Source organism: Glycine max, chromosome 1, assembly GCF_000004515.6.
Source record: "Glycine max cultivar Williams 82 chromosome 1, Glycine_max_v4.0, whole genome shotgun sequence".
Lineage (NCBI taxonomy): Eukaryota > Viridiplantae > Streptophyta > Magnoliopsida > Fabales > Fabaceae > Glycine > Glycine max.
In genome coordinates this window covers 32,573,081-32,645,169 of record NC_016088.4, presented here as the reverse complement: position 1 = coordinate 32,645,169, position 72,089 = coordinate 32,573,081, and the positions used below count along the sequence as shown (strand labels likewise).

Genomic DNA, 72,089 nt, shown 5'->3' with positions numbered 1-72,089 from the left:
CCATCGCCCGACCGCCACCTAGTACCACATGTGATGATACCCCATAATCCTACAAGCTTGAGATGAGGAAAGTGTTGAAGGATGAAACTTCCTGCTTTATTCGTTGACCACAGAGTGGTACCGGAGATATGTCGCGGGGGTCAGGAGACCTTGGGGACGTCAGGTGGGGTGCTATTGCCCAAAACCAAGCTTGACCAATCCTGACCCAACCCGGGCATAGTCAGTCAGTGAGAACCTGTGATGTACCTAAACAGGCGAGCTCTTGGCAGTCAATAGATAAAAGAAACAAAGACCACTAAGCAAGGAGGCTTGTGGTGGCTGGCCAGCTGTGAATCTTGTGTGATATATGGGTTATGGCCTCTGGTAATCGATTACCAAGGGTGGGTAATCGATTACAAGGCTTAAAAATGAAGACCGGAGGCTAAGATGGTCTCTGGTAATCGATTACCAAGGGGTGTAGTCGATTACCAGGCTTGAAAACGAGGTCAGGAAACTAGGAGAGCTTCTGGTAATCGATTACCAAGGGGGTGTAATCGATTACCAGGCTTAAAAAGGGAACTGGAAGACTATGGAGGCCTCTGGTAATCGATTACCAGACTGTGTAACCGATTACACAGAGGAATGGGTCACTGGTAATCGATTACCAGGTATGTGTAATCAATTACACAGTGCCTTATTCAGGTTTTCATATCCTGAAGCTGTGTGATTCGAGTTTGGCCTCTGGTAATCGATTACCAAGGATGTGTAATTGATTACCAGAGATGACAAGCCCAAAGATACCCCTTTTATTTGCATGTAGTGGTTATGAGACGCATTATGCGGCGGCATAGTTAGATTCTTATGAAAAAGTCTACCCCTTTCTTTTCTTTCTTGTAGATCGTGATGGCGGCGCAGCTAATCCATGATCGAGTGGAGATGGAGTGCCTAGAGGGAGCTTGGGAGACCCTCGACGGCAACACGAGGTGCCGATTTCGGGGCTCGATTCGATTTACGGCTACTTCTTTGGTGCATCCAGATGAACCCGCCCGTACGCTTCAGCGCACTGTAGAGTGGATACTACCCACGCCTACACCATATCGTCTAGTGGAGCCAGTCCAAGTGATCGAGGTGACGTCATCCGAGGAAGACCCCGAGGAGCTACCTCCTGAGCCAGCTGTGGATGCTCTTGACTTTCTAGAGGGTGATGAGGACCCACTTCCTGAGGTGGATTCTCCCGAGGAAGTCATGTCGGCATCTGAGGCAGACTCTACGGAGGATAGTGGCCCTAGAGAGATGGCAATCAGCGGAGACTCTTCATCATAGTGCACAGCTCTTCGGACTAGTTTTATATACTTTTGAGGGTGGGTGTACCTAGGACTGACTGTTAGGTTTACTCTTTTGTTTTGTATGGGTAGACCTGATGTATAGGAATTTGATGATTGTATACATGTGGCTGAAGCCACCACTATGGACACCTTTGCTCTGGATGACACTATGTATTTTGTAAAACTCCCATATTTTGGACAGCTTTAAATGATGAATGCATTTATGATCAATCTTGTTATTTGAAAAGAAAGCATTAGCAACTTTATTTGTAAAGGAGTTTATTGACCGTATTTTATTCTTTTATTTTCACGTGACGACCTAAAGTAATGACTGGTACATTCTTCCTTTTGAAAACAGCAAAATAGTTTAGAGATGATGAGCGGTAAGAAAGAAATGACTCCGAATAGAGTTGTGAACTGGCCATTCAGGACTCTATAGTGAGGATTTTCCTTCTAAACCTAGTTATGGTGAAAAGAGAAAGAAATGAAAAAGAAAAAGAAAAAAAAAAATTTACCATGGTTTTTGTTAATTAAATCATTACTATTAAACCAGTCATTATTTTGGGGACGCCACAACAGGCCACTTGTAATCGATTACCAGTTATGTGTAATCGATTACACATGTGCTTTTTGCAGGTTTTCATGCTCTGAGGCTATGTAATTCGAGTTTGGCCTCTGGTAATCGATTACCAATGAGGTGTAATCGATTACCAGAGATGAAAAGCCTTGAGATACCCCTTTTAATTGCATGTAGTGGTTATGAGACGCATTGTGTTGCTACCGTAGTTAGATCTCTCGTGAAAGAGTCTACCCCCTTTCTTTTATTTCTTGTAGATCGTGATGGCGGTGCAAGTAATCCATGATCGAGTGGAGATGGAGTGCCTAGAGGGAGCTTGGGAGACCCTCGAAGGCAATGCGAGGTGCCGATTTCGGGGCACGATTCGATTCACAGCTACTTCGTTGGTGCATCCAAAGGAACCCGCGCGCACGCTTCAGCGCACTGTGGAGTGGATACTACCCACACCCACACCATATCGTCTAGTGGAGCCAGTCCAAGTGATCGAGGTGACGTCATCTGAGGAAGACCTAGAGGAGCTACCTCCTGAGCCTGCTGTGGATGCTCTTGACTTCCTAGAGGGTGATGAGGACCCACTCCCTGAGGTGGATTCTCCCGAGGACGTCATGTCAGTATCTGAGGCAGACTCTACGGAGGAGAGAGGCCCTGGAGAGATGGCGACTAGTGGAGGCTATTCATCATAGTAGACAGCTCATTAGACTAGGTTTATATACTTTTTGAGGGTGGGTGTATCTAGTGTTGACTGTTAGGTTTACTCTTTTGTTTTGTATGGGTAGACCTATTGTATAGGAATTTGATGAATGTATACATGTGGCTAAAGCCACCACCTTGGACAGCTTTGCTCTGGATGACACTATGTATTTTGCAAAACTCTCATATTCTGGACAGCTTTAAATGATGAATGTACTTATGTTTAATCTTGTTATTTGAAAAGAAAGCATTAGCAAACTTTATTTGCAAAAGAGTTTATCGACCATATTTTATTTTATTATTTTCACGTGACGACCTAAAGTAATGGTTGGCATACCTTTCCTTTTGAAAAATCAAAATATTTAGAGGTTATGAGTGATCAGAGAGAAATGACTCCGAATAGAGTTGTGAACTGGCCATTCAGGACTCTATAATGATGATTTTCCTTCTGAACTTAATTATTGTGAAAAAGAGAAAGAAATGAAAAAGAAAAAAAGAAAAAAAAATTCCACGGTCTTTGTTGTTTAATTTATTACTATTAAACCAGTCATTATTTTGGGGACGCCACAATTTTCGCTTAGTAAATTGAAATAGGGTTGGATTAAGTGGTTACTGTTAGGGACGAATTCTCCATAACCCAGGATAAGAGAATGGCTTATGAATCAGAGGAAACAACCCATTTTTAATATTATTAGTTTCGTATTCCAGTTTACTTGTTCTGCTCCTTAAATCACAAAACAAACAACCCCCCCTCCAATCGTTACTGTTACTGCAAGTATATTATGAACATTTGGTTTATCATTGCTCGTTGGGAAACGACCTAGGATCACTTCCTAGTTACTGCATTATCATGTTTATTTGATTCGGGTATGGCCTCGATCAAATTTGGCATCGTTGCCGGGGAGCAGTGTCCAAAGGTTCATAATAGCTAGCTAGTGTTATGTGTTTAATTCTTTCGTGTTTTATGTTTAATTGTTAGTATTGTGTTAGTATGTGTGTTAGTGTTGTTTAGTGTCCTGGTATTTTGTTTAGTGTGTGTTCTGTTTCAGTTTTCCTATTAAGCGTTTCCCCTGTTTCAGTTTTGGGTGTTTTGCTGTGAATAGTGTTTTGCGACGGACTTAGCGACCACTTTTGCTTGCGGCAAAACAAAGTAGTAGTAGAAATCAAGTAGAGACGGCTTTTAGCGACCACCCGTGCAGAATTATTTGAGATTTTTTGTTTTAGTAGCTAGAGTTGTTAATTTTGGCTGAATTTTTTTGTGGTAACTTCTTTTAATCTACATTTTGTGGGAAAAATAGCTAGAGCCTTTAGTTTGGTCAGATTTGAAAGTTCCAAAAAAGTAGCAAATTTTGTGTTTGTCGAAACTTCAAACGGCCATAACTTTTGTTCCGGTTATCAGAATCACAATTATTATATATGTATTTGGGGTAGAAAAAAATTTCCTACGCCATGGAAGCCTGCCATAGGCTGGCTGAGGTCTCCATCATCCAAAAATAGTGATTCTGTCAAAAGTTTTTTATTTTTCAAGTTTTATTCACTTATTTTTCTTAACCTACCATTTTTAGCTTCCATAGTTAGACTTTGAATTTTTGCCTGAATTTGTTTGTGCTATCTTGTCATCATTTTATAAGGTTGCTCACAAAATTTCAAGTCATTTGGATATCATTTGAGGGTATTTGTAGTTCAAACCTACACCTTTATTTACATGACAAAGCAACTAGTTGTACATGCTGAATGTAGTGTATGACTAGAGGCAATCCATCTGACTTACAACCCTTTGATCCTGAGATAGATAGGACATTTCATAGATTAGTTAGGCATCATTTTATACCTTTTGATCATCCTGAGCATTCCATTACTGGTGAATCTGTGCATTCTGTTATTGGTGATTTTGAACATCCTGATTTTGAGCATTAGAATTTTGAGAATTCTGATTCTGAGCATTCTGATTTTGAACATTCTGAGAACATGGCACAACCTCCACCCCGTGAGAGGACTCTAAGGGAAATGGCTGCACCTGATTTCACCTACGAAAGCTTGTGCATCCAATGCCCTGATGAGGATGTCCCATATGTTCTTAAAACTGGACTGATTCATTTGCTTCCAAAGTTTCATGGCCTTGCAGGTGAAGACCCGCACAAACATTTGAAGGAATTTCATATTGTCTACTCCACCATGAAACCCCTAGATGTCCAAGAGGATCATATATTTTTGAAGGCTTTTCCTCATTCTTTAGAGGGAGTGGCAAAGGACTGGCTGTATTACCTTGCTCCAAGGTCCATCACGAGCTGGGAAGACCTGAAGAGAGTATTCTTTGAAAAAATTTTCCCTGCTTCCAGGACAACAACCATCAGGAAGGATATCTCAGGTATTAGACAACTCAGTGGAGAGAGCCTGTATGAATACTGGGAGAGATTTAAAAAACTATGTGCCAGTTGCCCTCACCATCAGATTTCAGAGCAGCTGCTTCTCCAATATTTTTATGAAGGACTCAGTAATATGGAGAGAAGTATGATAGATGCTGCCAGTGGTGGAGCCCTTGGAGACATGACTCCTGCTGAAGCCAGAAATTTAATTGAGAAGATGGCTTCCAACTCCCAGCAGTTTAGCGCCAGAAATGATGCTATAGTCATTAGAGGAGTGCATGAGGTAGCTACAAACTCAGCTGCATCATCTGAAACTAAGAAGCTTGAAGGCAAACTGGATGCATTGGTTAACTTGGTAACCCAACTGGCCTTGAACAAGAAATCTGTACCTGTTGCAAGGGTCTGTGGTTTGTGCTCCTCTGCTGACCACCATACAGACCTTTGCCCTTCCATGCAGCAACCTGGAGCAATTGAGCAGCCCAAAGCTTATGCTGCTAATATTTACAATAGACCTCCTCAACCTCAGCAGCAAAATCAACCACAGCAAAACAATTATGACCTCTCCAGCAACATATACAACCCTGGATGGAGGAATCACCCTAATCTCAGATGGTCTAGCCCTCAGCAACAACAACAGCAGCCTGCTCCTTCCTTCCAAAATGCTGCTGGCCCAAGTAGACCATACATTCCTCCACCAATCCAACAACAGCAACAGCCCCAGAAACAGCCAACAGTTGAGGCTCCTCCACAACCTTCCCTCAAAGAACTTGTGAGGCAAATGACTATGCAAAACATGCAGTTTCAACAAGAGACCAGAGCCTCCATTCAGAGCTTAGCTAATCAGATGGGACAATTGGCTACACAATTGAATCAACAACAATCCCAGAATTCTGACAAGCTTCCTTCCCAAGCTGTCCAAAATCCCAAAAATGTCAGTGCCATTTCATTGAGGTCGGGAAAGCAGTGTCAAGGACCTCAACCCGAAACACCTTCCTCATCTGCAAATGAACCTGCCAAACTTCACTCTACTCCAGAAAAAGGTAACGACAAAAATTTACCTAACAATTTCTGTGCAGGTGAATCTTCCACTAGTAATTCTGATTTGCAGAAGCAACACATTCCTCCTCTTCCATTCCCTCCAAGAGTAGTTTCCAACAACAAAATGGAAGAGGCAGAGAAAGAGATCTTGGAAACATTCAGAAAAGTAGAGGTAAACATACCTCTGCTGGATGCAATAAAGCAAATTCCAAGATATGTCAAATTCTTGAAGGAGTTGTGCACTAATAAGAGGAAGCTTAAAGGAAGTAAACGAATTAGCATGGGCAGAAATGTCTCCGCACTGATTGGTAAATCTGTTCCCCAAATTCCTGAAAAATGTAAAGATCCAGGTACATTCAGCATAACTTGTATTATAGGGAATAGTAAGTTTGACAATGCCATGCTAGATTTAGGAGCTTCTGTTAGTGTTATGCCTCTGTCTATTTTTAATTCTCTATCTCTAGGTCCCTTGCAGTCAACTGATGTGGTAATTCATTTAGCTAATAGAAGTGTTGCCTACCCTGTTGGTTTCATAGAAGATGTCTTAGTTAGAGTTGGTGAACTGATTTTCCCTATTGATTTTTATATTTTGAATATGGAAGATGGATTTTCTCAAGGATCAGTTCCCATCATTCTAGGCAGACCCTTTATGAAAACTGCTAGAACTAAGATAGATGTTTATGCAGGCACACTATCCATGGAGTTTGGTGATATAACAGTTCATTTTAATATTCTGGATGCTATGAAATACCCATCTGAAGAGCTTTCTGTATTCCGTGCTGAAATAATTAACCATGTTGTTGATGAATACATGTTGATCTTTACTCTAATCTGCATACCTCTCACTCTTCATGCATTGAGTCTGAAATTGTACTTGATCATATGTCTGAATTTGATGCTGAAAGTGAATCTGAAAGTGATATTGATTGCATGTCTGGTGGTGGTGTTTTACCTCTTGAGATTGATTTTATAGAGTCAGATAGGACTAACCATGTTTCAGGAAGTACACATACCTCTGACTTTCTTTATGAGGTACAGGCTGAGAAACCATCTCCTTCTACCACTACCCAGCCAACCACACCAGAATTGAAGCCTCTGCCATCAAATTTAAAATATGCTTACTTGGATGATAGCAAAAGTTTTCCAGTGATTATATCTGCCTCCCTTACTGATGAGGAAGAGGAGAAGTTGTTGTCTGTTCTCAAGAAGCATAAAAAGGCTATAGGTTGGACCCTGGCAGACATTCCTGGTATTAGCCCATCCACATGTATGCATCGAATAAATATAGAGGATGGAGCTAAACCAGTAAGACAGCCACAGAGAAGACTCAACCCGGTGATTCTTGATGTAGTGAAGAAGGAGATAACCAAGCTTTTGCAAGCTAGAATCATTTATCCTATCTCCGACAGCCAATGGTTGAGTCCCGTCCAGGTAGTCCCGAAGAAGATCGGCCTCACAGTGATCAAAAATGAGAAGGAGGAGCTGATTCCTACTCGGGTGCAGAACAGTTGGAGAGTCTGCATTGACTATAGGAGGCTGAACCAAATCACCAAAAAGGACCATTTTCCCCTGCCTTCATTGACCAGATGCTTGAGCGCCTGGCAGGTAAATCTCACTACTGTTTCCTTGATGGTTTTTCTGGTTATATGCAAATTACTATTGCTCCTGAGGATCAGGAAAAGACCACATTCACCTACCCCTTCGGCACTTTTGCCTATAGGAGGATGCCTTTCGGCCTGTGCAATGTCCCTGGTACCTTCCAGCGGTGCATGATTAGTATTTTCAGTGACTTCTTAGAAAATTGCATAGAGGTGTTCATGGATGATTTCACTGTGTATGGATCCTCTTTTGATGGTTGTCTGGATAGTTTGGAAAAAGTTTTGAATAGATGCATTGAAACTAACCTTGTTCTAAATTTTGAAAAATGTCATTTTATGGTTGAGAAAGGTATAGTTTTAGGCCACATTATTTCCAATAAGGGTATTGAAGTAGATCCTACAAAAATTTCTGTTATTTCACAATTGCCTTACCCCTCTTGTGTGCGAGAGGTGCGATCTTTTCTTGGTCATGCAGGATTCTACAGGCGCTTTATAAGGGATTTTAGCAAAGTAGCCCTTCCATTGTCCAACTTGTTGCAAAAGGAGGTGGAGTTTGACTTTAATGACATATGCAAAGAGGCTTTTGATTGCCTTAAAAGAGCGCTGACTACCACCCCCATCATCCAGGCACCCGATTGGATAGCCCCTTTTGAGCTTATGTGTGATGCATCAAATTATGCATTGGGGGCTGTCCTTGCTCAGAAAATTGTTAAATTGCCCAGGGTGATATATTATGCTTCTAGGACTTTAGATGTTGCCCAAGCGAATTATACTACTACTGAGAAGGAGCTTCTAGCCATAGTTTTTGCTCTTGAAAAATTTCGATCTTATTTGCTTGGTACCTGCATCATTGTTTATACTGACCATGCAGCTCTAAAGTACTTGTTGAAGAAGGCTGATTCTAAGCCTAGGTTGATCCGATGGATGCTCTGGCTTCAAGAGTTTGACTTGGAGATCCGTGATAGGAGCGGAGCACAAAATTTAGTTGTTGATCATTTAAGTCGGATCGAACGTGTATCGGATGCGAATTCACCCATTCGGGATGATTTCCCGAATGATCATTTGTATATACTGTATAGTATTTCTGACTCTCTTTCTACTCTCTGGTTTGCTAACATTGTCAATTATTTGGTTGCTTCTGTTTTTCCTCCCTTAGCATCTAAGGCCCAAAAAGATAAAATTAAAAGTGATGCTAAGCATTTTATTTGAGATGACCCCTACTTGTGGAAATTGTGCAGTGATCAGGTCATTAGACGATGCATTCCAAATCATGAGACTGACTCAGTCCTGCAGTTCTGTCATTCTTCCGCACCGGGAGGTCATCTGGGTGTTCAAAGGACAGCTCGCAAAGTGCTTGATTGTGGTTTTTATTGGCCCACCATCTTTTAAGATGTGTGGAAGATCTGCAGCACTTGTGAGCAGTGTCAGAGAGCAGGAAATACACTTACATGGCGATAACAAATGCCTCAGCAACCTATGCTATTCTGTGAGGTGTTTGATGTCTGGGGTATAGATTTCATGGGCCCTTTTCTTGTCTCTTTTGGTTATGTTTACATTCTCCTTGCAGTTGACTATGTTTCAAAATGGGTGGAAGCCAAGCCCACTAGAACTAATGATGCTAAGGTTGTTGCAGATTTTGTCAGGTCTAATCTGTTTTGCAGGTATGGAGTACCTAAAGCAATTGTTAGTGATCAAGGAACCCATTTTTGCAACAGAACAATGCATGCCCTGCTTAAAAAGTACGGGGTGGTACACAGGGTATCCACACCATACCACCCCCAAACCAATGGACAGGCAGAAATTTCTAACAGGGAGATCAAGAGAATTTTAGAGAAGATTGTGCAGCCAAGCAGGAAAGATTGGAGTACCAGGCTTGATGATGCTCTCTGGGCACATCAGACTGCCTACAAAGCACCCATAGGAATGTCTCCTTATCGGGTTGTCTTTGGAAAGGCATGTCATCTTCCAGTGGAAATTGAGCACAAAGCATACTGGTCAGTGAAGACTTGCAACTTCTCTATGGATCAAGCTGGTGAGGAAAGAAAGTTGCAACTGAGTGAGTTAGACGAAATCCGCCTAGAAGCCTACGAGAATGCCAAGTTCTACAAAGAAAAGACCAAGAAGTTCCATGATAGCATGATAGTTAAGAAGGACTTCATGGTTGGGCAAAAAGTGCTATTGTATAATTCTAGGCTTGGACTCATGAGTGGTAAGTTGAGGTCTAAGTGGATTGGTCCTTTTGTTGTTACTAATGTTTTTCCTTATGGTACAGTTGAGATCAAAAGCGACTCCACAAACAAGAGCTTCAAGGTCAACGGACATCGACTTAAGCCATTCCTCACGAACCCTTCTTTAGTGGACGTAGTGGTGGAAGAGACTTCGTTACTCCACCCTACTCTTCCTCCACCATGACTTAGGGAGTTCTTCTTTTCCTATCTCCTTCTTTGCTTTTATTACACTTGTCCAATTCTATTTGATGGTTTAATTGTTTTAATCTCTTAATTGTGCTACATTGAGGACAATGTGTTGTTTAAGTATGGGGGGGAGTGTTCTTTGGTTTTTGTTAGTTTTGTTGGTTTTGTTATTTTGTTAGTTCTGTTAATTTGTTAATGTTGATTAGTTTCGTCGGATTTTTAGTTTAATATTTTGGGTCAATTCTGTGTGCATGTACGACTTTGCATGTTTTTCTTTGAATCATAGGATATGTTCAAGAAATGGGTAATTTTTTTGAAAATAAAAGTTTTTGACATTTTGTGACTTGAAATCCTTGATTCTCCTCTACATGTCATGATAGTTTTGAAAGCTCAATTTGAAAGTGATGAGTTTACCTTTGTGAGAATTTGAGCCATCCATCATCATAATCATTTGGTGTGTTTTGCCCCATTGATTGCTTGCACAATAGCCTTGGCTTGATTCTTGTTGATGCTTCCTAATTCACATGCATATTTGGATATGATTGAGGCAATTTTGTTCTTATAAGCTTCTAGCCAAATGGACTTACCTTGACCTAATTCCTTTGATAGCCCTTTTGAGCCTTGTTTCCCTTTCCTTGTTTTGAAGCTCACTACAAGCCTTAAGTGAAAAACCATGATATCACCATATCCTTAAGGAATTTCGGAGCTTTGGAATTGTTTTGGGAATAAGTGTGGGGGTTTTTGTTTCATTGGATAACATGTTTTGTTGGCCATGCTTCATGATATATTTTGAGCCATACTTGATATACATTGCATATTGGTTAAATGTTGGACATGCTGAATATGATGATGTTTCTCAAAAGGCTACAAAGCAAAATATATATATATATATATATATATATATATATATATATATATATATAATCGAAAAAGAAAAAGAAAAACAGTAAAGTTGAGTGAATACGAAAAGAATGATGAGACTCTTGGTTCTACTCTTTATGTTTAAATTTTATCTTTACTTCTTTTTATTTTCTTATGTTTTCTTAATATGCACTTATTCCCCATTGCTCCTCTATTCCTTTGGGATTCAGCCACTTATTCCATATTTTTCCATACCTTGTCCTTGGCCCCATTACAACCTTAAAAGACCTTTTGATCCTCATGTGCTTGTGTTTATGTGTTGATTGTCAATTTTAGAATCTTGCCAAATTTATGTGGTGTTTATTTTCATGGGTGCTTTGAGGGTAAATAGTAGCCTAGACACTTGAGAGATACAGTGTATATCTTGTGAGGCTTTATCACTTTTCATTCTTGAGCTGATTAACTATTTTGACATGATTGGGTTGCTTGGATGATTTTCATGAATGTCTTGACTTTTCGGATCTCCTTATGTTAGATGTTACCCATTCCTTTCATTCCTTGATGTTCATTGAGAAATATGTGAATGTTTTCGTTTGCCTCTCTTTGATATCCTTGGATTTTGTTCTTTGTTTCATTTTGCCCAGGAGTGCAAAAGGCTAAGTATGGGGGGTTTTGATGTGCCATCATTTTCTTCTATTTTCTAAACCCTTTTTGCACCATTTTAATTACTGATTGGTCTTAATTGTCAATTAATTAGGCAGTTTTATTATTTGGTCTCATTTAGCTAATTTGATGTTTTTAATCTAATTTCAGGAATTAATGAAACATTTGGCTTAATCCGGATTTTGGTTGTGGACTTGAAGAGGGCAAATAAAGCAGCGCTTACCTTAGTTAATTTTTAATTAGGAAATTTCGCAATTTTATTTTATGTGGTTTAGTGTTTATTTCGTTTTGGGCCAGAGTATTGTAATAGGGCCCAACGACTTTGAGTGACTCTTTTTAAATAGCAGCCTTGGGATTCGTGCAAGGCATTCTATTATGCCATTCATTATTTAGAGCTTTGTTTAGGGTTTTAAGTTCTTTCTGTTCTAATGCTACTGTTTTCGTTCTTAATGCAATTTCCCATTTCCTGCTTCTAATTACAATTTCGTTCTTGTTTCTTCTTCTACTTTCATTTACGTTTCTGTTTTCATTTTCGTTTCTGTCTCATTTACGTTTTTGTTATTTACGTTTCTGCTTCATGTTTCATTTACGTTTTCCGTTTGAATCTATGGAAGGCTAATCATTCTGGTGTTGTTTCCTTCTGAGGAAGAAGCCCAACTCTCTTTGAGGTTTCGTTTATAATGTGGTTCCTTGGCAGTTTTCCCTTCACCAGTTAACCCAAATTCGTGAACATTAATCAGTGCACGCTTCGTGTTCGATTAATTGCCTCTGAGCCTAACTTGCGTTCATGCTTAATGGACGAAGGGCTAACTGGTGTATGTGGTGCCTAATCACGTATTGACAACCCTAGGTTGATTTTCGCTTAGTAAATTGAAATAGGGTTGGATTAAGTGGTTATTGTTAGGGACGAATTCTCCATAACCCAGGATAAGAGAATGACTTCTGAATCAGAGGAAACAACCCATTTTTAATATTATTAGTTTCGTATTTCAGTTTACTTGTTCTGCTCCTTAAATCACAAAACAAACAAACCCCCCCCCCCACCCCTCAATCGTTACTGTTACTGCAAGTATATCATGAACATTTGGTTTATCATTGCTCGTTGGAAAACGACCTAGGATCACTTCCTAGTTACTGCATTATCATGTTTATTTGATTTGGGTACGGCCTCGATCACCTGCATTTGATTAATTCTGAATTTTGAATTATTACATTTAAGACTTTGAAGCTTTGTAGCCATAATACCTTTCAAATAGAACTTGTATGTCATTTCCTGATTGGTCTATGCCATTAGTCTATGCCATTGATTTAATGATTTTACTCATAAAAGCAGTACTCTACAACTTAAACAAGCATTAAGATCACCAATTTATTTTGAATGACTATACTAATAACTATTGATACCAATTATTTTGGCAAAAATACCAAACTGGGTCCTTTTTATAATTTTTTTACCAAAATGGGTCTGTTTTGTAATTATTTACTCTATGGGTCTCTTTTTTTACTACAACGCACCTACCCAAGGAGCGTGTTCCACGAGAAGCTGACACGTGGCATGACGTGACTAGGTGATAGGGGAGGTGGGACAGGAGGAGGAAGTGGTGGCCTGCCAAGCACGACCACTAGTGGTGGCCTGCCAGGCGCGACCACTAGTGGTGGCCAGCCTGACACTTCCTTCTTCCTTATAAAACCCCTCTTCCTTCGTTTTATTTGCGCTACGAAATTGTTAAAATAAATTAACATCAACAAATTACTCAAAATAAATTAAATTACTGTCAGAACAAATTACTACTTCGCACACTCATGATGCAAAATAATCGGCATTTATTTTTAACGTCTATGTAAATTTTGGCTATTAAAAAAATATACCAACAACATCAATAATTATGAGCTTAACTACTAATAATAATAGTGTGGTGGACATAAAAACTACTACAATAAATAATTGTTGTCATCAACAAACAAATATAACATATATAAACACAACATAATTATAACCAAAAATTAAATTATCAAGTTACAAAAAATTACTATTTATCACAAAAAATATAAACAAAGTTACTATTTCATTTTATAGTCCGTGTCAATTTGTTTATGCACCTACAAAATATAATCATTATTATCATCAACAGAATAAATATTAAATAATGCTATAATATATCGAAGATAAAAAATATATACTAGTTTTGAGCAAATTTTTTTACAGTAATTTAATTTATTTTGAGTAATTTGTTGATGTTAATTTATTTTAACGATTTCGTAGCGCAAATGAAACGGAGGACGAAGGGTTTTATAGGGAAGAAGGAAGTGTCAGGCTACCACTAGTGGTCGCGCCTGGCAGGCCACCACTAGTGGTCGTGCCTGACAGACCACCGCTTCCTCCCGGGTAGGCGCGTTGTAGTAAAAAAAGAGACCTGTAGAGTAAATAATTACAAAACAAACCCATTTTGATAAAAAAAAATTATAAAAAAGACCCAATTTGATATTTTTGCCAATTATTTTTTATGAATTGGAGCACACATCAGTTCTCACAAAGGAAATGATGATGATTTGTTAATCATGAGATGTGATGGTGATACGATGTTTAAAATGTGTAGTAGTTATTGCCACCGTACCTATTATGTCTAGAATCTGGTTTTGTCTAGCACAATTACTAAGTTGATGTTAAAAGAAATAGAACGGATACTAGGGGATTAGTAGCTCGTACTAGTGATAAGGTAAGATGCAAGGAGAGAGTATCTTAGGTTTTTGAATGGTAAGTTGTAACCAATCACACTCATGGTAGGTGTGTAGGATTAGGAAGGCAAGGGAGGGAATTCGGTGGAATATAATAGGATATGAAACTGGAATTCACTTGTTGTTTTAGATTGCTACCTATTTCTTATTTCTCACTTAAATTTCACTTTATTTTGGCTTTTGCTCTTTTTTGTTCTTCCAAATTCCAATTGCCATTTCTCATTCAAATTTTAATCATCTTACCATTTCAATTTTTTTTTTATTCTAGGCTTTGTAATCCTTTGAATAATCAAATTATTTGATCATGTGAGTGCCTTGATTAATGTTTTTTTTATAAAAAATAATAAAAAGCTATGTTGTTTCCTCTCTAAATGTTAGCTAGCTCATGTAAAAATCTCTCGAGTTAACAGGTGAGAAAATGGAACAAGCGATATTGACCTTGGACCGTACAATAGGGAAAATGGAATACAAGTATGAGTATGCATATTGGTCTCTCTTTATGATGGGAAATCACTTTGGCTACTAATCTTTGTGTTGTATTTTTGTGCAAGGTCAGATTTAGAGCAGGTTCAAAATGATAAAAACTCTATTATAGGTTTAGAATCCACCTAATTTACATGTGCAACTATGAAGTTATTCCTTAGCAGTTAAAAGATGATAGAGCTCAAAAGCTTGCTCTACAGCCCTAGCTTGAGGTGGTTAGTCAAACATGTTTTTTCTAGTTCTTATTAGTTTTTTAGATTGGTCCACACATCTAATGCACTTAACAGGACTCACTTTTTATTTCTCCAGGACTTTTTTGCAAAAGTCAATTTTAAGGAACGCCTCTTCTGCATTCTATTTTTTTGTATTAACTAACAAAGCACTGACAAATTGCAGATTGCATTAAAAGAACTTGTTTCGGTTTTGAAATTTAGTGTATCAAACTCTCTAATAATTACTTAACAACATTGCTACTTGGTGATTCCCTCCTATATCATTTTGTTTATCAACCAAATTTTCTTCTAGTGTTCATTCATATTTTGTTGCATGTAGATAATGATATGGTTAGATCATTTCACCTGAAAAATTCAAGCTTCATTGATTTGAGAGAACTTGAGCACACAAGAAAGCTAGCGGTGGAACTTGAGCTTACAATCTTTTGCTTTCTAGTGGAGGATCTTTCAGAGGAACTAGTGTGCTAATGTGGGCAAATTTTGAAGCAGCTGAAGAACTTAGTATGAGTTATTATCTTTATTCTTTTGCTTCCTACTTTCATTTAATAATGTTGGAAACAAGCAGATCCGGTGGAAGAATTCTTGGTATATGCCTTGTGCCCTTACCACTCACAGACCAAAATTGGAAGAGAGAGAGAGAGATTATGTGAGGGATGTTATGTTCACTCACTAAAATAAGGTATATTTTTCCAACACCTATTGCATTAAGCATCATGTTTTCTTCATAGTTTAATGAAGTATATTTAATTGCTCTACCAAATACTAGTACTATCATTTAGAGTTATATATGTAATTAGAGTTATGGGTGTGCATTCTATGACAAACAAATTAAATGTTGGCAATGATTAATTTTGCAGCTATCAGGATGCAATTGTGGACATTATCAAAAGAATGGGTGTTGGAATGACAAAATTTATTTGCGAGGTTTGTCACACATGGCTTTTGTTCTGCGCCTTCTTTTTTACTAGTTATACTTAATCCTTTTGAAAGACTGATGTTCGTAATGATGTGTCTTGCTATATTTCATAGAAGAAAAACTTATAGTGATCCCTAGTAGATTTGAACCCTGTGGTCTAGTTTAGTTGCATGCCATGCCATATGGAACGATATAGACTATGCTTTTTTTTCTCTGCTTCCTTCTCATCTACACCTTGGTGTTCCCAGACCTTTTTTTTTTTACTCTTTAAACATTAAAATTTTTCTACAGGTACCCATAATTTTTTCCACTTGTTGACACCGTTCAAGAAGGGTATACTGGATTCCACCTGGGAGCATTCAACGTAGAAGTAAGTGGACTAGAAAAATAGTCTTGTATAATTTTGTTGAAGGAGTGAATCTGATAGAAATAGAATATAATTGGGGTCTTGTTTTTTTATGCGGTGTGAAGTTGTTGATCCAGCTGATGTGGAAAAGTTAGTAACTACGGATCTTACTACCCTCACTCAATTTAATGTTGGTTAGATCCTGTAGTTGTTAACATTTTAGTTTTTATTTCAATGCACGCTCTTGTTAAGATATGTTATGGTTGTATTCTTATGTTTTATTTTTTCAGCTCTTGTGGCCAGTTGGTCAATTAAAATAATTTTCCCTTTTGACTACTTCACCTCTTTATCAATTTTGTTAAATTTTAAATCTTGTAACACCTCCTTTTAAAAAATGTTGTATAAAAAATTAAACAATGTATGCTAAAATTTAAAGATAGGGGAGGGAGCCTTGGCTACATTAGGTATGTTGTTTAATTAAAAGGTTATGAAAGTGAAAAATGTATCCCTAGAAGCTAAAGCAAGCCTAGGAAAGACAAACATGTAGATACGAGGGATTACAATTGATACGTGGAAAAAGAGTTAATGCTGGCTTCGAGGGCTAGTACCTCCGAGAATAAAAGGGAGAACCGGGCAAAGGCAGGAAAAGTGTAATTGTTCTTATTGATTTGTTGGTTATTACATACTCATATATATAGTGCATATGCCTAACAGAATTCCTAATCTTATTCTAGGAATATTCTTTGCTAACGGAATTGGATAGGAATGCTCTCCGGCATTAGACAACGATATCCAACAAATGCACCTGCCAGCTCAGTAATCTTCTTCCTCACACATACTCGTTGAGGTACGAAGGTTTAGTAATTCTTCTTTTGGCTCTTACTGCTTGCACCTTCATTTCTGTTGTTGTGTTCCCTTCCTTTGTTTTTGTGAGTTCTGCACCTACTATGCTATCATCTTCTCGAGGCCCTTAGAGAATCACCTTGTCCTCAAGGTGATGATCCTGCCTGAGTTGATCCCAATTTTCCCAGGACGTCTCGTCTGGTGACAAACCATGCCATTGAACCAATACTTCCCAAGGAGCATCCTTGAATGAAGCTGACTTGCGGTAATCCAGAATAGCTAATAGGGTTATTAAAGGTTGGTCATTCAAGAATTGATCTGGTAAATCAGCTAAATTTGCTGCATTGGGTTTGCCATGAAAAGGTTTTCGCAGAGAACAATGGAAGACTGAGTGAATGCGGGTCCCCTCTGGCAACTTTAAATGATAAGCTACCAGGCCAACCTTGTCAAGTATTTGGAAGGGACCATAGTATCTTTTGGCCAACTTGCCGGAAGTTGCCTGTGCCCCTTTGGCTGATCTCTACCGGTATGGACGGAGTTTTAGAAGGACTCAATCCCCGATTTGAAAAGTTAGCTCCCTGCGTTTGGAATCTGCATGACGTTTCTTGGTCTCTTGTGCCTTAAGCAGCTTCTTTCGAATACTGTGGAACACTTCATCGCGGTTGGTCAACATGTCGTCCACGACGGCAATGTTGGAAGATCCCGCAAGGTAGTCTAGAAAGTTGAAGGGCTTTCGTCCAAACGTCACTTCATATGGAGTGGAGCCTATTCCTAAGTTCCACGAAGTATTGTGGGACCATTCAACCCACGGAAGCAGTTTACCCCAAGTACCTGGCCGGCGGTGAACAAATGAATGTAGGTATTGCTCTATGACTCGGTTCATCACCTCAGTCTGTCCATCACTCTGAGGGTGATACGCCGAACTCATCCTCAGCTTTGTGCCACTCAATTGGAAGAGGTCTTGCCAGAAGTGACTGATAAATAAAAGGTCTCTATCGGAAACTAAACTTTGAGGTATGCCGTGCAATTTGACGATGATGTCGACGAACAGCGATGCTACCATATGAGCTGTGTGTGCTGAGGGCAACAGACCCAAATGAATGCCTTCCGAAAACCTGTCGACCACAACAAGGATGATTGTCTTCCCCTGGTATGGCGGCAGCCCCGTGATGAAATCTAATGAGAGGTCCTCCCATGGTCGCACCAGAACCGGTAAAGGACATAACAACTCGGCAACGCGTTTGGTCTCATATTGGGTATGTTGGCACTCAATGCAATTGGCTACAAATTTCGTGACATCCTCCCTAAGTCCTGGCCAGTGGAAGTTCTCCGATATACGAGCAACGGTTTTCGTGACTCCCATGTGTCCCCCAGTCGGTGTTGCATGATACTCCTTAAGAAGGGAGGGGATAAGCGGAAGGTCGCGTGGCAACCAAATGCGACCCTTCTTCAATAACAGGTCGTTTGCAATGGTGAAGTCAGGGTGGGATTCTGGTGACTGTGCGACATTCTGAAGTTGCTTGTTATACTAGGAGTGTTGATGCAATTGCTTGTGCAATTCTTCTAAAATGGTCAGGCATGGCACTGAAAGAAGCAATGACATCAAAGGAGTGTGCTCAGTGTGCTCCGGCAATCGGGATAAAGCATCAGCAGCTTGATTATGGGACCCAGAACGATACTGGATCGTGTAGTTGTATCCCATCAAACGAGCCAAGTATGTGTGCTGCTCTGGAGTTTGAATGACCTATGTAAGTAGCTCTTTAAGGCTCCGGTGATTAGTGGCAATCATAAATGGATGCCCCAACAGGTATTGCCTCCACTTCTTCACGGCCGCCGTGATTGCAAACAATTCGCGCACATATGTTGAAGATCGAAGAAGTTTTGCGGTGAAAGGTTTGTTAAATAGGCAATTAGGTGCCCTTGTTGTGACAGCACAACCCCCATTCTGATACCGGAGGCGTCCATTTCGATAGTGAATGGTCGTTGGAAGTTGGGCAAGGCGAGGACAGGAGTTGTGGACAGAGCGTGTTTGAGATGGTTAAAAGCTGCCTATGCCTGAGGAGACCATTGGAAGGGGTCAAGCATTGTTGCCTTGACCAGAGGATCTGCAATCATGGCATAACCCTTTATAAAGCGTCTGTAGAACCCAACCAAGCCCAAGAAGCTTCGCAAAGCTCTAGTGGACAGAGGCACCGGCCACTAGGATACGGTGGCAACCTTGGAAGCAACAGGTTCAACCCCACGGGATGAAACTAAGTGGCCCAAATATTCCACCTGTGATTGGGCAAAGAAGCACTTAGAAAGCTTCAGAATAAAATTGTTGTCAAGTAATACCTGGAATGTGAGGTCCAGATTTCATAGATGTGCAGAGAAAAATGGACTGTAAATTAGAATATCGTCGAAGAAGACTATAATAAAGCGACGGAGGTAAGGCCGGAATATGAGGTTCATGGTGGCCTGAAAGGATGATGGGGCATTACACAGCCCAAACGACATGACCTTGAACTCATAGTGACCGTGATGAGTTTGGAAGGTCATTTTGGGGATGTCGTCGGAGTGCATGCGTATTTGGTGGTAGCCTTGTAACAAGTCAAGTTTAGAGAAACATTGAGCATCGCCTAATTCATCAAGAAGCTCATCAATCATAGGTATCAGAAACCTATCCTTGATTGTGATTGTGTTTATGGCTCTATAATCGACGCAGAAGCGCTAGGACCAATCGTGCTTCTTCACGAGCAAAATCGGCGAGGAGAACGGACTGGTACTAGGCTGAATCAAGCCCTTTTGAAGCATACAGGTGACCTGTGCTTCAATTTCTTTCTTCTGGAAATACGGGTACCGATAGGGTCTCACGTTGACTGGTGTGGCCTGAGGCAGCAAATGTATATGGTGGTTGGTGTCCTTGGCCAGAGGCATTGCATGGAGGGGACAAAACAACGCACCGAACTTGATGAGTAATGTGCAAATATCTGCCGGCAAGTCTGCAATGGAATCAAGGGTGGTATCTTCCGGAATGACCATAATGTGGAAATAGAGGCTAGGGCCCTGCTTTCGAAAAAGATGCCGGAATTGTGGGGAAGATAATATACTGAGGTTAGCATCCTTGTCTCCCTATAATGTCACCAATCGACCATCATAAAAGAACTGCATACTCAGATTGGCATAGTCCGTGAGGACAGGCCCCAAGGTTATGAGCCACTGAACCCCCAAAACTACATTCGTGCCCAAAATAGGCAAAACATATAAATTAATGGTGAAGGTGAGGTCCTGCATCTCGATAGGGATGTCTGCACAAACACAATTGCATGTTAGATATTGGCCATTTCCGACTAGCACCTGCAAAGGGTTCATTTTGCGGTATGATAAACTCAATTCAGTAACAAGCTGATGCTGAATGAAGTTGTGGGTGCTACCCCCATCAACCAAAATGATCATTGGATGGCCGGTGAGATGACCGAAAAGGCAGAGGGTCTCCGAGGCGATATGGCCTGCCAAGGAATTTAGGGAAATTTGGGTCGGGTACAAGTCTGAGCTATCGGGCAGGTCGGGTGGTGGGTTTTTTGGCGGGTCAGGTATTGGTATATGAGAGGGGGTCGGGTCAAGCTCATCAGAGATGAGAACAAAAAACCTAGAAGAGCACTTGTGTCCTCTGTGATATTTTTCTTCACAGTTGAAACAAAGCCCCTTCTCGCGGCGGAGGGCAATTTCTTCTGGGGAAAGGCGTTTGAGGGTTGGGGTAGGGGTTGGGGTTGTACGAGGTGGTGGGTTAAGCAAGGGGGGAAGGGGGAAAGCTGCAATCTGAGGGTTAGTGCGAGAGTGTGAAGGAAAGGGATTTGGGGTTGGCGGCCGAGGGTGTTGTGGTGGTCGTTGGTTGAGGACCTTCTCCTCTTGTAATCGCCCAAACCCGGCGGCCTGCACCATGGATAGCGGCTGATGGGGTTGGACCTCCCGACGAGTCTCGGGGGAAAGGCCCGATATGAAACAACTCAACAAAAGAGGAGGGGAAATGCCAACAACATGGGTAGCAAGATCTTCAAACTCGGCCAGATACTGGGCAACAGTGCCCTTCTGTGTAAGTTTAAATAAGGCTCCGGTGGGATCTTTGTACGACATCGGAGCAAAGCGGGCACGCAAGACTTGAAGAAAGGATGACCAAGAGGTGAAATGGCCATTCGCGTTCATCCACTGATACCAAGCAAGCGTGCGTCCTTCCATGTAAAACGAAGCCACAATGAGTTTGTCTTGTTTTGGAGTACCATGGTACTCAAAAAATTGGTTGATCTTAAAGATCCAACCCTGAGGCTCGGTGTCGTCGAATCGAGGCATATCTAACTTCATGCGGTGTGGTGATGCAGGGTTAGAAGGCGGAAGGGACAATGGAATCGGTGTGGGGGTGGAGTGTGGAGAAGGATTTGTGCGTTGAAGGAGTTCTTTGATTTGGAGGGTTAGGGCATGCACAGATTCACCGAGGTACATATCCTGGTTTGTGAGGCGAAGCAGGGCATCCTCTAGGCGATCCCGAATCCTTCTCAGGGTCAGGCATGAGGGCAACGAGAGCATCAAAGTTGATACGTGGAAAAAGAGTCAATGCTGGCTTCGAGGGCCAGTACCTCCGAGAATAAAAGGGAGAACAAGGCAAACGCAAGAAAAATGTAATTGTTCTTATTGATTTGCTGGTTATTACATACTCATATATATAGTGCATATGCCTAACAGAATTCCTAATCCTATTCTAGAAATATTCTTTGCTAATGGAATTGGATAGGAATGCTCCCCAGCATCAAACAACAATATCCAGCAAATCCACCTGCCAGTTCAGCAATCTTCTTCCTCACACATACTCATTGAGATACAAAGGTTTGGTAATTCTTCTTTTGGCTCTTACTGCTTGCACCCCTGTTTCTACTATTGTGTTCCCTTCCTTTGTTTTTGTGAGTTTTGCACCTGCTATGCTATCAACAATCTTATCAAATCTGAAACAAAATTATTCATTTTCAAATTGCTGGTACGTACATATTCCAGCACACAAGGAAACAAATTATACAGTAATTGTCAAGCAAAAAGGACACAATAGTGCACCTTATCTCTAAGTAGTCTAATTTGGAAATTAAATATTGAAATCAGATTAGAGTAGTTGTAGCATCTAAGTAGTCTAATTTTTAAGCTTCAAGTTAGGCCAAGTTAGTTGATTCACATACCTATGCAACTATAATTGAGAAGCTATCACATCTATTTGCATAAGATATTCATTTGTATATGTTAATATGTATTCCTTTATGTCATTGTAATGGCTTATAACAATAAAGATAACCAAGTAATGGTTTTCAATTAAAGACATTTTTTCTTGTATATATGCTAGATCATTTTAAAAATTTGTTGCTAACTTAGTTCATGAATGTGCAGATCGGTGATTACTTGAATGTGACTATTATGTTGGTTATTGTGAGTATTGGATATCATCTCAGCTTAGCTAGGTGTTTTGGGACATAAATACTTTAGTTTATTTTTGTGATTATGTGATTTTACTTGGATGTGGTTATTCTGTTGGTTATTGTAGCTGCTAGATATCATCTCATCTTTGTTAGGTTTTTTGGGATACATAAATACTCTTATTTGTTTTTGTGATTATGCGACTTCCCTGGGAAATGGACCTTTGTCCCCTTCATCCCTCAGAGAAAGAGGAATTTAATTAGTCCATGTTTGTCAATTTTCAATGTTTGTTCTGATGTTTCAAAACTACAAGAACTTTTTTTTAAAGTAAGGCAATTACTTTATTGCATAGATTAGTTCCTTGAACTTGTAAAAAGCTTAGATGATTAACTTAGATACAATTGACATCTGTAACACCCTCCACCCCACACATATATGTATTAATAATAAAACGAATCGAAATGCAAAATTAAATAAAAGTTTTAAAATGCATTTAAATAAAAGCATTTCAAAGAGGATAAAAGGTTCACATTCACTTTTCTAACATCATACTAGAACTTATCCAAATAAATAATAAAATCATCTCAACTCAAAACAAGGTTGTCCATTCTGAAATGAAAAGAAGTCAAACTAATAACGGAAAACATAAAACAACTATACTATTCATAGAATATTAACTTGTGAACTAAAATCCCATGCCCCAATGTCCCATTTATCAGAGCATTTCCCTGGCAAAGGCTAAGCCTCTCCATCTCCCGCATGTAACTCATCATGTGTTGGCTCACTTGAAATAAAATGTTATTCAGCCCAAACACAAACACACATCTGGAATGAGTTATCACATTCGTATATAATAAAACACTATGACATGTTAAACATATAATACTTAGAGCTGAATTTACATAAACAACATCATTCCACAAAATCTCACACATTATTCACACTTATTCAAGTTCACACACTCTAGAAAATAACACCAAAACCTCAATTGTTAACTTAATGAAAGTCAAACATACAAGTTAATATTTTTACTTACAGTTACAAGTTGTAGATATAAGTTAACAACTTTTACCTACGCATATTATGAATTGTAGGAATCACATATAGTAACAATCAAATATAATTATGTGAAAGTAAATTCGTAGATAAAACTTCTATTTACAGACTATAATTCGTCAATGTATGTCCCCTTGAAGTTGACAACCAAAATATATATCTGCGGTACAAAGTCTGTAATACATTTACCTATGCATTTTTAACATCTAATGATGATTTTTTTTCTGTTAACATATGTCATTTTTCTTGTAGTGGGTATTTATGTATTAGCATTATTGTATTTATTAATATTTATTCAATAATAAATTAAATATAATATAAACTGTCTGGATTGATTTTGTTTTTAATTTGTAGGTCTGGTTCATTTAATAAATGAACAAAATATTAAAAAATATAAAAACAATATCAATATTCTCCCAAAATTGGTATTGTATAATACTTACAATATTAGTTTGGACTAAGCCGATGTTGCATCATGTTATGCAACATTAATTCTGTCAAGATGATGTTGATGTTTTATTGTACTATACATCAGTAATGGATACTTCTAAATTGTTTATTGTGTCAATTGTAAGACATGCTTTAATTTCAAAAGCTCAACTCTTAAAAAAATATGAAAATGTTTTCTGAAAACAAATATTTGACAAGAAAAACAATCCCTTTAATTTTATAAAAACATTCACTAGTTATATAAAAAAAATATTTTGTGCATTTCACGTACTAAAATATTAGTTGTAAAACATATATACCTTAATTAATTAAAAAAGAAAACTTCAATCTTTTTAAAAGTCGACAACCAAAAACAATCTCTTTAATTCCTGGTATGTGCTTTTAAAATACGTGTACATGAAAAGATAAAACAATAAATAAATGAAAAGATAAAATAATTTACACACGTAATTAAAAATCGCATTCAAGTAATAGAAGTATCGAGGTATATTCACATTCTTTTACTCACCCAGTAAACATAGCCTAGTTTTACTCCTTTTAACTCTAGAATTAAAATAGCACACGAGTAACGGAAGTTGAATCTAGAGTTGATTTATTCTAGCCAACACACAGGTGTTGTGAACGAGATTATAATGTTTCTTATATTTTCTCTACACATTTTTTGCGCGCGTCTTTACTATTTATGCATACGTGGAATGAGCTAGTTATAAGCTTGAACAGGTGAATTTTGTCTGCGTGTAAGTGCAACAATTTTGAAATTAAATTTCACTTTGATTATTTTTTTCCCATAATGACCTTTTTTCTTACGTGGCAGCACATATGTGCAACGTCAGTTATTTAAGGTGGAGATGAGGACCATAGGATTGTTAATTCATGATGATTTTGTATTGTGTATGATTTGGAATTCTTCCATTTTTGGGAGCTTGACCCTCAGGTGTAGTGATATGACCAAACTATGGTTACCTCAACTACACATGGTTAAGGTGGGGACACCATACACTTTAAAAGGCACAGCTTGGAGCAACATATTTCCCAAATCGTTCTTCTCCATTTTGCGCTTTCATTGTTATTGCAACCATTCTTTGTTTCACGTTATTTGCACTTCTGGCCTCTAGCTTTGCGCATCAAGCTCAACATTCCGGTTCTTATATAGTATGTCATTCTTCAATACATATTTTTTTTTGTGTGTATATATATATATATATATATATATATATATATTATAATCATGGTGATCATGGCCTGTTGGCTTGATCATGAACCATGCACGCCCAATGGAGTTCTGGTTTAGCGTTTGATTTCCAATTTGAATATAGTCATGATGGAAAATATCATTTTATTTCAAAATGAATTGATTTGATGGAAAGAAATTAGAACATGATTGAGTTGCCGATCATTATGCGGTGACATGCAGTCTTAGATTGCAAAACACACGCCCTTGATCCTTTTGAAATCCCATTCTAAGGATTGCTAGCTAACGGCAATTCAAACATATACTTAGTTGAGTGCTAAATATAAACTCTAGAACACAAAAAAAAAAAAAATCAATTTTATTATAAAGAATGACTTTTAACATTATCAACATATACATATGTTTATCGTATAATTTTAAAAAAATTACTGGTTAATTGATTAATTATTAGATATAGAAGAAGATGCCGACAAGTGACAACGCTGGAAACGGAAATGGGCTGGCAAAGATTCAACAACTTGGTGACAATGAAGAAGGTCGTCCAACGGTGAAGGCTCAAACCATTGATGAGCTTCACTCTTTGCAGAAGAAGAAATCTGCACCTTCCACTCCCAAGGGCTCTCTGCCTACGTCTGCCAGCGTTTTTACCGAGGAAGAACGCAACAAACAGCAGCTTGAGTCCATCAGGTAATGTTTTATACTACTATTTCATTTCATTACGTTTTGGAGGAAGAGTTTTGTATTTATAATTAATTACCTCACTCGACTCGACTAGCCATGATTACTTCTAATAGCTATATGATATATTTACGTGACCAAAAGTTTTACGTAGTTCTTTTCACTGTTAATTAAAAAATTATGAGTTTCTATTTTTATATGATATCTCTGTATCTCATGTCCACGCCATATTTTCAGGTTATAGCAATTTATTTTTCGCTCATAACAATATCATTAGCATGTGCTGGTAATATAACAAAACACTTTGACTTGACAAAACCTACCAAGTTTTCGGGAGAAAATTATGGGAAGATAACAAAACGTGGAACCAGGGTGGCTCCATTAATAAACCTGAAAGAAAACATTTTATTATATTATATTATTTGCATCTTGCGTCTCTTCAAAAAAAATTGCTAAGCAAAATAATCACTTTTCTTTCCTTTTTCAATTTCTAGCTCTTTATCCTTTTACATTTGGCTTGCCTTCTTTAAAAAAAAAATGGTTAATCTATATCTGCTTGAAAGCGTAGTACCGGATCCAAGGGACGCCTTGACCCCTCCTCGGGATTCTAAGGAAAAAAATAAAATTAAAAAATACTAATAAAAATATATTTTTGAGTTATGTATGTTAATTTTTTTAGTAAAATATCATATATCTAATTTTATACATAAATTAGTGATTTAAATATTTTTATTAAATTTATTATTTATTAAATAATTATTTGTCAAAAGTTAGATGTTTGAATAATCCGTCTTTCTTGCTCAAAAGTATTGAAATTTCTAAAAAAAAATCATTCAGATCATATAGTGGATTTTCTTTTCCTTTCTGGTATTTTTTTTACTATATTAAATGCATGTTTTTTTTATGTGCTATATTATCAACACACTGAAATTCTTTCAATTATAATTTTCCCAGAAAACTCTTAGAGTAGGTTTGGATATAATACATTTAGATAGAGAATTTTAACTGAGTAAAGTAATTTATTAAAAAAATTATTTTTTTTAATCTAAAATTCATTGTTTGAATGTTTTTTTTATGAAGAATTTGAATTTTTGAAATTTTAAAATAGAATTTTAAACAACTAAAAGTGTGGAATTTTAATTTCTTTCTAAAAGATACAAAATTGAAATTATCTTCTAAATCGAAGAACCTTTCAAAATATTTGTGTATTTTCTTTATAACCTTCATCTTGTCTTTCACCTAAAGGTTTCCGAAATCTCGTTCTCGAACTTGCGACTCTTACTTCACACCTGATGACCCTCTTCTTCAAGAAATATCATTTAAGTTCGCGAAGCGTCGATCAAGGTGTAGACATAGGGGGACATGTAGAACTGTACCCACCAATCAGGGGAGCAACTCTCGTTGCCCATCACGCGGCAGAGGTGCTCGTTGGCACGAAGGGTCTGAGTCATGTCTTGCGTCATTGACGAAATGTTGTGGGGTCGGCGTGGTGATGTACGCCGTCGTTTCTTGATTCCCCTACAAATCCTATGCAGCATCAATATTCTTCTTTTTGAAAGCGGAACAATCATATCTTCTCTTCTCTTTGCATTCATTTTCTTTTATCCTCACAATTTTAATTTTTTTTTTATCTAAACACAAAATTTTGAAAATAAAAAAATTTTAATTTGAAATTCTTAATATTTAAAATTTTATAGAATTTTAAATTCCTTCGTTCAAATACAGTCTTAACAAAATTAGTTCTAACTTCTGATATAAAATTTTAAACAGAAATATTGAATGATTAATCACAAACAAGTGATAGTAGTAATTTATAATCAAAATTGAAGGTAAAAAATAAACATAGTTTTAATCAACATATTATATTAATTTGTTGAAATTAACGTGTACATGCAGTGCATCTTTGGCGTCACTAACAAGAGAAAGTGGACCAAAGGTAGTGAAAGGGGATCCAGCAGCTAGGAAATACGAAGCCTCAAGGGTTGAACACGTGCCGCACCAAATTCTCACACCTACCATTGCTGTCAGTGACAGTGCCTTGAAGTTTACACATGTTCTCTATAACCTCTCCCCAGCAGGTTTTATTTTCTTTTTATTCATTTATATATAGTATATTTTCATAAATTAAAATAGAGAATTAGGGTTGAATTAATTCTATATAAGTTGTTTCAAATACTTATATAAATATTTATGTTCGGAGATAAAGTCAAATAAAATTATACATAAATTTCTCTAGACGGAGTCTTAGGGATTTTCCTTTTAGAGAATAAGGTTTTTGTTTTTTATTTTATTTTTAATTATAAAAATGTTATCTTTCTTATTTTACTTTTTAATTTTTAAAAATTTTATAAAAATTATGAAAAAATAAAACAGTATTTTCACTATTTTCTATATAAAATTTTAAAAAATAAGAAACAAAATATAAATAAAGGAACATTTGATAACTAAAAGTGAAATTGAAAATCGAAAATAAAATGACCCTTAAAGCTTCTCATAAGACAAGTTTCCTTCAAACACGTCATTACCACGTGTTAATGTGAATATATAGATAATATAGTCCATAATTTCATTGCGCGTTTTTTAATTCAAAAATTGATGATACAGTCATACTCATATAGATTGGCAGTACCTATTACATCATTTTGTACTTCTGATGTACGAAAATGAGTTCAGCCTCACATTCTCACATATATCTTATATTTGAAAAGAATTAGTCAAGGTCCTCAGGAATGGCAATGGCATGTTAATGATGCTACTATTTAAAAATAATGAGTTGAATAATCTAAATTAATTTTACTCAGTAGAAATTTATGGCCGACAAAATATATAAGAATATAATATGAAACATGAATTCTACTACTTCTGAGTATTGGATATGTGAGAAAATCCCATGTATAATACTATATAATAAGATTAATAGTGTTGATATATATATATATATATATATATATATATATATATATATATATATTATTTTTTTTGTATTTGCTATAGAACTTTATGAACAAGCGATCAAGTATGAGAAAGGATCGTTCATTACTTCCACTGGGGCATTGGCTACGCTTTCTGGGGCCAAGACGGGTCGGTGTCCCAGAGACAAGCGCGTGGTGAAAGATGAAGTTACTGAGAATGAACTTTGGTGGGGAAAGTGAGTATTTTTCATCACATCATATATGGTATTGGGTCTTGATTAACTCTGGTTAAGAGAAATTTGACTTTATTAAATAATTTTTACAAAAATGATGTGTAGACACCTTGTATATATATTATTAGACACCTAACTAGTGGCTATCCTCAACCCGGATTAATGGTTTGCTTATCGTAACACCATATTAATAGTCTCATGTTTGAGACATGAGAGGTTCAATTCCAAAACCAAATCAACAAGACACCTAGAGAGTGAAATAAAAGAAAATAAATATAAGTTATATGATTTGATAGAAAGAGAAAAAAAAAAAAGATAATTTATAGTGTATTATCCAATTACCATTGCTCATATATTTAACGGTTTAAAATATAATTAATCTTTGTATTTCTTTTACCTTTCTCTCTTTTGTTCCCATTTAACGCTCAAAATATTGTTTCAATTAAGGGGTTCTCCTAACATCGAGATGGACGAGCACAGTTTCATGGTGAATAGAGAAAGAGCCGTTGATTATTTGAACTCTTTGGACAAGGTCATTTCTCTTCTCTTTACATGTACAAATTATGCATAAAAAATAAAATCAACTATGAGTGCAAACGATGGCTTTGGTCGTTGGTCGTTGGCTCTGATTTTGTGGGTTTATCTCATCTTTTATAAGGTGGTGACAAGGAATAGAACATGTTGTCATTTGTTAAAATGGGCAAGTTAAATGTTTTTTAATCAATTATGACTTTTAAACATCTCTAATTTTATATTTTTTTTATCATATTTACTTCATACTTTTTTTTTTGTTTTACCTTTTTTTACCTTTTAATCAAATGACCTTGAAAAATCAATTATATTTCTAGTAGGTTGAGTGTATCTCACAACCAATTAATCATGGTTTACATGTCATTTACTTGTTTTCCCCGCCAATTCATAATAGATAATATTTCACAAAATGGAAACTATCTGTGGAATTTCTTGTGTGATGCATTAGAGTTTTTGACCAATTTCTTTGTGTCTTTTGGTATAGTTGATTTATATCCCATTTCCTATGTATTATACATTCAAATTAAAAATATCTTATCTAAGTATGGATGGCAATCGGTAGTATTCTAAAAATATATATGTATTCCTAATTTTTCCAGGTCTTTGTGAATGACCAATTCTTGAACTGGGACCCAGAGAACAAAATCAAAGTTAGGATTGTCTCTGCCAGAGCTTACCATTCCTTGTTTATGCACAACATGTAAGTAAAAGCAAAAGAATAATTTACCATATCACCTACCCTTTTTTTTTATATATATTTTAGTTTTCCAAACCACAAGCCAATATTAAATAAAGATAAAAAAATGTATCGGCTGGAATTATATTTTTCTTGTTTTAATACTAAAAAACCAAGTTATATAAGAAAGGTGTATAAGTACAAGTGAATAATATTTTAAGTATCTTATAATAGTCCTAATTTAATCATCCGAATATCTATTGAACATGTTCATCCCTTCTCAGCGGATGAAATAGGTCTCCAGAAAAAAAAAATATAATGGAATGAATAGGCAAATGTGTATACAAAAACTTGTTGTATATTGATTGAACTGGATATAAATTGTTGTAAATTTCTTGATACTTAATCTCGATTCTTATCCAAAAAAAAAAAGGTGTACAAATGGCTAAATGGATACGTGACATGCAGGTGCATTCGACCAACTACCGAAGAGCTTGAGAATTTTGGCACACCAGACTTCACTATTTATAATGCTGGACAGTTTCCTTGCAATCGTTACACTCACTACATGACATCTTCTACTAGCATTGATCTTAGTCTTGCAAGGAAGGAAATGGTGATCCTTGGGACACAGTATGCAGGGGAAATGAAGAAAGGTCTCTTTAGTGTCATGCACTATCTCATGCCCAAGAGGAAAATCCTCTCCCTACACTCTGGCTGCAACATGGGCAAAGGTGGAGATGTTGCTCTCTTTTTTGGACTCTCAGGTATGATTTTAATGGATTATTAGAGAAATGTTAGTAGCATATTTGAGTTAAATAAAATTCATGTAATTCTTTTTAAATAAAAAATGGGTTTTGATTTTAACAAAACTCCCAAGAAATTTACTCAATAATAATAATGTTTAATTTTAATATAGTGTTAGTAGATTTCTATTAAGTCAAATGGATTGTCATGTAAATTTAAATTTTATTTTTATAATAATTACATTAACTATTAAAATAGTCAACAATATTCATGTATGACAGTTGATTACAGTGAAAATATTTATACAATAAATTCATAATAATAAAGAGTTTAATTTTTATATATTATTAGTATTGTCAACCAATTAAAAAATATTTTAAAATGTTGATTTTAAAAATCAACAATGTTATTATATATAATAATTTATGATTAAACCAATATATATATATATATATATATATATATATATATATATATATATATATATATATTATTAAATGTGATTAGAAGAAGAGTGTTCCGTGTGGCCATACTTAAGTGCATGTGTTATAAAATATTCTTAGGCATGGATTTGATTTATGATTGTATCCTCTTCCATTTTTCTATAAATATTCATATTAGGTACTGGAAAGACCACTCTGTCCACGGATCATAATAGGTATTTAATTGGAGATGATGAACACTGTTGGAGTGAGAGTGGTGTCTCAAACATTGAAGGTGGTTGCTATGCCAAATGCATTGATCTCTCAAGGGAGAATGAACCTGACATCTGGAACGCCATCAAATTTGGGACAGGTATAACCCTATTAACCTTAGCCTACTTTAACATCTCCTTATCTTTGACTTCATGCATTTTGACACATTTTTTATTCACTTGGATGTTAGTCTTGGAGAATGTTGTTTTTGATGAGCATTTTCGAGAAGTTGATTACACAGACAAATCAGTTACAGGTAAGTAATGACTTGGTTTATATATAAGGGCTTAGTTGTGACTAGATCATACCAAATTAATGGTTGACTTTAATGTATGCTTGCAAGATGTATCCATGAGTCATGACACTAATCCATTATGTGAGGTCAACTCCTACAAATAAACGAGGTTGGTTAGGATGGATTTTAACAAGTCAAACCTTTGAATATTATTCAGACTATAAACATTAAGGTGGATTAAATTACAGGAATTTGTGAGGGCATAATAACATCTTATAGACCTTATACTAATTCGAAATTAATTACAATATACCTTGTTGATAGAATATAATAATATTTTTTCCTTGTTGCAGAAAATACTCGTGCAGCTTATCCAATTGACTACATTCCAAATGTGAAGTTACCATGTGTTGGTCCTCACCCTAAGAATGTGATCCTTTTGGCATGTGATGCATTTGGTGTGCTTCCACCTGTGAGTAAGCTAAGCCTGTCGCAGACCATGTACCATTTCATCAGTGGATACACAGCTTTGGTAATGCCTGAGTAATTTATAACACTCAATCTTGGCTAATATTGCTTCCTCTTTATATCTCTCCAATGAGTTCTTTATTTATGATGGTTAAAGGTGGCTGGCACAGAAGAGGGCATAAAGGAGCCACAGGCAACATTTTCAGCTTGTTTTGGTGCAGCCTTTATAATGCTACACCCTACAAAGTATGCAGCCATGCTTGCTGAAAAGATGCAGAATCATGGTGCTACTGGATGGCTTGTTAACACAGGATGGTCTGGTGGAAGGTAACAGTTTAGTAGTAATAATAATTATAATTAGAAAAGGAGTGCTAGCACTCTTTTCAAACACATTTTCACATTGCTTTCAAAAATACCTTTTTCTATTGGCTGAAAATTCAGATAGGATCCACTAATTTAAAAATGGAGAATGAGAACCACATTTTTAGTAGGTCCTAAATGAATTTCAACCAACAGAAGAGAAATTGTTAGATAAAGAATATTGAAAAAAGAGTTATTAATACAATAATTCATACAATAGTTGATACAACAACAATTTTTCTATTTATTTCTATATCACATTGCTCATCACTTCTCATACTTCTTTTTCTTTTCTCTCTCGTAAAATTTGTCATACAATTTCTTGTACAGATACCATTCTCTATAAAAGAGTGTAGCTAAAATATATTTTTTTCTCTTCAAATATCTATAACCAACTTTTTTCTTGCTTGTGTAAAACTACAGCTATGGTTGTGGAAGTCGTATTAAACTATCTTATACAAGAAAAATTATTGATGCTATTCACTCTGGAAGCCTCTTGGATGTTGAGTACAAGAAGACTGAGATTTTTGGACTTGAGATCCCCACTGAAGTGGAGGGAGTCCCCTCGGAAATTCTAGAACCTGAGAACACGGTTAGCGGTCCTACAACTCTCATTTTCAATCATTACAACTATTTTTTTTTTCACTTTCAAAAGTCTTTTAACATAAGTTGGAAATTTTGAATTTTTGTTTGATTGCAGTGGTCAGACAAACAAGCCTACAAGGAGACACTATTGAAGCTGGCTGGATTGTTCAAGAACAATTTTGAAACATTCACCTATGGAGAGAACAACCAAGTGACAAAGGAGATTCTTGCTGCTGGACCAATCATTCATGATGCTTAATTAGGAGATCAGACAACCCCCCGGTTACTTTTTGCTAATTTCTATTGGTTTTGCATTCTTTGGTTATTTGGATTTGAAAGAAAGACGATATTTAAGATTTAAGTACAAGATTGTCACCATGCCTTGAAACAAAGAAGAAAGTCTTGGAAGTCTTTTTATTGCAGCTTGCAAATCAAGTCTTGTCTTGTTCTGTTTGTTTCCTTTTTTGTTTTGAAGAGAAGTTACCTGTGAGATGAAATTACCAAGGCATGCTATAAAACCTGAGGTTGTTTGAAAGATGATTATTATATTTGAAAGCACTACATACATTCGTACAAGTGTGTGTAGCTTTCCAAAATAAAATCACCTACCAATATTTCCTTTAGACATTGACTATAAATTAAAATTTAAAGCATTCCATAGAGTTTTTCTTGCTTCCTCTATTCACTTGCAGCTTGTTTGGATATCATAGCCATACCTTATTGTATTATTCAAGAAGATAATATCAACCTCTTTGATTCTAATACTAGAACTATTAACTGAATTTTAATAATATTTTACAAGCTAGAAGCTGTAATGGTTGATCCTTGTGTATTGCAATACATTATTAGGGGTTAGGGAGATGTAGGTTCAAAATTTTAAAGTTTCGGTTTATGGCTTATAGGGTTATGGGGTTAAAGGATTTAGTAATTAGGACTGCACAGATTTAGAGATTATGGGTTTGAAGAATATATTCAAGCAGCCCTATCACATTGTAGAACATCTTACTTACAATTAGAGACCCCAGAAACATTATTTATCTCCGTTGAAACAAATGCAAAGCATTGCCAAGACCAAGAACCCAAATACCAATGGGTTAATGTCAATTGTATTTCATTAAGGTTGGCTGCTAGTGTTGTAGTAATCAATAATTTAGTCATAGCCACAGAATCATCATAAGTCCAATTACACAATTTTAATGTCAATACAGAATCAGTGCTTATAGAAAACATCAGATAATCTTCATTGTTAACTAGTTACAAGAACTATACCTCTAGTTTATCAAAGTCAAAATATCAATTCCTTGAGCCTCAACAAGGTTAGATAGATTACACACCATGGCCATGGGCACACCTGAACAAAAGGGTCTAAAAATCAAATATAGACGGGCTTTACTATGCCTGAGATGTCCTATTTTCTGCTCCATAAATGATAATGGATGAAATGAGTAATAAAATAAAATATTGAGACGATTTTAATCCAATTCAAAAATTATAAATCACTTTTTCAAACTCTTGCAAATTCTAATATTGGAAGAGACAAAAATATAAAGGAAAGAATATTACCATTTTTGTGTCTCTTTTCTACTCCAAATTTCTATCCCAAAGGAAAAACAATCAAAATTTCTTCACCTCTCCACCATTTTGGCATTCCCCCACCAACCAAAAACACTAGTATGATCAATAAACTTTGTTAAAAGACTCAACAAGTATATCTATTGTACAAATAATGAAATAAATACGTACAGATATTGTTCCCGAAGACTGATAATAATCACCAACTTTTAAGAAAAAAAAAACACAACAATTTTTTGTTGGTTCTTCCAACCATACCTATATCCAATTACTAGTAAAATTAGAATAAAATGTTTAATTCGTAGCATCTTTAAGCTAACTACAAATATTTTTTGACATTTCGCCCCTTCAGTTTATTACACTATTCTTTAGCTTATTATCTCTCCCCCAAGTTATGTACTCTTTCAATAAGAAAATATATATTTATTGAATTGTTCACTCAATAAATAAAACAAGAACCAAGTAGTTCCTCCAAAAAGAAAATTCTAAAAGGATAAAAATATTTCCAAAGATTAAATGGGTGTTTGGTTCCGCATCTAAGATCCACATATAGAATAAAATCACATTAAAAGTGATGCAAAAGCAATTACTAGTTGTGTTGGGGATTCATGTTTCCAAATACATTATAAGAATGAAAAGAATTATAATGACCATGGCAATAAATTATCCTAAACAATCGTCATTCTACATTTTTGGTATTTTGAGCAGAGGAGTTATTTATTGACCATGCTCCTTTTTAAATTCAGATATTTCAAAGAATGAGATTAAATGATAAAATAATTAATGGAAAACTTTAAAAAAATTTAAAACAAGGAAGAATTTAAGAAAAAACATAGGAATTAAAAAATGAAGAGCGAGAATAAACATATTAAAGTGTCAATAACCTTGACTGGCCTGCATTACTGGAAAATATAAATGTAACGTCGACAATACAATAATATTCTTATAAATAAAATATTTTTATTAACATTGGTCATAAAATGAACCATGTTGTAAATTTCCTTTATTATCGATTATTTTAAAACCAATATTATAATTGAGGAGTTAACATCGGCCTTTTGCTTTTTTGATAATACTGACGTTGTTATTTTTTTTATAATTTAAAATCGATTTTATTAAAAACCCATGTTGGGAAACGAAGGTCACGTTGGATATGTAGCAGAACTGCTTCACCTTCTCTTTTCTCCACTTCCACCACCACTCACTCACTCCACTCCCTCAAAATTCACAATCCTCACGTTGCCTCATTCACATGAAACTTCTCTCGCCCTCCGTGTTCTCGCTCTTTCTCTGAATCACTCATCCTTATAATAAACAAATAAATAGTTTCTCTCTCGAAGAAGGAGAAAGAGGTTTTCATTGTTCTTGTTCTTGTGGAAGAAGAAGAAGCTGAAGAATGGAGTCGACGGAATCTTCATACGTTCTTCTCCCGAGGGACCGAGGAAGCGCGCTGCATCGCATTCTCTAGGTATATCTGATCTGATCCGATCCGATCTGTTTTTTCTCTCTTTCGCTTTCATCCTTTTCGTTCCGCTTAACCTCGCTCTCTGCTTCGCACAGTAATGTAGGTTAGGGGACTGAATGTCGGTGGCGTTATTCCGCGGTCAACGCCTTTCTTTCCCAACCCTAATTCTTAACATTGGAGCTTCAATGTTGTTTCTCGCTAGATTTAGATTCATTTTCTTTTCCTGTTATGAAAATAATGAAGTAGGAGTGTTATTCTGTCCTGTTTCGTGTGTGGATGTGATTTTTCGTGGTTTACGTTATTTATTTGAAGTTCTGCTTTAGTAATTGAATGATTGCAATTTTATGATTTCAAAGTCAAGTAATTATGCCGACTTTATTCTTTTTTTCGGTTTTTAATTTTTGTAGATACCAAGCAACGTAGAGGGAATACTTTTTTTTTTTTGGTCCTTTTGATGCCATTGAAGAAGCTAACGGAACTTTTTAGAAAGCAATTTAAATTGGAGAAAGGTTGGAATTATTTCACTTTCAATAATTTGGGGCATATTCTGCTGTACGCAATTGCCTCATTTGAAATTTCGCTTTGGCTGTTATCCTTGACATAAAAAGTTTCGAAGATTCAGTTTGGTATCTGGGGAAAAAAAATTTATAATCGAGTTTGTCTTATATTTTTTTTTTTTAAATCTCATTCTAGAATTTTTTTCCCCTGTTTTTATTTGGATACCACACTAAACTCGAAGGGAGCAATTTTGGTTTAACACAAAATGTACTCCTCTTGGAGTTAAAATAAAAGAACAAATCACCTCCATAACTAAAAAAAAAAGCTTGGAAAAAGTGACTTAGTGTGTCAAAACAGAGATAATGCAACAAAGAAGTTACCTGGTTGGAGAAAACAATAATTAACTGAAGAGCTTTATATCTGGTATTTGCTTAAAGAAACATGAATGTTTACAATGTGAATCCAAGAAGTTGTATATTTATTTCATACTTGCAATGTCCAATTACTTGGTTGCATTCTTTAATTTGTTTTGTGATATCCTTAGCAGATTAATGGAATTTTCTTTCAAGCTGACATAGATTGACATTTTGAAATTAATTTTGATCTTCAGGTATGTTCCATTCTTGACGAGACACTACAAGCAGTTGGTGCTAAAACAATGGTGGTCGGACATACTCCTCAAACTATAGGTGTAAATTCGTAAGAGAATATATCTATTTAAACATGGTTAAAATAACCTCAAGTTGTCTAAATTTGATAATGTTGTATCTTACTATGGTTGAATTTTAACTTAAATGCAATTACAATATCTAGGTCGTTTAGTTCATTGTGGATGCATGGAATAGTACTATTAATTGAAATTAGTTCTTTGCTTCCTACAGTAAATACAATTGTAGCATATGGCTCAAAGATTGCAGAATGTGCAGTGGAGTTTTGAATTCAAGACCAAAGGTAAAACAAATTAATCCATGAGCATAATGTCCTTAATGAATGCTTTTGGTTATATACTAAATATTATAAGAGATAGTCACATGTTTCTTAACCTTTCTTCTGGTTACCGAGTGCCCACTTACTGTGGAAAAGGCTTGAATTTTTCATGGGGAATGTAGCATTGTTATTAGCATTGGAACTATGTAAATAAGTAAATTCCATTTATTATCTTGATAGTTCATGTTTCTCTAAATTTTGATCGACTTAAAATAGTTTTTAGACTGTATCTTGATAGTGCTTGAATCAACTTCACTACCCCATGAGTCCTATCACTCAAAAAACAAACAGAAAGAATCATAATCACTTCACCAGCTCAGGGATATCATGGAAAGAGGATCAGCAAACACCTAGGTATTTTTGTTTTAGATTTTTAAAATAGTGTACTTTCAATGATAAATTGATTACTAAGTAGTGTGAAATTGTTATAGAAAATCGTTTCTAAAAACGAAAATGAGAATGCCCTAAGTATTTGTTGCAAATACAAGCTTAAATGTAAAATACAGTGTGGAAAAGATAATTTAGATCATTAAATAGCTCTGCTGTTTGGGTTAAATGCATACATAAGAATTCATGCTACCAATGTTTGAACAGAAACATACCTTAATTAGTTATTTTTTATTTATCTTTCTTACATTAAGACTTATCTAAATTAGTGGAAATTGGAAAACTAAAATTGTCTTATACAAATTCATATTTTTCCAGGAACAACAGCAAGAAACTTCAATGTGGCATAGATGGTTTCCCTGTCACTTACAGAAAAGACAACGAGCATATTGGATGGTCCATCCACTCAGCTGAATTTTTCAATCCAATAAACCAAAACTTCACTAAAATCAGTCTTCATGCTTTTCATTAGCCCCCAAGAAAGTAAGGTCTACCCGGGTGATTTACACGTCGAAATAATCTTAAATTTTATTAGTTTCTGATATACAAAATGACTTTTATTTTAGTGTAAAATGGTACTAGTAAAAAGTATAATAAAAAATAACTAAAATGAGTGGCTTTTTCTAGAGCCAAGGACTAATTAGAGTGTTTCTAAAGTTTTAACAACTAAAATATCCATTCCATGCAATCTTGAGGACTAGCTAGCTCATTAGTTTATTCTTTAGCCCTTGCACTTCACGAAGACCTCTGGAATTAATTATGTAATTTCCACATTTATGGAAGACTCACTTAAACCTTATAAATACTTTTGCAGTGGATTGTATGCCTTCCCATCATCAACACTTCTTGCCTAATCATGGAACCTGAAAGGTACTGCATATGGTGAGTCTGTAGTTGGTTTCTATCCATATGTTGAATTCATTCTAGTGTTGCTGCATTAAACTATAGAAGTGAAACAGATATTGATATACCAGTATCACTTAAAGTGGCTAAATCTTAATAAGTGAATTCTATGTTTGTTGCAAATTAAACCATGCAAGGAGAAAAAAAGTATTTACATTGATCACCATTATGTTATTTAAGCTGTTAAAATTTGGTAGACCGCATTATAGGCTTGTTATGTATTACATGATTTTTTTCCTCTTAGCTTTATGTCTGTTCCCCCTCCCCAATCAATCACCAAACGGTGAGTAGTTAGGACTTACTAAGGCAAGATGCAAAACTTTCCTGATTGTGCAGATGGAGCTTTCACAATGAATAAAATACTGGAATTTGTAGATTACAACAAGTTTCCATTAGTTACAAAGCTGACTGAAATGAATTCTATCAGAGTCTTCTCCAGCCCCATCAAGCTTCAGGTCACTTTTATTTCCAAGTTTAATCTACATTAGATATTCTTGACTTGAAGTTCTGTTCCTATTCTGACTTTAACTGAGATATTAAGTGTAATATTTGAGTATTTTGCAATATGGTCAGTGCAATGACCTGATCAATTTAATACACTGAGATGCTGCAAATATTTTCTCACAGTTTCAATAAAAACAAAAAATGATGCATTTAATTTGTGAAACAAAAAAACTGGGCAGTCATCCTAGCAAGTCCTTGATCTTATCAAAATCACAATCTCTTTTATGATTTGCCATGTGTTGATCACTTGGTTGCCCCCTGGATGGTTGATATAATTGAAACAAATGTGAGACATTTGTAAAGGGAATGAATGTCTTTTTCAGAACTTATTGAGAAGTACTTCTTACATACAAAAATATTCTGGAGAATCTGAACTACCAAAATTGGTTCAGAACTTGGCCATGCTTGTTCTCATCCAATTTGATCATTTTCAATAACTGTAATTTGGTTAAAAGACTAATATTTAATCTTTAAGCAACTTGCAGAAACTAAGCCACTAAAGGATGTACTAAAATTTACTCCAACTGCATCCTGCCAAGTGACTTTTCTTTGTTGTTAATGAAAAATACAGGTTGTATGGACTGCTCCTTGCTAGTTTTATTCATACTTTCCTTTCCAAATATTATAAAGTTATTTCTTTTCTTATTGGAATTTCAAGAGACATCTTTGCATCATTTTGATCTATGCCTATTCCTGCTATTAAGAATGTCAAATTAAGTAAGATTATAAATTTATAATGGAATAAATGTGAGCTATTATGTATATGCTTGTAGGGGATTTGTATCAATGCATATTTTGTGATATGAGTGCCGAGCCAAATTATATTTAGGATTGGAATTTGATTTGGAGAGTGCTGAGTGAAATTATATATATATATATATTAAAAAAATGTCTTTCTACATCGGTTGTGGTTTTAACCAATGTAGAAAGTATCAATACTACATCGGTTGTAGTAATTGACAGATTTACAAATTTTTACAGACTTCCTACATCGGTTTTAGGAACAACTGATATAGAAATGTGTTTTCCACATCCGTTTTAAAAACTGATGTTAAAAGTGCTTGACTTTCAACATCGTTAGATACAACATCAGTTTTAAAACCGGTGTTAAATGACTTTTTTAACTGATGTTAAATGTCTTTTTTATAGTAATGTTGTAAGATGACATAACAATAGGAAGCAAAAGAGAAAAATATGTTTTAAGGTTATTTGGTGGGTGGCCTAGAGTGTGAAGTTAGTTTTCTCCAATATGCCAATGACACTATTTTTGTGGGGGATGTTAATGTGAAAAATGTTTTTACCATTAAGACCATTTTAAGGATGTTTGAATTGAGGGTGAATTTCTTTAAGAGTTGTTTTGGGGCCATTGGTGTGGATGATGGGGTGGTGGAGAGGTATGTGAAATTGCTAAATCGTTGAATCTTTTCTTTCCCATTTGTGTATCTAGGCCTACCCATTGGTGCTAACCCTAGGAAGGTAGGCATGTGGCTACCTATCATTGATAAGTTTAAGAAGAGATTGACTCTTTGGAAGCACAAACATTTGCCTTTTGCAGGAAAAGTGTATTTGATTAATTCAGTTTTGTATTCTCTTCCTCTTTTTTATCTCTCTTTCTTTAAGGTGCCAAAGGAGTTGTGTTCAAAACTTGTAAGGATTCAAAGGAGATTTTTGTGGGGTGGTGATGATGAGAATAACAAAATTGCTTAGGTAAGTTGGGAGAATGTGTGTAAAAGCAAGAAATCGGGTGGCCTTGGTGTGAAGGATATTTTGGTGTTTAATGAAACGATGTTGGGTAAGTGAAGGTGGAACCTTTTTAATAATCGGGGAGGTTTGTGGTGTGATGTTGTTGACTCTAAACTTGGCAAGTGGAAAAGACACTTTTGAATGAGGAAGATGCGTCCTTGGATTCTATATGGTGGAGGGATTTGAGGAAGGTGTGTGAGGGTAAAAGTGGTGTAAAATGGTTTTACAATGGGGTTTCTTGGAGAGTTGGTGTTGGTGATAAGATTAGATTTTGGAAGGATGATTGGGTGGAGGGACAATGCTTGGCATCACTTTGTTGAGATTGTTCCTTACATCGGAACAAGAAGATGCTATCATTGGGAGTATGGGTGTTTAAAGGGATGATTATTGGTGTTGGGAGCTTAAATGGTGAAGGCATACTTTCGTGTTGGAGAATGATCTTATAGCCCAGCTTATGGCTATGTTGGAGTTGGTGCAAGTGCGAAAATCGATGTTGGATTCGTGGAAGTGGTTGTGGTGTATTGGGTTCCTACTGTAACAATTTGTCTCGTCGTTATGATATTACTATTTTACAACGAGACATTAAAATTTTAAGTGAACGTTCTATTAATTTGATTATGAAAATTGTGTAATTTTTTTTGCGATATACATTCACCAAATAACACACAAATACGTGTGTGTGTGTGTATATATATATATATATATATATATATATATATATATATATATATATATATATATATATATATATATATATATAAAAGTAGAACCATTATATATCATAACATGTTTAAGGTATAATTTAATTTTTTACATGTATTTAAACTTGTAATTTACATATTCAATAAAAAAATAAGGAACCAATTAAAGAAGAGTTTGATTACAAAACACAACTCTCCCAAAAGAACTCCAACGTTATGAGGTTTGCTCAGCGACTCCAACAAAAAAATCTCCCTCCAAAATCACCTATTGCTGCTCATCTGTTCCCAAGAACAAAAGTTTGAAATCATCACAGGAACCAATCACATGGTATAAAATTATAAGGGTGAATTTATAGTGAAAGATTAACAAATTATCAAATGACAATGATTAGAAAAAAAAAATAACAACAAATAATCACAATTATTCTCAATAACCCATCTGTTTGGCATACACATATAAGACTAATTATCAACCTTTCAACAATTTAAATCAATTATGTTGGGAATGATGCATGTACCTAATTCAACTCTCAAATACAATGTGGTATCATTCGAGAGAAATAGCTTAAGTGTGTCTTCTTGATACTCTCACTTAGGAAAACTTAGAAGCAACTGTCGAGGTCATTCTATCGTGCATAGGTCACTCCTCCCCCCTCTCCCCTATGTTGATCAACATGATTCTCAAGGTAGTGTCAAACTAAGTGATATACCCTTAAGTACCAACATTTTTTTCTTGTGAAAAACCACAGGTATTTAGTGACAAAGTTTATATTATTTTCACACAATTATGCAGTTTGAAACACAGGCTTCAACAATGCATTGACCTTGAATAATTAAAAATTTTAAACAATTCCCTTCCTTCTCCAGGGATGCTTATAATTTTTTGAAGACCAAATCCCTTTTGCTTTTTTAGAAATATTCAGACAGGTCATTGCACCCCCAATATACATACACAACATGCATTTATCTCAATGACATCTTCAACATCATCTAATTTCAATGTCATCATTAATATCATCTCATCTCAATGTCATCATCAATATCTTCTCATCTCAACATCAACATCATCTCATCTGAAGATCATCATCAACATCAATATCGACATCATCTCATTTCAATATGAGCAACATCACAAGCAATCACATTCCACATTTATACATGTAACTCATACCTAGGATTCACATTCCAGGTCTTTAGACAACATACACCACTTATAATAATAATTTGTAATATAACAAGACTGATATTTAAGGAAAAATTCTGAATTAAAGAGAAGAACTATTGTATACAAGCAATTCTTAAGCCTATTTAAAATTTAGTAAAAGAAGTAAATAAGAGAACAAATATAAATTTTTGGACAGAGTTTCCTTTGTAATTAAGACTTTTCCCAAAATTTCAATCCATACAACATCATTCACAGTTTTATTCATCAATAACAAATATATTTCATCTCATTAATTAAAACACAAGTTTTCTTGAAAAATCAACATGCAATTGAACAAACATACAACCCCATAATTGGGTTTCCAAACTCCAAATATGACATCAAAAACTATAAACCCCCCTCACCTATCTATATCTCCTTTATAGTTCTTTGTAACTTTGTTCAAAGATCTCTTAGATTCTCATCCGTTGGTCCAAACACAGAACTTTATATACCAAATTGAAGACAATTTAATATAGATTTTAAAGGCAGAGTCAAAATTAACATTTGGGGTCAAATACCCTTTTAATTTTGAAATGAGCTAAAATGGTGTTTTGGGGTCCACATCAACAGATGCCATTTTAAAATTCTGATCACACTAATGTGATCGAGGTTTAGCAAAGGTCACAAAAATGAAATCAATTTCATAAAAAAGACAACCCTTATAATGTCTCACTTTCAAGGGTTTTTTAAAGGAAACATATAAACATCCGATAATGGTGACCAATTCACAAGAGATACATAGATAGGTTTTTTCTAATTAGGAGAAAGCATAAGAATTGTGGTTACCTCGAAGAAGCCGTGAAGGGAGGGTCGAGGGCTTTGTTCTCTACTAAACTCGCGAGTTGGGTTTTGAAGATTCTGCTTCGATTAAAGTGTTCATTTTCGTGCGGTGGTTTGACGACAATCGACGGCGGCTCGTGGCGGTCATCGATGATCGTGGGTTGGAGGAGGAAGAGGTGGGTTAGGGTTTGAGTGAGGGTTTTGGGAGAGGAAAAAGGTAAATTGTATTTTTCCTGGACGTATTTATAATCTGCAAGACTTGCTTAGTGAGTTGATCTCACTAAGTGAAATTTAACTTTTGGTGCTAAGTGAGACATTTCACGCTAAGCGGAATTTCTCTTCTGGTTAGAATTACGCTTAACGAGCTGGGTCGCTAAATGAATTATTCCTTCTAGATGGAATTGTGCTTAGCAAGTTGGAGTCGTTGAGCGAATTGTTTCCTCTGGGTGGAATTGCGCTTAGCGAGCTGGTGTCGCTAAGCGAATGTTCTAATGCAGATATACCAAACTCAACATAACCTAATATTCGCACCAAACAACTATACACGAATAGTTCACACAACACTTCAACTAATCCAAAATAATCAAGTAATTATATAACATCAAAATACATCAAGTATCTATTTTTGGTTATTTAAATTTCAGGATGTTACACCTAATCATAATTGGTGTGGCTTTCACTTATTCACGGCCTTATGCTCTTTTGTAATATCGGTACTTCTAGTACCTTTCTATCAATATATGTTTCTTTGTTGAGTTAAAAAAAATCATTTAAACATTTGGATGGAGTAATTCAACACGTGAATTCATTTTTTTGGGGAATTTCAAATTATTCATGTTAAATTAACTTGTTTGGATATAATATTTGAAACAAAATTCAAATTTTAGTAATTTTATGAGTCATTTTGATTAATTAAAATAATGAGATTTCAAATTCTCTCAAAAAATAAAGAATTTGAAATTCATTTTTTAAAGACGCTCACTCTCACTCATGGTCTCGCTTATGACTCTCTTTGTCTCTCGCTCAACACTTGCAACTAGGGATGATCATGGTTTTTACAGCTGACATCGACACAAGTTATTTTTTTATCGACGTTGGCCAAGGATTTTTCAGTTAGGATTTTTTTGTATGACAAACCAAGGCTATTTTTTGGTTGACACCAGCTAGGTCTTTTTGGCCGACGTTGGGTAGTGTTTTTTCAGCCAACTTCGGCCAAGGTCTTTTTGGTCGATATCAACTAGGGTTTTTCGGCTAACATCAACTAGGTTTTTTGGGTCGGCATCAGAAATAACTATTTCTTAGTCAACATCGGCTAAGATTTTCTCAACTTTCATTAACTAAAGTTATTTTTTAGTCAACATTGACAAGTGTTTTTTTTTTTTTTAACAATATTGACTAGGAATTTTCTGCCAACGTCAACTAGGATTTTTTTGGTTGACATTGACTAGAACTATTTTTTAGTTGATGTCGGCTAGAGTTTTTTGAATGATGTCGACCATATCTAGTTTTAGTTGACACCGACTAGTGTTTTTCAACTGACATCAGTTAGGGTTTTTTTGGTCAACATCAGCCAATGATATTTTTAAGCCGATGTCAGCTAATGTTTTTTAACCAATGTTCTCTAGGGTTTTTTTGTCGAGGTTGGATATGACTTTTTGGCTGACATCAACTAGGGTTTTCTTGGCTGACATCGACCATGATTATTTTTTGGTCGATATCGACCAGTGTTATTTTTAGTAGACATCAACTAGGTTTTTTGGTGGTTGTTAGTTAGGGTTTTTTAGGTTGTCATCGATTGTGATTTTTTCTTCTGAAAAAATCTTAACCAACGTCAACTAAAAATTAGCTTTGATTGAAGTTAGTTGAAAACCCTAATCAACATTGACTAAAAAATATATTTGACCTATAAAACCTAGCTAGCATTGCCCAAAATAACACTGGCCAATGTTGGCAAAAAAAATCCTAGTCGATGTCACCATAAAAACACTAGTCAATGTCAACTAAAAAAAATAGCTATGGCCAATGATGCCTGAAAAATTCTAGCCAGTGTCGACTAAAAATAGCTCTGACTAATATTGGTCGAAAAATCTAACCAACATTAGCCTAAAAACCCTAGCCAACATTGACTGATGCCAACAAAAAATAACCTAACCAACATTGGTTAAAATAACCATGCCCGACATCAACAAAAAAGAACACTAACTAATATTGACTAAAAAATAACTTTGGTCGATGTCAACCAAAAAAACCTTAGTTAACGTAAGCTAAAACAATTTAATTAAATATTTTAAAATTAGATAGTGTTTATTTTCTATAAAGTATAATATTCGGATTTCATCTATTTAAAATATAAAAATGAAATTTTGCATAGGAGATAAATTGAATTACTCTATCCAAACAAAGAATTTAAAATTTAAGAAATTTGAATTGATTTATCCAAACAAAATATTTGAAAATGAAGAAAATTAAAATCAAAAGAATTCAAATTCCAGACATTTCAAATCTCCAATAATTTTGAAAATTATTGTGTTGTAAATTATGAAAATTGAAATTTTGATAGAGAAAAAGAAAGTAAATAATGAAAATTGAAATTTTGATAGAGTTGTAAAAAAGTTAAACGTTAAATTAAAATCAAATCAAACGATTTATTTATTTATTAGCAAAAATGGGGAAGGGGCAAGAGGGCCAATGTGAAAATTAAGTGAAATTCTAGAAAAAAGGCAATGGTCCTTCTATATCATTATATTTTATCCTGCCTAATGGTAACTGATTCTTTATAATAAGAAACAAAATACAGTTCAATGAATGTTCCCAAGCTTGATGCATGATCTCATCATTTATGAAGGGGAAGAAACTCAATCAAAGGAATATATGTAGGGAAAAGATAGCAATTGCATTATAAATTCTTCCAAAAAAATTAATAATATTACCAAATCATTATCCTGCTCATTCAATTCAACATCAAAATCCAGATCAGAGAGGGCTAATAAATTTTCATCTGTAGTCTGAATAGCATTTGTTACAACCCCCAATAGACCTTCAAGTTCATAAGTATTTCCTTAGCTGCAAGACGTGTATGACTAGCTAATTGTCAAACTAAGTGCATGTCTAGGAAAGATTAATTTTTGAAAATAAATACTTGTTTTTAAAACTTTTCTCAAATAGTAAAAATAAGCATTAAGAAAAAAAGCTGAAGGAAGCAACAAAACATTTTCACAAAGGAGCAGCCAGAAGGAAGTCCATTACGGGTTAAGTAATGCAGATTACAAGGCAATATTGACCAATGAAAAGAAGATTCCTCCAAATTGGAATACGTCTTCATAAATTAAGTGGCCACGTCGTTTCAAAGTCAATGCTGAAGACAATTATGAATAAAGGCAACGATCCAAATGGTTAAATAAGTAACAAGTTTCTCTTTGAATATTCAGAAGAGAAATATATATTCAACTCTATGAAATGATGTATATAGGCTTATCATAGCATAGCAGTCAAGGATCAATCATCAATCATCAATCATGAAATAAAAAGGAGGCCATACCTTTGATTTTATGGTTACAGAGTCCATGTGTGCATGAGTGCACTTCCGTATGCAGAGTTAACCATATCGAAACAGTTACATAGTCATCAGAAAAATAGTAATAAAATTAAATGAGTAGAATTCAAATTGAGATTTCATAACAAAAAAATGTACAATGTTGTTTCAAGCATAGATATTTTATGGAACAAAAGACATCAAATATGATTATTTTTGTGACGTTAATCAAAATTTCTCAACAGTAATACATGTCATGATAGAAAAAAAAAAAAGCATAGAAGAACTAGAGGGAAACTGAAAATGAGAGAAAAAAGGAGACATGATAGATGAAAAGAAACAAGATTGCAAGCAATTGATAAGAAAATCGGAAGAACCACATTGCAAAAGCTAGAAATATTAGTTGGAGAATCCAACGCCTTATAAACCCCACACAAAAATCCCATACTTCCAATGTGAGACTCAAGTCTCATACCTTGTAATTGGATCCTCACATTCTCGATGCCCACTGATCTGAAATTGCAGTTTCAAGGAAATTATTGTACCACTGATCTGTTCTATTTGTAATCTAGCCATGTTTTGTATGTTTAGATCTATGATGGGTGGTGGCGGCGCCGCCTCCGGAGGTGATTCTCGGCAACAACGCACAATGGTTAACGACAGTGGTGATGAAGAAGCCAGAGGGGTAAATCGGGAAAGTCAAGAAGAAAAGGAAAAAATAAAGAAAAAAGAAGAAAAAAATACATCCATGGGATTAAAATTTGATAATTTTAATGGTGGAAATTCACTTTCCCACCGTGGGAGACCTATTACACTCTTCGACGCTAGCATGAGTCTATGATACATACATACATCCCAAATTTGAAGTATAGATTTTTCTTTTTGACAGGAAAATAGAAGTATAGATTTGACTCTTTCCCGTTGTTTATCTTTGGACAGGCCAGAGCGTCTCGGCGAAAAATCACCGTAAAGGGATCCGGGTCGGGTGGGTAATAACTAATGTGTTTTGTTTTGGGTATATAGTTCGAGAACCATCGCTGAAAGGTGTCGGAAATAATAATACGATAAGATTGGGTCACTCACTGTAAAGAAATCTTTGCAATCTAATTAAATCATCAATAGATAAATAAATTAAAAAAATAAAAAATTCTGCAACCCGACGAACACCATAAAAGAGCTACTCTTGCACTTCTAAATTCCTTTCTTTCATTTCGGTTTCCCCATTCAACGATTCTCGCTGTGTATCGATAATTCACTGTAAGTTCTCTCTCTAATTCCTCTTTCGCAATTTCCCTTTCTCCCATAGCTTCAATCTTATAATGTTTTTTCGTTTGGTATTCGCCCGATGCGGCTTCCCCCGACTCAATTTTAGGGTTTTCTCATCGCATAATCCCTTCAATTTCTCAATTTTTGTGCATTCGGGAGCAATCAATGATCGATATTTTTAGGTTTTGGTTTTGTTTTTCCATTCTGGCGAATTGTGCTTCTCGTAACCCTAATTTTAGTTTTCCTGAGGTGATTTTTCTTAATAAAAAAATTATGTCTCTCTGTCGTATTGGATTGGGTACGTTTCTTGTTTCTCATCTAATATCGCGTTCTTTGTGTAATTGGCACCAACAGAACGATCTTTCAAGGAAATACTCGTTGCAATCGGTGATTCTGCAGTTGTTATTGAAACCACAATGCGGGGCTATGACGACGAAGGAGATGTAAGCATTAATGACTTTTTAGGGTTTAAGTCAATATTTTCCCTTTTACTATTATTTGTTCTATTGTTACCTTTCCTTTTGCTGATTGAGTTTTATGCAGCATTTTTGCCTCATGATAATTCCCTATCTCATGGAACCACAGGGTTACGACGATTATTATGAGAATGAGGGACAAGAAAATGAGTATGAAGAGGGGGGTGAGGAAGAGTATGAAGAAGAGGAAGAGGTGCCCAGGAAGCCTTCAAAGGAAGAAATGGAGTACCTTGAGTTGAGGCAGAAGTTGAAAGAATCCATTAGAAAGCAGATGAAGAAGGATAGTAGTGCTAATGGTACTTTGCGCCGGGATTCAACCGACCGAAACAAGAATAAGCTTCCTTATGATAAGTGAGTCTTGCAACCATCTTTTCATCAACTATTTACATGAGTGCTTTGAGGAAGTCTCGAGCTAAAATATCCTATTTTTGATTGGGGCTTGGGTTCAAGAATTAAAATTTGTTTTTGTTTAGTAAGTTCAATTGCACCTTTTCTCTTCAACATTGCTCTTTGAGGACTATAATCTCATTAACATGATCTTGTTTATCATGGACATCTATATGAAATCAGTTGTTTGAGGGCTATAATCTCATTAACATGATCTTATTTGATGAATTTTTATTTGTTTACCACACCTGAAAGGATGTTTTTTGTCTGTTTAGAGGCTAGTTGTTGCTTAACCATTTTTTGCTTTTCCCTAGAGCTGGATAGATGTTTTCATTACCTTATATTATAAGTGAGATGCTCAGTTGATTACACACAATCCATTAGTTTGTTCTTTTAACTAAGCATTTTACTTTTTATATTGATTGTGTGTAATCATTTCTTTATGTAATAGCTGAGTTTAGTTTTGCATATTGTTTAATTTCTGTTTGGTTTTTAAGATATGTTTTATTTCGTTTGTGCAATTTGTGATTTTGGGGCTCAAGATTTTGTTACTTTTCTTTTTGGCTTGTGTGGGTGATATTTATTATACATGCTTTGTGTTCTTCATTGATGCATTTTGAGTTTGCTTGACATGCTGTCTTGGTAAGTTGAAATTTGGCAACAGGAATGCTGAAAATATAGTTTCAATCTTCAATTGCAGTTATGGCTCCTTTTTTGGTCCATCTCAACCAGTTATTGCACAGAGAGTAATCCAGGAGAGCAAGTCATTGCTAGAAAATCAGCATTTGGCATCTAGGTTTTCTAACCCACAACACATTGTAAGTCTTCAGAATTTCTGTTTTGGTGTTTCTTTATAACTTATGTATGAAGTTCTGTATAATATTATTGGTCTTCAATTCTTAATTATGTACTATTACAATTCCTTTCTTTTTCAAAGTGATCTTAAACATTTTAAATTGACTATTTGGGATCTTGTTATAGTTGGCATCTTATTTCCCATTTGGCAATGTGAAAAGAAATTAAAATAAAGGCTATAAAGCAATACAAAGAAGTTGCGCAAGAAACTTGACCTGTTTATTGTTTAAACATATGATATGATTCCTTTTCCTGTTTTGCCTGCTATCTTTTGAGTAGAGGAATACCTAGATACGGTCTGGTGTTTGATGTGTTGTATTTATTAATGTAGTAAAATTTTACTTTAATGTCAAGCTCCTAATGCTTTTCTTCTTATTGTGACTTTGGAAGCTCCTTTGGCAGTGATTCATGTAGTTCATGTAGTGTGACTAAAGTAGGATATGAAAAACAACATGAAGCATCCCCAAAATGCTGTAGTAGTATGGCAGATGAGAGTGAACGCTACACCAAACATAACAATGAAACAAATAGTTTCTAAGACATGCATTGCATACTAGATGATCAAAACTCAAAAGTACTCAAAATCGATAAGAGGCAGGCCTTGGCAGTTGCTATGAAAAACTGAGACAGGGCTTCTGCTTGTACTTGTAAAATACTACATGGTCTAATTATTAGTTTAAATAGGTGAATTAGGTTAGGGTATTCTAACATTGCTTCCTATCAATTGTATATTAAGTTTAATAATTGTCATCCATTTTTTGCTCCTTTCCTTCTATAAATCTAAAATCTTATTCCAAAGTGAATGCTTATCCGAAATTATGAATAGCTATCCTAAAAAATGTGAGTTGCTGATATGGCCAAAAGCACTTATTGCCATGCCAATAGCTTAAGTTGCTCTATGGGTTAAACCCAACCCATAGAGTAATCATGTACGCTCATGACCCTTTGAGCATATCATTACCTCCCATGTTAGAGAAGGTTCACTCTTGAACCTTAAGTAATTGAAAAGATGTCAAGCCCACACCAGATCTAATGCGACACCAGATCTGATGCCAAATGATGTGAAAATGCACACATATTACCATTCCAAAAGATTAAGCTGGCAGTAGAGGCCCAACTCTTGACATATAGCACCCTGCATCAGATACCATACCCTTCCCTATTTAAGGCATTGGGTATGGGCCAGGGCACTAGGTCATTGAACCACACCCATAGATCCAACATGTACTCTCGTTATCCTTTGGGCATGCCAATTAGACATTTTTGACATGATATCAGAGTGGAGTGTTACATTTAGTGCAGGGGTGTGCCAAGTTCTGTTCTTCTTGGACATTAAATGGTCTAGCATTTGCATATCTTCTGTGTCTTTTTTTGCTCCATAATTTAATTAGGCTATTAGTCTTATTGTAAATAGATTTAGGTTTGTACAAGTATACTTGGCCGAATTTTTGGTATAAATAGGAGTAATTGGTTAGGTTATTGTATACTATAGTTAGTGTTATTATTCTTAGCTGTCATTCTCTCTTTTCCTTCTACCCTAAAACTATAATTCTTAACATTACACAATTACTTTTGCTCATGTACCGAGAATATGCAGCATTTAGATTATTTTTAATATATTTTCCTCCCTGGAGTATTTTATTGAATGCTGCTTCCTCTTAATGATATTGTCTGCAGAAGAAGAACCAGAATAAAGTACCTAGTGGAGGATCAAAGTCTTCATCTCATAATCTGGCACCCAAAGTCAGCGAGGTTTTGTGGTTATCTGTGTTAAGTTTTTGATGTCACTTTGTAGCTTAATCTCTGTGCTCTAATTGTTTATTTTCCATATTCATACAGATACAAGTTAAAGCCCAGAAAATCAAGAATACTAGAGATTACTCATTTCTTTTATCTGATGATGCAGAGCTTCCAGCTCCTTCAAAAGCCCCCCCACCACAGAATATGCCTATAAGAAATTCTGGTATATTGCACTTGGTGATGTGTGTATATGGTGTTGAATGTTGGATTAAAACATGTTATTGTAATTAAGGAAACTTATACAGGATTTTTGCTGATGTTGAAGAGGGACGACCAGCTCAAGTTCCAGCAAGGAGTAAACTGCCTTTGAGCAATGGTGGCAAGCATGTTCGTGCCAGTCATGAGGAACGGAATGTAGGTTCTGCTGCCGGCCGTTTGCCTCCTAAATCAGGATCCAGTTACAAGACCAGTAAACCTAGTATGGCATCAGCAGATTCTAGAAAGCAGCTTGGTAACAACAGTGATAATGGACCAGGCTGGCCAGTTGGGCCAAAAGGCTTGCCTTCAAAGATTTCTGTTGGTACCACTGGGAATAAGTCTTCAGCACCTGGTATAAAAAACTCTGTGAATGGTATGCGGAAATCACTCCCTTCAAAGAATCATCCATCCATTCCAAAACAGAGTGTAGATCAAAGAATTTCGAAGCAGAGTGTTGAACAAAGAATTCCAAAGCAGAGTGTGGAACAAAGAAGAGACATACGAGAACTAAATAGACCTAAAATGACACCAAAACAACCAGTGGCATCATCAAAACCACAGGTGTGATGCTATATACTTGTGCTCACTTACACATGGATCCCTTATATTATGGATTTTAACCTTTAGCTTCTTCATAATATATATTTAAATTGCTCACTCGTTTTGCAGATAAATAAGCCACTTAAACAAAATTCAGTTCATACTGCTTCGCAAGATCGTCGTCCCAAGCATAAGGTTGCTAAACGACCCTTTGATGATGATGAGGACGAAGTGGATTTCAGGAACGTGATCAGAAATATCTTTAAGTGGGTTTTTGTTTTTCTAACTAATATGCTGATAACATTGAGTTTTATACAATGTGTTCTTTGATGTTTTTTGGAGAGAGAAAATGTTTGGAACTTGGAATATTCTTTATTGTGCGTGACATCTTCCCTACAACTGGACTAATAAATCACCATGGGCTACAGAGATATGCTTAAATTCACCTTCATTGCTGTGCTACTTGTCTTGATTCTGTTACGGGGAGGAGAGATTTTTCAATAAAAACTTGTTTGAATGGCTGATATAATAATTTACCTCAATTGACAAAATACATGTTTAAATTAAGCTTGATTGTTGCAATACCTGTCTCTTGATTTGTCTTATGGTGTTATACAGAAGGGAGAGAGAGGGGAGGGGGTAGGTCTTGGGGAGGACGGATTTTCAGTCAAATTGTATTCAATAAGCATTGATTGTATCTTGATTTCATCCATTGATGACTATTTAGAACTTTTAATAATCATTTGTTGGTTCATTTGCAGTTACAACCCCAATAAATTTGTTGATGACGATGACGATGACAATATGGAGGCAGGCTTTGATGAAATCTTGAGGGAAGAAAAGCGGAGGTTTGTTTCTCAGATTAAAATTAAATGTCATTTACTTGTTAAATAAGTTGAACTCAAGAGCTACTTGTCATTTACTTGTGAAATCTTGACGATGACGATGACAAATTGTCTTGCTTTTACTTGTTAAATAAGTTGAACTCAAGAGCTAATGCAAAGTCCTTCTTTTCCTCATTTTGGGCTGAAAAAAGTTGGCCTTTCCTGGCACTTATTGATGCTCATCCTTGCCACTTTCCCTTTACTTTTTCTTCCATTTGCATGCATCAAATACTTTCGTATCCCTTCCATTTCCCCGGCCACTTGATTGTGTTATAAATCCTATTGCCATTTAATCATGATTTCTGAATGATGCTTTTCATATTAAGTAGTTTTTTGGGTTTTCGATGATTTTTGTGTAATACACATGCAGTGAAATGATTGCTAAAAGGGAGGACGAGGAGCAACTTAGGTTAATTGAGGAGGAAGAGGAAAGAGAGAGGAGAAGAAAAATGGCAAAGTTAAAGAAACGGAAGCTTGGCTAGCAGTAGTTAGTAGTAACATGTCATTGATTTTGGTATAATGAAAATTCTCTTTTCCCAAGGGCAGTTTAATCATGGGATTAAATTATACAATTCATCAATGAAGATAGAAAAACATTCGCCCTCACATTGAGCTTGTTTCAATTTGAATTACTTAGAAAAGATATACCGTTATGTAAACGCAGTTTCGGATTTAGTCAAGGGCAGGGGTTGGGGTTGCATTGTGTATGTATGATTTTGAGCGTTTTGCACACTGATTGGCGGTCATTATACGCAGTGGATGGATTGGAAATGAGATATTGTTCACCATTTTGCTTCATCTATTATTCTGAGCAATGTATTTTATAATAGTTTTGGTAGCCAAACAAGGTCTTTTTCTTTTTTTTTTTGTATAATAGTGACAACGAAGATTGAAGCTTGAACTTTGCTATCCAATCTCACTATTAGGCCGAGTTTAGTGTGTTTTAAGTCATTCTTAAAACTAGGTTATTCTTTTATGAGAAAAATGCGTGTTTTTAGTTCATACATTTTAGGTTAAACGTGATCAACGATTATGTTTTCATATTAAGGAATTTGGTTTTTCGATTTTAAAAAACAAGTGAATTTTCTCATCTCTTTTAAGAATTCATCATTTTTTTTTATACTTGGAAGAAATTAAATCTATATGTTTTACTTTAAGTTTGATGATTGTCGTTCCTTTCGGGTGGTTTTTAAGTTTGAGTTTTAAATTTTAAAAATAATTAATTTTTAGTTTTAGTTTTGAAAAATTTTATATTCAAGTTTTAAAACAAGATTAATTTTAAAATAAACTCATTTTGAAAGTTTTATAATAAAATTAGTTTAAGAGTGTTTTTGTGTGGGGTGAAGACAATGGTGATGTAGCAAGCAATAATAACAATATAGATATCAGTGGCGACAACATTGATAGTGGTGGTAATAATCATGTCGGCAATGAAGGTGGCGACAATGATGGTAGTGATGACAACGATGTTAGCGGTGGTTGCAGCAACAACGTTGGTGATAGTGATAGGTGGGTGGTAGTGGTATCAGTAGTGACGGCGGCGATGGTAGTAATGTTGGTGGTGGCGCTGGCGGTGGTGATGGTAGTAGTAATGGTGGTGTTGGTGATAGTGGTGTTGGTGTCGACAACCACTAGTGGTTGCGATAACGTTGGTGGTGGCAATGGTATCGATGTTGTTGGTGGTGGTGACAATGATAGTGTTAGTGAATGTGTGGTGATAGTTGTGTTAGATGTGACAGTGATGGTGATGACAGTGGTAGTGATAGTAGCAGCTGTAGTGGCTACAAAAAGTGCAATTGTCTAATGTGAAAATGTATTTTTTTTTGTCTTAACCCTTCGGTCCACCTAAGGACCCTGACGAGTTTGACCGGGAAATAAAGCCTAGCTAAGAATTGTTTTTGCCTAAGATCGAACTTGGGTATTATCCGGACGATTTAATTTTAACTTCAATATATTAACCACTTATGTTCAATAACTTGGTTGAAAAATGTGTTTTTTTAGAAGTAAACCAAATTCACGATTTTTTTTTTTGGTTTTGAAAATGAGTGTAAAAGTGTTTCAAAAAGGATTGAAACATTATTCCAGTTCTTTTTTTGTCAAACACATTTTGTTTGAAAAATTACATTTAAAACAAAAAATAAAAAACTTGCAATCACCCCAATTGGACCCTAAATTTATCAATATGAAAGTTTAAAGATGTTGAATATGTTTGACCAAAAGTATAAGTACTAAAATACTATTATGAATAATCTATCTTTAGTTGTCCATATCTTTCATTCTTTTATAATCTTTTCTTATTTATATTTATCTTTTTACCTATAAATATGCTATTTCTGCTGAAAAGAATACAAACAATTTTCATTCTCTAAATTTGCATTTTCTTCTTTTACTTTTTGCTTCAAATTATATTTTATTCAACACTTTATCATCATGATTGTCTTTCTTCCATGAGTCATCGACAATTGGTATTACAACTTGCAAGGAAAAGTTATGTAAAGATATCAATTGAAAAAATTATTCTTTTAAATTTATATTTCAAGGGTAGATTTTTCCACTATCAAATTTCGTTATTCATACTGTTTGATAAAATATTTGTGTTATATTATGTAATTGTGAATTTGATCATTTGAGAGTTTGAAGACATTATCATAGTAGAAAACTTTTAGAATATTTTTCTCACCCAAAGTGAGAAAATAATACAAAAGTAAAAATAAAAGAATATTTTTTCTCATTCGAAGTGAACAAATAATGTCATAACTGAGACCTATAAATTTATTATAATTTGATCCTACGTAAGAGAAAATCATATTCTTTTAAGTTCATATTTGAAGGCAAAACTCTTTTCGTCTTCCTAATCATATTGTTCATAACTATGACATGTATAGTTATATTGTTCACATAACTCTGAAATTTATTTAGACATAATGTGTCTTGAAGACACTATCAAATAAAAAATTTCTAAAAATATTTTTACAAAAGGTCCTCAAGACCTTATTAAAGAAAGAAATTTGAAGTTTTTCTTTATCTCACTAGAAGTGGGAAAATCATACAAAAAGTGAAAAAGGGAGAATTTTTCATTCTTGATGAATGCAACATTTTATGTTTATTAAAATCTCATGTGTATTAATTTATCTCAATTCTTATGTGATATCCTAACATGATTAGTCTTGCCTACAGTATTTCTATGTGTCTAAATCACGTAATATATAAGATAATATGTTATATTAATATTTTTATTTGTTAATATATGTTTTAATTCAGATAATTACATTTGATAAATATTATTAGAATATTACGTATGATTCTTGGGTTTATGCGATCTAAATTAATATATACATATTAATTAATAATTTTAAAATAGGAAACAAAGATATTCGTAATTCTTTGTGATAATTGTTTATGATATTTTTGTCATATTTATATTAATTAATGTTATCATTGTGGGTGAATATATGTACATGTTACTTATTATGTGTATGTATGCATAAAAAAATATATATATTATGTGTATGTTATATTGTGAGTATAAATATGTAATATTCTTAATCCCTAGTTGATTGATACTGTGTGGAAAAAATTATCAATGATGATATGTTAAAAAGAAAAATTTATCTATTTTCATGCATTTAATATGCTCCTATACTAGCAATATCAAAGAATAACAACATAAGAAATATTAATTTTTTTACTTGTATACTTTATAAAAAAAATATAGGGTACGAAATTTATATAAAAAATCATATGATTCATCTGACTAACATTGTTCCATTCCCTGAAGTGAATGTTGCACACATGTATTTTTATCAAATAATTATTTGAATAATTTATTTTTATCATATAACTTTTATTCATTATTGTTATAGATGTAATTAATATTGTTTACTTATGATTTAAATGTTTTATATGGATAACTTTTGGATTATTTTGTAATCATGCGTATTCCCATGTTATGATTTGATTCATGCTTTTGTTAGAAGCCAAATTATTTGGCTTAAAAGAAGTGTAAATTCAGGGAACCAATAACAAATGTATGTATTTCACATATATGTTTCTGAAATGTTTTAATAAATTGGTTATAAACTAATATATGAAATGTAATGCTTTTGGTGGTGATCAAAATTCAAATTATTTTGAGCATCATATATGTATGTTGCCATCTTCATATTTATAAGTGCATCCAGTGAGTTATGATTGTCCAATTTGTTTATCATGGACATAATTAATTGTATATTAAAAGTAATATGAAATTGCTTTAAAGTTATGTATTGCACATGATTGATTTCATATAGCTAATTATAATAGCTTTTACATGTATCAAGGTCACAATACTTGTCCTTGAATGATTTTATTGGTTTATAAACAAGTTACATTGTATGTGATGTGTCTTTTATGGTAAGCAATATCAAGAAAAATAATTTAAGAAATAGTTTGAGATATATTTTGTATGTCTTGTTAATAGTATAATGACTCACACAAGGCAAAAAAAAATGTTAAATTTGCATTACATGTTTATTAATACAATTGAAAAACATACGGTTATAAACTAAAAGTTTACGAAACATAAATGAGTTTGTTGTTGGGCATGATTGGTTGGGCCATTTTATGTGTGTTATAATGCAAAAAAATATTTGAAATTTCATGTGGACACCCATTGAAGAGTCAAAAGATTCTTTAATCCAATGATTTCTTATGTACTATATGTTCCCAAAGAAAGTTGATAATTAAATCGTCACCATGAAAAAATAAAATGAGTTCAATTCATTTTTAGAATGAATATAAGGTGATGCTTGTGGACCAATACACTCTCCATGTGAATCATTTAGATATCTAATGATTTTAGTTGAAGCATCAACTAGATGGTCACATGTTTCCTTGTTGTCAACTCGCAACTAGAGGTTTGTCATATTGTTAGCTCAATTAATCTGAGTTAGAACTCATTTTGAAATTATCCAATTAAGAGAATATGTATTAATAATGGTAATGAGTTTACATCTCATGCTTTTAATGAGTATTGTATGACTATTGAAATTTATGTTGAACATGTTCATACACTTATGAGATAAAAACTTTTAACATTTACATGGAGACACACAATCTTGCATGTTGCAATATTGATTTGCATCATGCCAACAAATTATAGTTAGTTCTCCCCTCTTGAAATAGATTTTCGGTTAGCAACCTTATAGTTAGTTCTCCCCTCTTTCAACCTTAATATTTTGTTTTCTTTATGTGTTGTGTATGTTATAAATATGAGTTCAATTGTTCGATCACAACACACTAAGATGAGTCTTCAAAGAAGGTTGGAAATATTTGTTGGGTGTGAATCTCTATATGTTGAGTCAGTTTGTTGATTGTTATTTTGAATTAGTTTTCCCAACATGAGGGAGAGACACAATTGGAAAAATGAGATTATTTGAAATGAATTATCATTATCTTGATCCTTATACAAAACAATTTGAACTAGAAGTTCAAAAGTTAATTCACTTACAAAGTTTAGTCAAAAGAAGTGGTTAAATCATATGTATCAATTGCTAATGCTCCAATAAAATTTGATATCCCTATTGGATAATATTACAAAATGGGTCTTAGAAATGCATGAAGAGTGCTAGACATGTTGTTTCCAAACATAAAAATCCTCAATTAAGAAAATGAGCTAAAAAGTAAGATGACCAAATTGAGGCTATGAGAATTTTGAAAGATTTCTTTGACATAGTTATATATTTTAGTTCCAAAAGAACCCAGATACTTGAAATTAGTGAAAAAAAAGAGATCTCATATTATGTCATAAATGGAATATGATGGAATCGAAATAAAGTCAACGTTGACAATGTGTTCACATATAATGTAGCGTTAAATGTAATAAATGATAATGAGGATCAAGAGTAAGTCTATAAAGGATTGTAGACAAACAAATGATTGACCAAAATACAAAGATTCAATTGAGGCAAAATTAGACTTGTTTCCCAAAGCGAATGATTTCTGGACCTGTAGTTAATGCACCTAAAGATGTAAAACACAGTTATGTTTTTGGACATGTAGTCCATCCACCTGAAAATTAAAATTTTAAACATGTAGTCCATATACTTGAAGACGTAAAACTAGTTAGGTTTTTGGACCTGTATTCCCTATACTTGAAGGTGTAAAATCTATTACATTTTTGGGCTCGTTGGTTATACACTTGAAGATGTTCAACCAATTGGATTCAAATAGGTTTTTGTGTAAAAAAAAAATGTGAATGGTGGAATTGAGAGATAGAAAACATGACTTGACATTAATTTTGAAGACACATCCTCATCTGTAGTGGATGTGAGTACTTTTGATACTTAATCACTCTAGTAGCACATGAAGGACTTAATTTACATCTAAGGCATGTTGTTTCAACTTATATAAGTTATATGACTCTCTTGATAATAACATTTGCATGAAACTCCCTAAAGGATATAATTTGCCCAATAATGCATATTCTCTAGAAGAATACTCTCTTTGGACTAAAGCAATCAAGTTGCATGAAGTATAATCGACTTAGTGAGTACTTGCTACGTATTTTCATGAAAATCTGAAAATAGTTTTTTTTTCATAATTGTTGTTGATGTAGATGACGTCAATATTATTGAAATTCTTGAAGAGATTCCAAAAGCTATAGATTGATTAAAGAAATAATTTGAGATGAAAGACCTAGAAAACACAAAGTTTTGTTTGGGAAATTGAATATTTAAAAAAAAAATTGTGCACCAAGAAGCTTATATAGTAGAGGTGCTTAAAAGGTTTTATATGGAAAATCACATTCTTTGTACATTCCAATGATCAAAGATCTCTAGATGTGAACTAAAATCCTTCTAGATCTTGAGAAAATGAAAGTACTTCTTGGTCTTGAAGTACCAAGTCTTAGTGTTAGTGAAACACTAGTGTATCTTATTGTGCATACACGACCCGATGTCCACTAATTCACTAGCAAAATATAATTCTTCACCAATATGAAGACATTTAAGCATGTACTTCGTTATATTAGAGGTTATTTGTTAGATCCTCATAATGATATAACATAAGTATACATGAGGTGTTACAAAAATTTCATAACAAGATGTGAAATAAGCCAAAATAGGCACATAAGCTAATCATGTAGAAATTTTAGCTCAACATGAAGAAAAATGACATCGACGATCACATATGAAGACACTATTACATGTATTGCTCGGTTTAAAGAAAGATACATCAAAGGAGATAGAACAAATCATATTTTACCAAAGTTCTTTTTCACCTCTGATCTCCAAAAGAATGGTAATATAAATGTTCAACAAGTTTGTTCGCGTGAGAATTTAGAAGATTTATTTACAAATTCATTACCAAGGAAGACTTTTGAGCAACTGGCTCACAAGATTGAATTTTGTTAGAGATAGGGGAGCAACATGAACAACATGAAGACTAAAGCTTGAAGCTTGGAGAAAAGCTTGAAGATGTTGTCTTTTACATGCCCAACTCCCTTGAGTGACATTTGTATTGATTGTTATATTGAATGTTGCATCTAAGTCCATATCATATCTTTTCTGCATCATGCATCATCATGAGTAAGTGAGAAGAAAAATTTCTAAGTTAGAAAAGTTTCTTCAGAAGGCAAAACTCTTTGTTTTAATCGATTACAACCTTATCGTAATTGATTACACAAGTTGTCTGAAGCTTGCAGAGTTATTTCTTGTATTAGTTTAATTGATTACATCCTTATCATAGTCGATTACACAGTTATTTTTGAGACAATGATTGATTTTTTTAGGAGTCTCTACTTTAATCGATTATCATTTGATATAACCGATTACTTCTCTTTCTATAAGTGTTTTAGAAGTGAACAAGAACGTTTTAATTGATTACTTTGAGTATCTAATCAATTACATTATTCTTGATCTGTTTCTAAGTTTTGGGAATAACACTTTAATCGATTAAAAAGATAATCTAATTGATTACTTTATTGAATTAATCAATTACCTTGTGGATTTAATCGATCATAGACGGTTATAATTGTTTTCTCTATAAATATCCAGCTTATGTTCTCTTCGAAATACAACAAAATACAATATTTTTGAGCTTCTAAAAGAGCTAAGATCATGTGATGTTATTAGTTAAAGAAAGAAGAGAAGAAAAGTGCTTAGAAAAGTAACTCACACCTTCAAATGTTTTGATTGTGAAGATCTTTTGTGATAAGTGAGTTGTGTCACTTTCTTGAGTTCAAGAAGAACACCTCTTTAGTAAAGAAAGGTTTTGCGGAAAGGATTGATCAGGTTGTGCCTATCTTTACTCTTGGTTTTCATGTATGGTTTTACACATCTTTTTGTTTATGCATGAATCACTGAAGGCATGCTAGAATAAGTGTTTCTAGTTTGGGCTAAGGGTAGGTTTCTCTTAGGCTCTTATTCATAGAGGACCCTATTGTTAGGTGCCTAAGTCTCTTTTTCCAGGGTGGGAACTGTAGATTGATTGTAAGGATTCTATATGCATAGTGAAAATCTAATTTGGATTTTGGATTAGATAACTAGATTAGCTTCTCTAGTGATAGAGAGTGAACCATACACTTTCAAAGAGGGTGCATCTTTAAATCAACCTCATTTGTTTGAGGGTGAACATTTTTTTTTGGCAAAAGAGAATGAAAATCTTTATTCAATCAATTGATCCTGGTGCATGGAATGCCATTGTTAAAGGTCCTTTCATTCCTACTAAAGAACTTAATGGTGAATTAGTACCTAAAGAATGGGATGAGATGAAAGATGAAGAGAAAAGAAAAGTGCAAGATGATCAAAAAGCAAAAAAATTTTTAACTTCTAGTTTATCTTCTGATGAATTCTTTCTTATCACAAGGTGCATAAGTGCAAAGGAAATTTGGAATATGCTTGAAGTCACTCATGAAGGCACATCAGATGTGAGAAAGGCAAGAAAGCACACTCTTGTATGCGAATATGAAGCGTTTTGAATGAAGAATGGAAAAACCATTTCAGAATTGCAAACAAGATTTACTCATATTGTGAACCATCTCCTTGGTCTAGGAAAAACATTTGAAGATGAAGAGCTAGTCATCAAGATCCCCAATTGTCTTACACGAACTTGGGAGCCAAAGATTACAACAATCAAGGAATCCAAGAACTTAGCTTCAATGACGATGGAAGCTCTTTTTGGTAAATTGCTTGCATATGAACATGAGTTGATTCAACAATCTCATGCAAAAGAAACATAAAAGAAAAGGAAAGGAAAGGAATTTCACTCAAAGTCAACTCCTCAAAGGAAGATTATAAGGATAGTTCCAACAGTGAGGAAGATGCAAAGAATTTCAATTAGATGGTAAGGAAATTTGGAAAATTTCATAAGTCCAAAGACAGAAAATTCTCTAAATGCTCCAAGAAGATTGAGAACAACAACAAAAACAACTTCACATGCTTCGAATATGGTAAGCAAGGTCATATCAAATATGAGTGTCCTATCTACCTTAGAAAACATGTTGGTGAAAAGAAAGGAAAGAAGGACAAAAAACAAAAGAAAGCCTACATAGCTTGGGAAGATAATGTGTCAACAACCTCCGACTCTTCTAGTCATGAAGAAGTTGAAAATGTATGCTTAATGGCAAAGTCAATGGATAACTCATCAACCTTTGAAGAAACTGAGGTAAATCCTAAACTTGAAGAAGTTTTGGAAGCATTTAATGAAATGCATCAAGAAGCTCAAAGGCTTGATGTTTTAAACAAAAAATTGAAAAGTGATTTGAAATTGCATATCACTAAATTGGCTTCAACACAAAGTGAGCTAGATAAATTGAAGCAAGAAAATGAAAAACTTGTTTCAAACTATAAAGCCACTGACTGTGATTGTACCTCTACTTCTTTTAACATGAATGATTACAAGTCTTTGCAAACTGAATTTGAAAATTTCAAAAAGGATCACTGTGCTGAACATATGAAGTTGCAAACTGAGCTTTCCTATCTTAAAGATCTATTTGGAAAATTAAAACAAAGGAAAGAGTGATCTCAATCACATGCTCAGCATGCAAAAGCATACTACAGATAAGGCTGTGAAAGCAATGCCTTCCAAGGTTATTTTGATGATGCCAAAGAATCAAGAGTTAAGCAAATTCCAAAGATTCAAGAATCAAGTTTCAAGAATCAAGATTCAAGATTCAAGATTCAAGAATCAAGATTCAAGGATAATCAAGATCAAGATTCAAGACTTAAGATTCAAGACTTAAGATTCAAGAATCAAGAGAAGACTTAATCAAGATAAGTACTAAAAAAGTTTTTCAAAACATTGAGTAGCACAAGAAGTTTTCACAAAATCATTACCAAAGAGTTTTACTCTCTGGTAATTGATTACCAGAAGGTAGTAATCGATTACCGGTAGCGAGCATTGTTTTCAAAACTGATTTACAAAGCTGTAATCGATTACCATGAGCATGTAATCAATTACCAGTGTTTTAAAACGTTAGATTTCAAATTTCAAGAGTCACAACTTGTGTTTAAACATTTTCAAATCATTTTAAACTTGTGTAATCGATTACACAATACTTGTAATCGATTACCAGTGTTTCTAAATGTTTTGATTTTCAAATTTAAACATGAAGAGTCACATCTGTTGATGTGTAATCGATTACACCTTGATGGTAATTGATTACCAGTGATTGATTTTGAAAAATAAATTTCCAAAAGTCACAATTCTTAAAGTGACTTGTTTCTGAAGATTTTTTCAAAAGTCATAACTTTTTAAGTGACTAGTTTTCAAAAGAGTCACAATTTTTAAAGAGTGACTAGTTTTAAAGAAATTACCAAGAGTCACAAACTTTAACTTGAGTTATCAAGAGATTATAAATATGTGACCATGGCATGAATTTCATTTTCATTCTTCATAATCTTTCAGCGCTTTTCTACAGAACTTTCTAACTCATTTCTCTTCATCTTTCAACAAGTTTCATAACAAGTTCTTTACAGATCTTTCTGATTCATTTCTCTTCATCTTTCAAAAAGTTTTTGTTCAATCCTTTCTCTTTCAAGAAAAGTTCTTTGATCAAAAACTTGTGCTATTCTTTTTCATTCTCTTCTCCATTTGCCAAAAGAATAGAAGGACTAACCGCCTGAATTCTTTTGTCTCTTTTCTCTCTTCCAAAAGATTCAAAGGACTAACCGCCTGAGAATTCTTTTGATTCTTTTAATTCTTTTGAAAGATAAGGTAAAAAACTAATTGGTAAAAGGAAAGCTATCTAGGCGGTTTGACAATGGAAGGTAAAGGAAATAAGCTATGAAAGTAAGCAAGAAATGTAAACTAGGCGAATCCTAAGAGTGTTTGGATGACCACATTCAAGTCACTATCCTAAGGAAAAATTGCCTAAAATTATTACACACAAATGGAAGTTTGGTAACCTATTGGAGGCTCCCAACACACTTCCAATGAAAGGTCTTTTTGTTAGAAAACTTGAAAGCAATGAATGTAAGTAAATTGCAAATTACAAACTTACAAAATGGTCCTCAATTTTAGTGGTTTTTCTCTCTTTGGTGATTCACTCAATTTGGAGTTCTTCTTAGTCCAATAGCTCTTAAGGTGGTTGACCCCTTTCTTCTTTACTCAAATTCTTCAAGGGATGGCACCAATCCTCCTTCCAATTCCCTATATGGCAACCCACAAACAAGGCAACAAAGAGACAAGCAATAACCAAAGACCCAAAAAAAATGAAATGAAAGCTAAACCAATAAAGTTTTAACAAAACAATTTTTCAAGGATTACTGAACAATTAAAGCAATGAAAAGGACATAGAAGCAAGCTAGGACTCAAAGAGAAACTTAGAATGACTCTAGAGTAGAGTAAAAAAACTATAAAAAAAGACTCAACAAACCTCTAGCTTTAGCACTTGTTTTCACAGTAATTTTCAATTGAAATTTCGGAACTAAGATTGGTATAACATAGGAACCAATTATAGAATAAATTTTGAGCCAAAACAACAAGCACACTTCCCTTTCACTTTTTTTTCCTGGATACCGATTTTTATGCAAACTTGTGTGATTTTTAGTATTTTTTACTTTTATCCAAATCACTTGGTTCTTTTTGTATAAATTTTTTACAGATGTCTAGAAAATTCAGTAAAAAATTTCAGCTTAAAATTCGAAGTAACCAATTCTCAGTAATTTTTACAAGTTTGTATGTCCAAGCTGCCAGCACCAGCGATTTTTTTTAAGCATGGTATATTGATTGCCTTGGGCTTACTTTCAACCTTCCTATGTATGTTGAACTCACTAGTATTGTTTACCATAGTTTTAGGAGTTCAATATTCACTTAGGATCAACATTTCAGCCAGCAATTCAATCACCAAAACTCAAATTCACAATAGACACAATCATAAGGAAACCTAAAAGTTTAAGAAAAGGTTCACAATTAAAGATTCTCTAAGAATTTTGCATGAGCATGTTAAGGACTAATTAACATGAAAGATTTTACTCAAATCAAATAATAGGCTAAAATAATTTCATACACTCATGAATAAATGAGTTAGACAAAGAAACAAGAAAATAAAATTCAGCACAACATAAGAAATCTTATGTGACAAGTTTCATGACTAGACATGACTTCTATGACAAAACTACAATAGGTGAACAAGTCACTCTAGATTTTTGAGGTTTTCTTCTACTTTAATATTTTTGTAAGAATTTTATGGTTTAGGTTTCAGCCACAAAAAATAACAAGACAAAACTCAAAGGAACCTAAACTCAACACAATTCATGGTTCAAGAACAAGAACAAGAAATTTGAACCATAGAAAATCAAATCTAGCTTCTATAGCAAGTTTAATCGGTGGAAACTCTAAAGAATCATGTTAACAAAATTTGGCACAAGACATGTGAGGAGATGCATGGAGAAAAAAATGAAGAAACAACAATGGAAGAAAAGGTAAAGCAAAAAAATTAATGGAGGTTTAAGGAGCACCTACTTGAAGCTCTTGTGCTCTGATTACCACTTGATGGAAGCTTGCTTCTGGAGCTTCCATGGAGGCTAGATCTTTGAGCTTCAATGAGGTCCTTTAATGGTGATTTTACACCATGGAGATGCAGCGGAAAACAAAGGAGAAGAGGTGAGAGGAGGCGCCATCCACTAGGGAATAAGCCATGGAAGAAGGAGCTTCACCACCAAGATGAGCCTTGGATAAGAAGCTTGGAGAGGATGCTTCAATGGAGGAAAAGAAAGAGGGAGATAAAAAGAGAGGGGGGAGCACGAAATTGAAGGAAGAAAAAAGGAGAGAAGTTGAACTTTGAGTTGTGTCTCACAAGACTCTCATTCATCAAAGTTACAACAAGTGTTACACATGCTTCTATTTAGACTAGGAAGCTTCCTTGAGAAGCTTTCTTGAGAAAACTTCCTTGAGAAGCTTCTTTGAGAAAACTTCCTTGAGAAGCTAGAGCTTAGCTACACACACCCCTCTCATAACTAAGCTCACCTCCTTGAGAAGCTTCCTTAAGAAGATTCCTAAAGAAGCTAGAGCTTAGCTACACATACCTCTCTAATAGCTAAGCTCACCTCCTTGAGATGAGAAGCTAGAGCTTAGCTACGCACCCCCTTTAATAGCTAAGCTCACCCCCATGAAAAAATACATGAAGATACAAAAAAAAATCCCTACTACAAAGACTATTCAAAATGCCTCGAAATACAAGGCTAAAACCCCATACTACTAGAATGGCCAAAATACAAGGCTCAAACGAAGGAAAAACCTATTCTAATATTTACAAAGATAAGCGGGCTCATACTTAGCCCATGGACTCAAAATCTACCCTAAGGCTCATGAGAACCCTAGGGCCTTCCCTTGGATCTCTGGCCCAATCTACTTGGAGTCTTCTATCCAATGCCTTTGCGGGGTAGGATTGCATCATTCTTCCCTTCCCCTTAAACAAAAGATCTCAAAGGACTAACTGCCTGAGATATCTTTTGTTTCCCCTTACAAAGATTCAAAGGACTAACCGCCTGAGAATTCTTTGTCCCAACACATTGGAGGGTACATCCTTTGTGGTACAAGTAGAGGATACATCTACTTGGGGATTGTTATACTGAGAACAAGAGAGGGTACATCTCTTGTGGATCAGTTCAAGTGAAGGGTACATCCACTTGGTTTTTCAAAGAGAACAAGGGATGGTACATCCCTTGTGGATCTTTGGCTTGTAAAGGATTTTACAAGGTTGAAAAGAAATCTCAAGAACCGCAGGTTGCTTGGGGATTGGATGTAGGCACGGTTTGTGGCCGAACCAGTATAAATTTTGTGTTTGTCTTCTTCTTCCCCACACTCTTTAATTTTCGCTGTGTACTTTTAATTATCACTTTTACTTTTGGTTAAGTTTCTATTTCTGTTCTTTACTTTCTTAACTTAGTAGTAAAAGCCTAATTGAATCTAGTAACATTAAGAAGGTTAATTTTTTAATTAGTCAAGACACGTTAATAATTAATTCAACCCCCCTTCTTAATTATTCCGAGGCCACTTGATCCAACAAAGATTGGTTTGAGGTATAACATGCAAATTATCTTTTCAAAGAAAACTAAGTTTATACCTTCAAAAGGGGTAAACCCAAACAAGGTCTCCAAAAGGAATAACATAGTGTATTCTAAGAGGAATGTAAAGACATATGTCATTATTGCATGAAAATAGGTCATGCATAATATAAACGCTATGTTAGGAGATTTAATGTTCCAAGAGGCAAATGTATTTGGATTCCAAAAGATTTATTTGTGAAGATTAACCCCATTGGATCCAACTTAAATTGGGTACCATCTCTCTCTAGTTGATTTTGTCATGTAGGTGTGCCTAAAAGAAAGGGACTCACTATGGTACTTGGATAGTGGCTGCTCTAGGCACATGATGAGTGACAAGCCCAAACTCATTGACTTTGTGTCAAAAGATGGAGGATACACCACTTTTGGAGACAACAATAAAGGAAAAATTATGGGAGAAAGAAATATTGGAAATCAGTACAAAACACAGATAAAGAATGTTCTATATGTTGATGGACTAAAGCATAACCTCTTGAGAATTAGTCAACTATGTGACAAAGGCTTCAAAATAGAATTCAACAAGAATTGCTGCCTTATTAATGAAGCCATGTCCTGTGAGGTTTTCCATATTGGTAAAAGGATAGGTAATATCTATATGTTAAACATTGAACATGCATCATTTCATGAGCTTAGCTGTTTGGTAAGTAAAATAGATGATTCTTGGTTGTGGCATTGTAGGACTGCACATATAAACATTCATCATCTCAATCATCTAGTCAGGAAAGACTTAGTAATTGGTCTTCCAAAACTCAAGTTTGAGAAAAATAAATTGTGTGAAGCTTGTCAAAAAGGTAAGCAAGTCAAAAACTCTTTTCAAAGTAAAAATGTTGTTTCTCCTTCAAAACCCCTTGAACTACTTCACATTGATTTATTTGGTCCCTCTAGAACTATGAGTTTTGGTGGTAATTACTATGCCTTAGTTCACGCCTATTTATAGCAAAACAAGGCATTTAGGACAAAGGTAGCTCACCCAGGCGAGCTATTGCTTCACTCTGAAGTAACCTTGCTTGCCTAGGCGAGCTGGTTACTTCACCATGAAGTTATTTGGTGGCCCAGGCGAGACATAGGCTAGCCTGGGCGAGCCAGGGTTCAGAAAAAGCCTTAAAATGACCCTTTTGCCCTCCCCTTTGGGTATTTTTGCATCCTTGATTAAAAAGTTGAAAAACCTTTCGTATTGCGCGGCACCTGGTGTCAAGCAACTTAATTCAGCTAGCAATAATCAAACTATTAGCAAATGATAGTCCTGGAACGAAATTAGGATATGACAAGCCCAAAAGTACTTAGTTAACTTTGTTTCATTTAGAAGGGTTTTCAAACCTTCTTCAAGGAATCTATTTTTCTTCTCCATAACACCATTCTATTGAGGTGTTCTTGGGGCATAAAAGTTATGGTGAATTCCATTTCCTTCACAAAAGCTTTCAAAAGACTCATTTTGAAATTCACCTTCATGATCACTTCTAAGTAAAACAATGTTGAGACCTTTTTCATTTTGAATCATCTTGGCAAGTTTGCGAAAAGCATGAAAAGCTTCCTTTTTGGTTTTCAAAAACAAAGTCCATGTGAACCTTGAGTAATCTCTACTACTGAGAGGGAGGTTCTGAGGTCTAGAGGTGAAGAATTGGGGAAAAAGAAGAGAAAAAAAGAAGCTAAATCGCCGCCGAACCACGACTGCAATCGATTTCTACATTGTTCTTTGTTCGTTCTTCGTTTTTCATCCGGTTAGTGTTTGTCTTTAAGGATTTGAACATGGTTTATGGACCCTTAGGGGTCCTCTTTATTGTTTTGTGCATCTTCATCTCATTCTCCTATCATCGGTAATCGCTTTTCTTTTGTAAAGTAAATTTTAACTGATCATTAGTGTTGCAAGTTATCTTTAAAAAAGGATTGAAGGTTAATAGGAAAAAAACCAAAATAAAACCAACTCATAAACTTCTTCATTTCATCAAAAATCTTGAGATCGTTTTGAGGTCCAACGCCTTAACGATTCTCTCCTCTTTTCAAAAATCAAAAGATCGTTTCAAGGTTCAACGCCTTAACGATCCTCTCCATTTTTCAAAGTTTAAAAAATTGTTTCAAGGTCCAGCGCCTTAAACGAGTTTTGTTCGTAATTAAACTCACCCTTTCAAAAATATAAAAATAATTTAACACACAAACTTTCAGACTTAAAGAACTATGTAGGTCTGAGTTCTTCATCGCACCTGAGGATACATAGGAGCGAGGGCAATACCCTTGTCGACCCCAAAAAGTAAAAAACATAAAAAGGGAAAAGATAATAAATATAAAATGGATAGTACATAATTTTGAAGTCATGCTTTGCACACTTGATTAGAGGTTGTCGTCCCTTGTGACGGGCGCGTGGGGTGCTAATACCTCCCTCATGCGTAAACAACTCCCGAACCCTTATTTTCAAAATCCGCAGACCTTTTTTCTTTTTGGTTTTTCTAACGTTTTCCTCAAATAAATGTTGGTGGTGACTCCGCTCATTTTCTCCCTTGGAGACAAACGCTTCGGCCTGTTATTTTGGCCTTTTTTCGCAACCCCGCCGTAGGGTAGGTTGTGACAGGGCTGATGTTGTACACACTATTTGATGCAATCCTACCCCGCAAGGGCATTGGATAGAACACTCCAAGAAGATTGGGCCAGAGATGCAAGAGAAGGCCCTAGGGTTCTCATGAGCCTTAGGGTAGATTTCGGGCCCATGGGCTAAGTATGAGCCCACTTATCTTAGTACATATTAGATTAAGGTTTCATTATTTTTGGGCCTTGTATTTAGGGCTCCATAATGTAGGTAAGGTACCCTAGAAATGTAGGATTTTTCAGCCCTTGTATTTTAGGGCACCTAGACTAGTTTTTGTATTAGGGGTAGTTTTATATTTTCACATGCACTAAGTGAATATTTGATGTGTAGTTGGAAATAAATTTAATTGAATTGGTTGAAGCCCAATCCAATTAAATTTTAGAGGGGGAGGTGAGCATTTGCTTACTACACCCCATTGCCACATCATATAGTCACACTTTGTGCATGTCCTTCATGCTTTACATGCCTCATGATACCTAAGCACACTTAGTGGAGAATCTTGGAATTGATCTTGGATTAGTGGGCTGAACCATAACTAAAATTCACTAATCATAATTAGTGAAATTTTGGCTCCAAATTTTGGCTCCACAAATTCAATTTCAAATTCAAGTGAAATTTGAATTGAAATTCAAATTTCCCTCCAATTTTGTGTGACACTTAGGCTATAAATAGAGGTCATGTGTGTGCATTTTTTTGAACTTTGATCATTTGAATATTAACTTCAGATTTCAGAACTCTTTTAGAGCACAAAATTTCGTGCTCTTCTCTCCCTCTCCCTTCATTCATCTCCTTATTCCTCCAAGCTCTTATCCATGGCCTCCTATGGTGGTGAGCTTCTTCTAGACTCATCTTCTCCTTGAAGTGGCATCTCCTCTCTCTCTTCCTTCTCGATTCCGCTGCCATTCATCTTCCAAGAAGCAAAGGAATCCATTGATGAAGAAGATCCAAGGCCTACAAGCTCCAA

General features: G+C 34.9%; 2 protein-coding genes and 1 non-coding gene across 18 annotated transcripts; 2 read left to right on the top strand and 1 right to left on the bottom strand.

Annotated features, from left to right (window-relative positions):
• Positions 1–4,917: 4,917 nt before the first annotated feature.
• Positions 4,918–5,024, bottom strand: LOC112997920 (small nucleolar RNA R71). The gene has a single exon (XR_003262969.1). It is a non-coding gene; the product is annotated as a small nucleolar RNA R71 (small nucleolar RNA).
• A 19,999-nt stretch (positions 5,025–25,023) lies between these two features.
• Positions 25,024–34,166, top strand: LOC100777507 (phosphoenolpyruvate carboxykinase (ATP) 1). Of its 2 annotated transcripts, XM_003516230.4 has the most exons (13): positions 25,025–25,156; positions 25,648–25,883; positions 27,771–27,952; positions 28,869–29,022; positions 29,467–29,551; positions 30,150–30,250; positions 30,695–30,993; positions 31,595–31,768; positions 31,859–31,924; positions 32,257–32,435; positions 32,529–32,698; positions 33,155–33,323; positions 33,432–34,158. In XM_003516230.4, exons 2-13 carry the CDS (start codon positions 25,660–25,662, stop codon positions 33,573–33,575), a joined length of 1,947 nt encoding a protein of 648 aa, XP_003516278.1. In that variant the 5' UTR covers positions 25,025–25,156; positions 25,648–25,659; the 3' UTR covers positions 33,576–34,158. The 2 variants fall into 2 exon arrangements, with proteins under 2 accessions (XP_040869720.1, XP_003516278.1); XM_041013786.1 differs by lacking the exon at positions 31,859–31,924 and having other exon boundaries at positions 25,024–25,156; positions 33,432–34,166.
• A 1,851-nt stretch (positions 34,167–36,017) lies between these two features.
• Positions 36,018–54,799, top strand: LOC100776977 (protein SPT2 homolog). Of its 15 annotated transcripts, none has more exons than XM_041013771.1 (16): positions 36,019–36,356; positions 37,462–37,540; positions 37,733–37,802; positions 38,077–38,192; positions 38,544–38,708; positions 39,040–39,107; positions 39,465–39,583; positions 49,216–49,304; positions 49,447–49,688; positions 50,425–50,542; positions 52,257–52,331; positions 52,419–52,542; positions 52,645–53,138; positions 53,247–53,383; positions 53,879–53,965; positions 54,372–54,799. In XM_041013771.1, the coding sequence occupies exons 8-16, from the start codon at positions 49,278–49,280 to the stop codon at positions 54,481–54,483; spliced, it is 1,416 nt and encodes a 471-aa protein (XP_040869705.1). In that variant the 5' UTR covers positions 36,019–36,356; positions 37,462–37,540; positions 37,733–37,802; positions 38,077–38,192; positions 38,544–38,708; positions 39,040–39,107; positions 39,465–39,583; positions 49,216–49,277; the 3' UTR covers positions 54,484–54,799. The 15 variants fall into 15 exon arrangements, with proteins under 15 accessions (XP_040869703.1, XP_040869704.1, XP_040869705.1 ...); XM_041013765.1 differs by having other exon boundaries at positions 49,405–49,688; XM_014774334.3 differs by lacking the exon at positions 38,077–38,192 and having other exon boundaries at positions 49,405–49,688.
• Positions 54,800–72,089: the final 17,290 nt, after the last annotated feature.

Bases quoted from the DNA above. Each gene is read 5' to 3' on its own strand.
- LOC100777507 (XM_003516230.4), top strand. From the start codon at position 25,660: ATGCCGACAAGTGACAACGCTGGAAACGGAAATGGGCTGGCAAAGATT. The intron at 31,769-31,858 runs GTATAACCCTAT...CTTGGATGTTAG, and splicing joins CGCCATCAAATTTGGGACAG to TCTTGGAGAATGTTGTTTTT. The intron at 33,324-33,431 runs GTTAGCGGTCCT...GTTTGATTGCAG, and splicing joins TTCTAGAACCTGAGAACACG to TGGTCAGACAAACAAGCCTA.
- LOC100776977 (XM_014774341.3), top strand. From the start codon at position 49,278: ATGCGGGGCTATGACGACGAAGGAGAT. The intron at 49,689-50,424 runs GTGAGTCTTGCA...CTTCAATTGCAG, and splicing joins AATAAGCTTCCTTATGATAA to TTATGGCTCCTTTTTTGGTC. The intron at 52,332-52,418 runs GTTTTGTGGTTA...ATATTCATACAG, and splicing joins TGGCACCCAAAGTCAGCGAG to ATACAAGTTAAAGCCCAGAA.